Source organism: Lepidochelys kempii, chromosome 11 (genome assembly GCF_965140265.1).
Source record: "Lepidochelys kempii isolate rLepKem1 chromosome 11, rLepKem1.hap2, whole genome shotgun sequence".
In the NCBI taxonomy this organism is placed as follows: domain Eukaryota; kingdom Metazoa; phylum Chordata; order Testudines; family Cheloniidae; genus Lepidochelys; species Lepidochelys kempii.
Window position 1 is genome coordinate 27060183 of NC_133266.1, and position 72089 is coordinate 27132271.

A 72089-nucleotide genomic window follows, 5' to 3' on the forward strand; every position below is an offset into this window, starting at 1 on the left:
TGGAAAATACAGTGGGGAGATTTATATACATAGAGAACATGAAACAATAGGTGTTACCATACAGACTGAAACGAGAGTGATAACTTAATGTGAGCTATTACCAGCAGGAGAGTGTATGTGGGGGGGAAACCTTTTGTAGTGGTAATCAAGGTGGGCCATTTCCAGCAGTTGACAAGAATGTCTGAGGAACAGTGCAGGGTGGGGGTGGGGGGGATAAACATGGGGAAATTAGTTTTACTTTGTGTAATGACCCATCCTCTCCCAGTCTTTATTCAAGCCTAAGTTAATTGTATCCAGTTTGCAAATTAATTCCAATTCAGCAGTCTGTCCTTGGAGTCTGTTTTTGAAGATTTTTTGTTGAAGTATTGCCACTTTTAGGTCTGTAATCGAGTGACCAGAGAGATTGAAGTGTTCTCCAACTGGTTTTTGAATGTTAGCATTCTTGACGTCTGATTTGTGTCCATTTATTCTTTTACGTAGAGACTGTCCAGTTTGACCAATGTACATGGCAGAGGGGCATTGCTGGCACATGATGGCATATGTCACATTGGTAGATGTGCAGGTGAACGAGCCTCTGATAGTGTGGCTGATGTGATTAGGCCCTATGATGGTGTCCCCTGAATAGATATGTGGACACAGTTGGCAACGGGCTTTGTTGCAAGGATAGGTTCCTGGGTTAGTGGTTCTGTTGTGTGGTGTGTGGTTGCTGGTGAGTATTTGCTTCAGGTTGGGGGGCTGTCTGTAAGCAAGGACTGGCCTGTCTCCCAAGATCTGTGAGAGTGATGGGTCGTCCTTCAGAATAGGTTGTAGATCCTTGATGATGCTGTGAATGTTCTCATTATTCTAATTGGACATGCCAAACCCGTGGAAAAAAAATGCAGAAATTGGGCTTGTTTTTGACTTAATTGGCTTGTGAGTTGTTTGTAGCTTGTTTGGCTTGTAGCTTGTTGTAGTTTGCTTCTTTTTTTTTGATCGGCTCCTGGCAAGCAAAGGCAAGGGGCAAGCAGGGGCATGGGGAGGACAGAGTTGGGGTGCACAGCAGGCCCACCACAATCCCAGACTGCACGCTGGGGGGATCTAGTCACATAGAGTGTTGGGATTCTTAGGGATTGGCTTGTTTTGGACTTGGTGTGAAATGGGATTAGCTTGATTTTTGGCTTAATGTGAAAGTTGTGGGGCTTGTTTACCGCGTGAAAGTTGGCAACTGTGATTCTAATCCTTTTTTAAATCTTGAATCTGGTTTCAATAACACCTTGTAGAAATGAGTTCCACAGGCTAATTTATACATTGGGTATAGAAACTATTTGCTTTTATCCGTTTTAAATGGCTTACCTGCCAATTCCATTGAATTGTCCTCTTGTTTTTGTGTTTGAGAGACTAGATAGGTGCTTGAGCCTAGTTTTACCATCCCTTATTTGTATACCTATATATCCTCTCATTAGTTTCTTTTTTAATCAGTCTCCATCATTTCAGTATCTCTTTTTATACCTGAGTTTTTCTATGCCTCTAATTATTATCACTAGACTGACACCCTTCTATATTGCTATATCATTTTTTTGAGATGAGGTGATCAAAACTGAACATCGTGTGTGTTCGATGTTGGATTGTGTAAGCTCTTTGAGGCAGTTTGTTCTGTGTTTGTAGCACCTACCCCCACAATCGGGTCCTGTTCCATGACTAGGGCTCCTAGACAATACCACAGTACAAATACTAAATAACAATAACCAATGACATAATATTTTCAGTATTATTTTTCATACCTCTCCTTGTACACCCTAACTGTTTGACTTTTGGACAGTTAGTGCATATTGAATGGAGGCTTTAATTGTGCTGATACCCAAGTCTTTTATCTAAATGATTACAGATAGTTTAGAACCCAGCAATGTGTCCTAGTATGAACGGTTCCAATTGTTCCCTGCAGCATTTGTCAAGGTTCACTTTCATCTGGCATTGAGCTGCCCATATGCTTAGCTCTGGTAAGTCCTTCTGAAGTCTCTCACAGTCTGCTCTTTGATTCTGTTCTTAGATAGTTTATCTCATTAGACACACTGGAATCTTTTAGGTGTTGTGCCATTTCCCCACCCCATGACCTAATCTCTCCTTCCTGTACATGGCCATGTTTAGTATTCCATTTGATTTTTGACGTCCCACCAGTTTTCAGTAATGTCTGCTTTAAAAAATCTTGGTCTTGAAATAATTAAGCTTGGCCTCATTCTGATCTCAGCAGTAAGGAATACCATAGTTTGAGTTCAGTACCAATAATAGTTTGGCCCTCATTCCTGAATATTTCACCTTTGGCTCCATCAAGCACATTATTTTGATTTGAGCATCCTCACTGCCGAAGGCTGTGTGTGGGCTACTGCTGGTTGCCCTCTTTCTCCTGCATACTTGCATATGCAAAGCCCTAAATAAAACCAGACCTTTGTCCTATCAAATCTCATTGTCTTCTGGGTTGCAAATTTGGAAAATATGGTATTGTCTCTTCTCACCCCCACCATTCATTAGCTAAAAATTTAAGATTTCAGTTGCATTTCACTCAGTAACAGGAAGAAGGGTTATTAATCTGATCTGCTGGGCTCTTCGCTCATTTCATGCCATCTACTAAAATAAGTACAATTGCCTGCTCCTTGTCACATGCATTTAGGAGAAAATCTTGTACTGTTCCTTAGGTAGGCCACTGGGGAAGGGAGAGATATGGATGTTTCTTGAACATCCCTCACTTTTACTTCATAGGATCCAGCCAAATTTTGGCCTTAAGAAGATAGCATTCTCTTGAACGATTTGCTCCTTTTGTCACAATGAGTGCCCATATCCCAGAAATAGCAATTACTGTAATCATCAGAGTAAATCTCCCAGGATGAAAATGATCTCATCAAAAAGTCCCTAAAACTGGAACATTTCCATATGGCTGTAATTAAAGATAGGCATGTTTTGTAAATTGGTTATTTCTGCATCAAAGGTTTCTGACATGATGGAAAGCACTGGCAAAATATAACACAAAAGTCAACATGTCCTATAATCTCATAAGGATGGGGATAGTATCATATTTCCATGTGTTTCAGAAATTTGGTGGAATGAATTCCCTCCATTTGGAATTAATTCTTTATTGTAAATATGATATACAACACCAATCTTTGTAAACATTAAGTTTGTTTGGTCCCTATTCTATATGAAAAATCTATGCAGTAGGAATGCTTATAAAATATATATTAGCTGAGAAAATGCATTGTTAGGTTGGAACTGAGGTTTTATTCCTCAGACTTTTGCTTACTTTGTATCTATTGCAACAATAGCTTCCTTTCTCATTACTAACAATTCCTCTCATAGGTAGATGTGACTCTCATTTGTATATCCAGTTGATGCACAGAGCAAATGAGTCCAGAATAAGTTTTATATAAAGGAAGTAGATTTTAAAGCATTTCATTTAAGATATAATGGAATACAGGAAAATGATAGAAATCTCTCAGGACATACAATGGTTGGTTCTTCTCACGTGCAAGTTTTTTTGAAGTTTAATATTAGCAATGGTTTGTTTTTTTTAAAAAAGTCGGAAATGTATAGAGTTGCTACAAACTATGCAAAAACACTGTATCAAGTATATGGTAGATCTATAAAATAAAGCAGCCATGTCAAATCACTTAAAACTTCAAAAGAGACTTTAAATTGGATTTTACCACCTTATTGATATGGAATATTGATCATAGAAAGTGTCTAAGGATACAGGTTAAATATAATTGGAAGGTATTGAAGAACTTCAGATATTTGATATAGAAACTGACTATGAAATTTCCAGATGCATTCAGTAAATGACTTCAGTGGGAACAGAGTTAGGGCAATGTTCATTGCTTTTGAAAATCACATGCTCAGAGTTTGGTTTCAAATAGTCTATCCATCCTATTCCTTCTAATAGGAATGTATAGATCTATGAGAATTATTCTTTTGATGGGTCAAATTCTAAAGTCCTGAGTCAGTATTTACTCAAGCGAAACTTCCTTTTATCTAAGTAAAAACTGGGTAGTTTCTCCCATTTTTTTTTTAACATAAAAAGAATATTTGGAGGCTGTGGGAATCATTTGTATGGAGGTCTTATAAGACAAGACAAACATTGACAGGGACCAGCCCCAAAGTAGTTCTGTGAGGTCTTACAGAACTACTTTGGGGCTGGTCCCTGTCAATGTTTGTTTACTCAGCTAATTTCAGTAGTGACTAACATTTTGGCAGATGGGTGCTTAATGAAAAAGAATTAAAACACAAATCAAAAATAGTTAATTAAATGCTAAATAAATTATAATCTCCCTTGTCCTGAAAGTCTCTAGATCTGGGCCCTGACAGATTCCCAGGAGGAGCACTTTCTAAAGAAGAGATCTCTAAACTGGGTGAGCTCTCCTGCTGGATATGGAGGGGCTACTTCTGCTCCCAGCTCCAGCCCTAAAAGAACACTTCAAGTAGAGTGGGAAATGCCCCAGCACATGACCTGTATGCGGCTGACATACATGCCCTGCACAATTCAACCTTGCAACCCCCCCACAAAGAGCAGTCAGCAGGAATGTGTCACATGGCACTATAGAAATTCTGGCAGCTTTACAGCCCATAGACAGCCCTGGGAGGCTGCTGTAAGTTCGAGCAGCTTCCAGGTTGCTCTACCATACTGGTCCCTGCAGCAGTACACAATCTGGGCTGTTAGAAGTTGTACCTTTGTACCCTTTCCCCCAGGGCTCTGCTTTTTGTCCGGTGCCTCAGTCCTGGAAACTTCAGATGTGTCCCAGCTGATCTCACCTGCCTTTTGGGATAAAAAGTGAAAGGCTGTCTCTCTGATTATTGGGTCCAAGATTATTCAAGTCTTTAAAGACCACCATCAATATCAACAAGGTACACATGATGTTGCATGTAGCATCCGACTCCTTTGTTAGAAGACCCCTGGTAATTAGATTCACCTCTCTGGAGGCAGCAGTATCTCCTCAAGGATTTGCAAAGACCGCAGATGACCCATTTCCCCTAGAGATCCCTCCCACTTGAGACACAATCTCCAATAGAGACCCACTCCCTGTACCTGCATCCTTGTCCTTACAATAAGCATCCTCCACTTGAGATATCATGGGACAGCCACCACCTTGCCATATGTAGTCCCGCATGTGCTCCCATTTCTGACAGATATACCAGCCTTCCCTTGATTCCTTCTATGGCCCATTTTTTTCTCCAGTAGGAGAATGAGACTCTTAGAATTCAATTAATGTAAATTTAGTTAAAACAATAATTTAGGTGAATAACTACAAGCATTAAAGTCTGTGTAGCACATTAGGATATGATATATTTCAAGATAATACAACAATACAGATTGGCAGACTTGCCATATATATTTACCAGCCCAGACATAAAACCTACTTGCCTGACCTTTATGATTGATAGCCATATTTCATTCATCCCTCAAAACCATAACTTGCTGCAGCTGATGGGACAAGTGGAGCTTTGCAAGCCTACAATATTGTCTTAATTTCTCATTTGGTGGACTTTTTCCTTTGAACTGGTAGAAGAGCACAGAAAGGTGTATCCTCTGTCAGTATATGTAAAGAGGTAGCTTTAGAGCATAACAATCTTTGTGCTACATATCTATACATATTTTATTTTTAAAATAGATATAAGATATTGAAACTAAAATAAGCAATATTCTTCCACCACTTTCTTTTGCAATAAATGCTGATGAAAAGAACTCATTGCTAATACAAGACATTTGTCAGGTTTGGATTTCTACAACACTTTCATCATCTGAAAATTGTTCTGGGTATTAACTTGTGAATTAGATTATGACACATCTCAATATCCTTTCAGGATTTACAAATATTATGTGGTACTTGTAAAATAGAGATATAACCAATTCATGCTCACACTTGGACATCTCTCCATACTCTCGTGCACCAGTTGGCTATTATTTCTCCATTTAAATCCCTGTTTAAAACCTATTTCAATGAGAGCAGAGGGTGCTCAGCAATCTTCAGGAACAGCTGATTTTGTGTAATATCCTCGGGATAGTGCATCCAGATACCTTATCATATCTTTAGAATAGCCAAAGAAGAAGCTTCCTCCAGGTAATCCATTTAAGCCCAACCCATGATGGTTCAGTATTCAGGGGGCTGGATTATGGCTGCAGATGGCCAGCAGAGAATTCCCTGGGAGGAGGGAAACTCTTTACTAGTGTAAACCAGCAGAATGCCAGCTCCTGAGCCAGTCTCAGCTCCATCTGGTATAGTAAGCATGACAAAGCTCTGCTGATCCTCCCATGGGTTAAGGTCCCTATCAGTTCCTATGGCAACTTTGATTTATGACAGGGCAAAGACATGACGGACAGCCCTTTAGAATCAGAAGCCATGTCCACCTCCTGTTGCTCTGTGCTGAGTGGACCTTAGATACAAGGAAGAATCAAGTTCAGTGCTGTTGTGAATCCCCATAGTTTATATGGCTTCACTACTGAATCTCATAGGCTTGACCAAAATATTTCTCCAGTAATATGGAACAAAATAAGTCCCAGTTCAGCAAACCATTTAACAGTAATGAATAACATTAACCACAAAATGACAGGTTTCAGAGTAGCAGCCGTGTTAGTTTGTATCCGCAAAAAGAAAAGGAGTACTTGTGACACCTTAGAGACTAACAAATTTATTTGAGCATAAGCTTTCGTAAGCTACCGCTCACTGTAGCTCACGAAAGCTTATGCTCTAATAAATTTGTTAGTCTCTAAGGTGCCACAAGTACTCCTTTTCTATTAACCACAAAAGTAATCCCATCCCCATTCAGCAAAATACTTAAGCATGTGTTTAAAATTAAGTACATGTTTTAGGTTGTGTTTCAGAAAAGCACTTAAGCACATTCTTAAGTCTCTTTGAAGTCATTGGGACTATGCATGTGCTTAAAGTTAAGCATATGAATTCCTGAATTGGTGCCTTAATGAACAGGAGATTCTAAGTTACTCATCATATACAATTGTTGTTTGTATCTTCCCCTATTAATTCAAACTGTTACCTTAAACAGGTATTTTAAAAAATTTCTCTGCTGATAATGAGGAAAGATTGAGTATAGTAAGAAAATGTACAGTGAATTAATATTCAGCCACTCAATTCTTTGCTGGTAACAATTGTTCTTTAGTTCTCCCAAGTAAAATTATTAAAGCAAAGCAAATGTACTCTCCCAATTGCCTACCTGCTTAAAATATATGATTTTTTTTAGCACAGATGGAATTAATTCAATTTCTCTGCACACAATTTTAATTTTTATAGTAAGTTTTCATAAGGTCAAGGTTGGAGGTCACAAACTGGCTGAGCTAAAAGGACCCCTGTGAATTTTGTAATCAGTGAGAGAAGCAGAATGCTGCACATTTAAATTAAAAAAAAAAAAATCAAGAAACCCCAACTGTTAGTCCAATCAATTTTTATATAGTGCAATCCTGGAGGAATTAGGCTGGTAAATTTTATGCAAACCTCAAACTCCTGATAATTTTGTAGCTAACTGGCTCTTTTTGTTATCTCTGTCCCCTTGTTGTCTCATAGTTGGTAAAGTACATCTAGAAAAATGCCAGCACTGAAAAGCCACACGTCTGGCTATCCCATTATAACAATTGGATAATATTCAAAACATTTCTGTGATTTGTGATCAACAAAACAAACAGCAATGTAGAGACCATAGGACCTTGCACAAATTCAAGCAACTGAGAGTACAGTGTTCTCTTTGAGATGATTGCACACTACATAACTTAATTATCCTTAAATCCTAGTTTCAAGAAACCAAAACAAAATGACATTTTAAGTGGAAACAAAATGACAATTGTTGTTTTGACATTTCATGTGAGAAAATTTAAATGTTAGGTTGAAATTGATATTTGGCCATGAAAATTTTTGGTTTTGATGAAATTGTATGTTTTAGAGAACTTTCCACATGCAAAATCTCAACCTTTATACAGAGAGAACACCTTTAAGAGGGAGTCCGCTGCTGGTGGGGTCACTTTTTAGATAAGGTAAAATCAAAGTCTATTATGCGCCTAAATCTGTACTGAATCCTGCTTTGTATATCATAGATGACAGTTTATAAATGGACAAAAGAATTTTGTTTAATGGTCAGAGAATCCTGTTTCTTTTATTTATAGATAATCCAAACTGTTAATAAATGGGGAGATAAGTAATGTTAAGTAAGTCCTATGAAACTGAACAAAGTGTTTATTGCAGTTAGTTAAGAGATGTAATTTGAGAAATTATTCATTTAAAACATCAATGTTTCTCATAAACAAACCAACTCAGTTTATGGCATAGTCTTGAGACTGGCAATTTCATGAAAGTTAAAAATCTCACATTCAAGTTAAATTCCCTATTTTTCACTATCTTACAAGGTTATTTTATGTCTCCTCTCCGGGATTTAGTGCTTAATCTAATTAATCTGATGTTCTGCTTTTAGCATCTGAAGTTACAACTCCATTTCCATATCCTATTAAAATTATTTGAAGAATAATTTCAATCAAAGACTTTTGTAATGCTTGGTAAACATCATCTCACCAACAGTGTTGAAGCCATAGTGGAGTCATGCTGCAGAAGCAATGTTAGGTTGGGAGCTTGGTTTCTTTAGAAGCAGCATTGTGGCTTCTTTTGGACTCTGCTCATGCTGATGCTATCTTGTTGCTTCTGCTCCTTGCTAATAGAGGTATTGACTTGAAGGTAGGCTAGAAATAGAGGTAGGCTAGAAAAACTGAAGCTAAGAGAAGTAGCCACTGAGAGCTGTGGGTTCACCAGCTTCCTCGGCTTTTATTTCTTCTCTTTCCATAGTCTCACTGAAGGTGAAAAACACCTCTTTCAGGGTCTTGACTGGATTTATGTATCAGCTATGGTCACCTTTCTTTGGCTCAGCACCCTTGTGGGGATTGTTTTGGTAGCCTCTTCATCTCATGAATGGGCAATTTGTTAGTGCATACGTAGCAGACATGTTGTTCCATAGGACTTGAAATTCTGTTTTGAATGGGTCCAAATGCTTCTGTCAAGGTTCCTCCCCCACTCTGAACTCTAGGGTACAGATGTGGGGACCTGCATGAAAAAACCTCCGAAGCTTATCTTTACCAGCTTAGGTCAAAACTTCCCCAAGGTACAAAATATTCCCCCCATTGTCCTTGGACTGGCCGCTACCACCACCAAACTAATACTGGTTACTGGGGAAGAGCTGTTTGGACGCGTCCTTCCCCCCAAAATACTTCCCAAAACCTTGCACCCCACTTCCTGGACAAGGTTTGGTAAAAAGCCTCACCAATTTGCCTAGGTGACTACAGACCCAGACCCTTGGATCTTAAGAACAATGAACAATCCTCCCAACACTTGCACCCCCCCTTTCCTGGGAAATGTTGGATAAAAAGCCTCACCAATTTGCATAGGTGACCACAGACCCAAACCCTTGGATCTGAGAACAATGAAAAAGCATTCAGTTTTTTACAAGAAGACTTTTAATAAAAAATAGAAGTAAATAGAAATAAAGAAATCCCCCCTGTAAAATCAGGATGGTAGATATCTTACAGGGTAATTAGATTCAAAAACATAGAGAACCCCTCTAGGCAAAACCTTAAGTTACAAAAAAGATACACAGACAGAAATAGTTATTCTATTCAGCACAATTCTTTTCTCAGCCATTTAAAGAAATCATAATCTAACACATACCTAGCTAGATTACTTACTAAAAGTTCTAAGACTCCATTCCTGTTCTGTCCCTGGCAAGAGCAGCATATAGACAGACACAGACCCTTTGTTTCTCTCCCTCCTCCCAGCTTTTGAAAGTATCTTGTCTCCTCATTGGTCATTTTGGTCAGGTGCCAGCGAGGTTACCTTTAGCTTCTTAACCCTTTACAGGTGAGAGGAGCTTTCCCCTGGCCAGGAGGGATTTCAAAGGGGTTTACCCTTCCCTTTATATTTATGACAGCTTCTATTTTATATATAAATGTCTTTCAACTTTTAAAATAGTTTCTTAAACAGAAATTATTATCAGAGAAGTTATTGGTTTATTTTTAATCCTCTGAGAGATCCTTCTGATCTCTAGGAATTTTCACAAGCATGCCAGATAATTAACTTATTCCCCCATTAATATAACTATATTTATATTCAAATGCCTTTTTATATTAGTAACCAATTATTGCAAGGTCATTTAATTCCATATTTGTAAATAAAACATTTCACTATTCACATTATAATGATATCAGGAATTATCACAGAGTATGCTTTAAGTGGAATATGAGTTATGAAATAACCAAGCACTTCTATAAAATGTTTCTGAGCCATAAGTATTCTCCTTAAAGTCTTCAGTCTTGTATTTATAAAATGTCAGTTTCCATAAGACTATTTCTAGAATTCTTTGTTTGGGTTTAAATCTGAAGTCTGTCTCTCTTTGAAAAGAGGTGGTGTATGAGAGGAAGAGGTTTATAGGAAACAATAAAAGCCTTTTGGTTTAGGTTTTTATGTCCTGGATAACATCAGCTTCTAAACACTCCTCCTGGCATTTTCTTAAATAAAGAGTATTTTTACATTCTTTAGACAAACAGACCTCTTTGTAAGAACATGGATATCTCAGTCATTGAACTGTAGATCCAGGCTATACCGGACTAGTGTCTTGAATAAGAGAAAAGGAAAGGTATCCTGCTCTTTAAGAAGACACTCTTTGGTTTGTCTTTTGACCAAATAGTTTTACAATTTACAATTAAACTCCTCTCAAATACTCATGCAAGGCATAAATCATAATATATATAAAAATGTGCCTTTCAAACTATACAAGAAAATAATATAGATTGCTAAGGCAAAATAGAAGTTATAAAATTGCATTCCAGGGTCTTTGTAAACAGATTTGGAGGTAATAAATACGGTTTTATAGCTAAAGAGGTGTTATCCTCTGTAACACTTTGATTTCTGTCACTTGTTGGCAGAAAGCAGCATTTCCTAGTGATTCCTTACATTAGCTTATATATTTTTATTTCACAATGTGAGCATCCAAGAAGATAAGCATAGTTGTCCTCAACATAACTGTCACTATTTCCTAAAATTCAAGAAAGGTGAAGGCAAGTTTGTATTACTTAATTATAAAATAAATTTATAATAATTATTAATATACTTTTTCATCAAAACTGAGGTCTTTCTCCCAAACATATTTCTGGGTTTAGCATCTAAAATTGTCTGTTATCTATTTAAAGGGAATTTGAAAGGAGAAAATGTAATTTATCTATGTAACAGTCCAGATTTCTTTTAAACTATTTTTCAATCCCCAAACCACCTACTAGTAGAGTTTCATGTCTTTATTTGCCCCCTTGTCTCTTCTTATTGGGTTTTAACTTTCAATACAGCTTGATTCCATGTCAGAACTATTTAGCAAGTACAACACTTGAGCAAAACAGAGTTACTGTGCACTATAATATCAAATCATGGCTGACAGCAGATAACATGCAGCTGAGAGAGCAACATCAGAACGTTCTGAACTCATTACACTGCAACTGCAAAATGGTTAGTAATTCTGGAAAGGCAAGAGCTGTCAGAGAATCTGCTTCCAGATCTCAGACAGACTGTGGATTTGGTATGAGGGACCCTACTCACTTTGAATACTTGTATTGAATTTCAATGAGAGTCCCAGCTGGTGATGGTGAATCTAGAGGTTAAGCTTGAAAAATTTGCTGCCAAAAAAGATGGTAATTTAGACAAACATGCAAAGCAGTGATTCATTCCTTTTGACTCATCTTATGCCAGTAACTAGCATACTAAAAATAATTTGCAAGGGACTGTCATGAGGTACAATGCATATTCGATTTGTGATATGTATTCACTCTAGCTGTGTCCCCTATCATCCTAATGCTTTTTGCATTTCATTTGTGTCTAGTGAATGTATTTGTCCCCAAACATGCAGTCTTTGCATGCTAGGGTCAAATATATACATACCCAGACACAAATTTGATGACCTGATTTCTATTTCTGTGGGTCTGTATTTTATGCCTTCCTGAGAATGTGTTAGTTTAATTTAGGGATATTTATTTTGTACATTTTGACATGTCAACAACTTGTGTTAATGGTTATAAACTTTAACTTTTTGAATCTCAATATCTAATATCATTAAACAATTTTAAAAAAGCTTAAAACCCATAATTTTGTGCAACTATGAAATTTTAAATGAATAAAAATAACAAAACCTCAAACATGAACATCAATATTATCAAAATTATTTTGAAACATACAATTCTGCTAAACCTAAATAAACGGGAGTTTTACTAGTGGTGGCGATGAGAGCAGAGTTAGGCCGACACTGAGCACTTTAAAATCCCACACTTGCAGTCTCACTAGATATAATACTTACTACAATGAGTAGTCTTACTGACTTCAGTAGGAATATTCAAGGGAGTAAGCACTATGTCTGGTAGTAAGCACTGTACTGTGTTGCATCACATTTGTTCTTCCCCCTTTAAACACACACACACACACACACACATTTAAATTGAAATAAAATTTTCTGAATATACATCAAAAGATCACTTGCTAAAATTATTATTTCCCTTTTTCCATAGATTTTCTTGCTCTTCATTTTGTCATTTTTTCCCATGATTCTTATGAGCATAGTCTCTTGATAGCTATGTCAGAGTTAAGAAATATAACGCTGGTTTAACAACAATAACCAAACACATCCTTATACAGGATGTGAGGAACTAATACCTTAGCCTGTGCACTGGTTAAAGGTGATTATATAGATTTATGAAGAAAACCATACATTCAGCTTTTTGAGCATATAAGGAAGTCCTGCTGGTGTTCTGGGCAATGTAAAAAGACTTTCCACGTAAACATTTAAATTTTAAAATTTCTTAACATTCACAATACCTAAGGGAGGAAACAAAATTATATTATTGGAAGAATCTGCTTCTCTTTCTGTTGCCTCTAAAAGACAGGTCATCTGGTAAATTGTTAGTTTTGTACCTTCTGTATGCTCTCAAGAGGAAGTCCAATTGAAAGGCCTCAAGGGCTGAAGTACTCTTATAAAATATTGCCAGTCCCAACATGTGTTATATTATCTTAGAATTCCTGTGGGGAATCATACTAAAGAACATAGTATAATTCTGTCCCTTGCCCTCTCAGCTTAATGGGTCACTGCAAGTAGTACTTGGGGGAAATTATATTTGGGGGATATGGAAAGGTATGGAATTCCTACAGGTTGGCAAGTGAAGGGGCCAGTGGAGTATTGAGTGCCTTTGTTAGTGAAATTTTTATACAGGCCAGGCAATAAGGTGAAATTTAGTAAGCCTAAATGTTGTTAAGAACACTTTGCAGAGGATAATTTATAGACATATATATGACTTTTCACTTCCACAGAACTCTAACTTATTCCACCACCTCTTGTTCAGCATGAAAAGAATTCATGAGTGGCAAGTGCCACATGGCTTATTCAAATGAAGTTATGAGAGTTACAGTGCCAAAGATACAGTCAGACTCTAATTTAATCTCATAAAATGCAAACAAAATGGGACATTCTGCATCCTGATCTGCAATATCCTTTTAAAAAATATTTGTCAGCAAAGTACATATAATTTGATCAGAGTATGTGAGTTAAGGTTTAAGTTTCAAGTACCATTATAATATCATTTTTAGTTGCTAATTAACTTTCTGAAATAAATTTCTTTTGGCTAGAATTGTCTATGCTTGGTCATAGCCCAGAGGTGAGTTAGCTTGGAAAGCATCTGTTTAGTCATCAAGTTCTGTATATTTAAAAACAACACGTTTCTCCACATTTTCAGTTTTGCTCAAACTTGGTTTGTTTTAAACATCGCATTAATGTCTAAGCACTAAGCCAGTTTTGAGGAAATATAGTTGTGGTGTAATAAATTTGATGGCTAATTCCTTTAACACTTTAGGTGAATATCATATATGCCTTCTGATTTGTATATATTCAAATTTTCTCAGTACTATCTTGCTTTGTATTAATATACATTTTGACAGTGTCATTTGTCCTTATTTAATATTCAGACTTCTTTTCTCTATTTATTTTTGTTTTAAAGATATATAAAAGCAGTATCTCAGCCATTTCTGAGTCATGACTGAGTCATAAATAAAAAGAGTATGACCCTCAGTTCCACACATGCCAAAATACTGACTTTTGGCTGAATTATCCCGCTTTTCATTAAGTGATATCACAGAACAAGTTATGTCAGCTGTCTTCCAGTATGTAAATACAGAACTTTATGTCCCTTTTATTCTATCTCTCCCTTTGCAACAAGCTGAATGGCTCATAAGACTCATAATGAGATAAAAATAATACTGAAAAAATTAAAATGCATTACACATTTATCTTGACTAATGTGTTCAGTTCAGATCAGCCTATCCCAAAAAAGGACATGAAAGAAACAGGGGGGGGGGGGGTTCAGAGACAGGTGAAGAAATTGATTAGAAGCAAAAAAAGACTTTGAGAAACTAGACAAATTCAGACTGGAAATAAGGTGCACATTTTTCATGGTAAAGGTAATTAACCATTGAAACAATTTTACCAAGGATTGTGGTGGGTTCTCCATCACGATCAATTATGAAATCGAGATTTGATTTTTTTTCTAAAAGATCTGCTGAGTCTAAATGAAACAAATTAATTCAGGGAAGTCCTAGGGACTGTGGTAGGCAGGAGGTCCCACTAAATGATCACAGAAGTCCCTTCAGGCTTTGTAATAGATAAAGATTTCCATATGTGGAAAGACTGACAATACTGGGGCTTTTTAGTTTGGAGAGGTTACAAATCAGAAGGGATTTGTTAAAAAGAATACAAACCAATCAGCTGGAGAAGGGAAACTGGATGCCCTTATTGCCCTTTATCATTATGCAAAGGCATGTTCAGTGACGTCAACGGGATTACTCACATCACATAATATTTAATACTTGTGTAAATCTTTGCAAAGTCAGACCTACTTTATCAATCCATGGAACTCACTGTCACAACACATCAACAGCTAAGAAGGGTTCAGAAAAGAACTAGGCATTTTTATGGACAATCAGAACACATCCAGTTATACTAGATAAGAGAAAAATATCAGGGACTGAATCTTCTTGTTTCAGGGCCTAAGTCAAGCACTAACTGAAGGGCTTTATGAAGAATCTTCTCTAGGGAGATTGGGTCATAATTGTGTTTTGTGGGGTTTCTTCATCTTTCTCTGGAGTTATTGGTACTAACCACTGAGAAACAGGATCCAGAACTAGATGGAGCACTGATTTTAAAAATCACAGGTTTTAAAAATGAAGACTTTTTTCCTATTTTTTAATAAATGATTGTTTTCTCTAATCTCCTCCTTGAATAAAAGTCACTGTCTTTGTAAATGATTTAGTTTCATAAAAACTGAAGTGCTTGATTCTCAGCTCATGTTGGATTTACACCAGTGTAACTTCATTGATTTCAATGGATTGGCATCTGTGTGAGAGGAGAATCAACCCTGAGGTGTGAGAATTTTAACTCAGGCCTCTAGCTACAAGATTTAGCCATATTAGTGATTCTGATGGTACAATAATACCTCCCCAGATGTGAGGTGTGCTTCAACTTTCTTATTACAACTGTCAGCAAGCGTGTAACAAACACTGGCTGAGTTAAGGAAATGTTCTTCTTTATTCAGAACAGCTGCCTGCCTAAACAGAAATTAAACTTCTTTGCTTTGAACACTCAGGGTCCTCCAACAGGGTTTAATGATGGCTGTATGCTTCTGCCAGAATATCTTATCCACTTTGCATGTATTTATCTTTTCACCAAATGCACCCCAAGATGACTTCATTTACCTTATCATCCGCTCTTTTGGATTTCGTATCCTCCTTTTACACTGATATCTAGATTGAGAAGATATTTTCATTTGTCAAGTATGAAAAGCTTCCTGCCTCAATGTCATTGTTGCGTACACATCTGCTCGCCGTTTTCTTCCAAAGACAGCTGTGGCTCCTTTGAGATCTGCAGACCTGCATACTCCCTTATTTCCATGCACATCATCTGCAAGATCTACAAATCAAAATGAAATCTGACTTTTTTTTTTTTTTTTTTTAAAGAGAGACCATTACCATGATGGAAGAACTCTTCAAGCAAATATTATACTGACATCATAGTCCATTACAAAGGTATCCTCTATCCCAAGTGAAACTCCAAACAATTGTACCTATCAAGGGCTCGGTTGCAGCATTTGAAGTGGACCTGTGAGAGTGGGCTTGTCTGTGCAAAGGGGCTGGTCTGAGACTGTGGGCTGAACTTTCAAACTTCATCACTGGGGCTGTTTGAAAATTTTCCATTAAAATATTTTCCATTTATGATAGAAAATTGGGTTTTTGACTAAATGAAAATTTTCATTGAAAGTGTCTGCTTCCAGGGAAATGTTTGAATTTCCACCAAAACCTCATTTTCTGTTCAGCTCTACTTACTACTTTCTGCTCCAAGTGCAAAGTACGTTTCTTCAGCCCTGCCTTCTCCAACACAAACAGTTATCTGTAAGTGTGTGTACATATATAATTATTTATTTGTATTGCCATAATACCTAGGAGCCCTAGTCACAGACTAAGACTCCATTGTGCTAGGCACTGTGGAAACACTGAACAAAGAGATGGTGTCTTCCCCAAAGAGCTTAGAATCTAAGTGTGTGTGATAGGTTACCCCCCTTTAAGGTGCTACCTGATGTATTGAGATACCACTGAGCCTGCCTGTTCTGCCAGCCTGGGCCCCCGTTAACCTGTCTTGCTGAGCCAGGCTCTTAAGCCTCCACTAGCTCACACACAGGCAGGGTCACACCCAGCTGCAGAAAGACAGACACAGACACTGAGATCAGCTCTGGGAAGACTCAGTTTAAGTGACTAGCCCCAGCACTCAGGTGCCCACCTCCCTTGGAGTGCAGACCCAAAGGTATATTGTGAAATCCTCCCCCTCCCACAATGGAGGGTATGCACAGCCTCTTACCCCTTTCCCCCCCACTCCCATTATGAATTGCACAAACTGGGTTTCAGAATAAATAAAAACAAGTTTATTAACTAGAAAGGACAGATTTTAAGTGGTCATAAGGGACAGCAAACAGAACAAAGCAAATTACTGAACAAATAAAACAAAACACACAGACTGAACTTAATACAATAAAGAAAATGGCTATAAATAGTAATTTCTCACCCTAAATGTTGTTTCAGGTAGATTGCAAAGATTCTTGAATGCCAGCTGCACTGGCCTCCAGCTTGAAACTTCAGGTATTATTACTGACAGGCTAGACAGCTTTCCAGCTGGGGCTCAACTCTTCTCCCCCTAGTTCAGTTCTTGCTTCCAGGTGTTTCCCAGTGTCTCTTTGGGTGGGGAGGCAGAGGAGAACCATGATGATGTCACTCCCCTGCCTTATATAGCTTTTGTGTATGGCGGGAACCCTTTGTCTCCCAGTGGAGAAAACTCTGGAATTCCAAGGTGGGGTCCCATACAACGGGACTCAGTCACATGTCTCTGCAGGGTCATAGCAGCCATTACTCACAAGCTGTTTGGTGCATCCACAGGAAGACTAAGCTCTTGCACAGTCCATTGTCTCTGCTGATGGGCCATCAGCCCTGCTTGGCTTTTTCATTGTTGTACCTGAAGGGCTGGTTTTGGGTGTTACCCAAAGTAGCACATTTGAAATACAGATACATGGTCAATATTCCTAACTTCAGATACAGAGATGATACAGGCATACAAACTGGATAAACACATTCAGTAAATCATAACTTTTCTAATATCTTACATGAGCCATCTTGCATAAAGTATATCTTAGTCAGGCCATATTCATATCATAACCATATTTCTATGAAGAATATGGGGTGTAATGCCACACTGTGCATGTATATAAACCTTGCTAAAACAAAACACTACACCGCACACACAGTTCTCACCTTGTGGGAGGAGAGAGATAATGAACCACACATGATAGATGTGTAATCAAATTGTTTAATGTACTGCTGGAAAGCATTCAGATACTAGGGTGATGAGGCTGTAAAAGAAACCTGAAGAGAGACATAGAGTTTAAGGCCAGAAGAGACCACCAGATCATCTTGTCAGGCCACTAAACACCACACAGAACTAAACCCAATGACCAAACTGAACAGCAGGTAGCTAAGAGACACACACAGTAGCTTATGGAAGCATTGTCTGGCACAATACCTTCAGGACTCTTCATGGAGAAGATTAGCTGCTGTGCTATCTATGAACGTGGGTGCATTTAGCTTCTCCCCTAGAGCTCATGTGAAAGAGGAGATGTGCCATGGTCCCATTCACTTTGCCCTCTAAAGAGGCTAGTATATAACTATGGACACTAGCTTTGAGCATTGAATTCAGTAGTGCAGGATCAGGCCCTGTAAAGCACAAACACTGCGACTCTGCTTGCCTCCTTCAGCCTCCACTTCCTCCCTGCAATCCTGTGTGTAATGACCAGGCACAGGCTAGCCCTGAGTTCGGAACATGTTTCTATCACTAAGAGTAGCAGCCGTGTTAGTCTGTATTCGCAAAAAGAAAAGGAGTACTAGTGGTTAGTCTCTAAGGTGCCACTAGTACTCCTTTTCTTTTTTCTATCACTAAGTCACTCTATTCAGGCTAGGAATATTTTTACAGTGCATTTTAATTTAGTATGATATATTAATACATCTTAGTGTGAGGTGCTAATTGTCTGTCTTAAGAAATATGTTCAGAGTTATGTAACACTTTACAATTTAATACACATTCAAATGTGCTAAAGGGTTCCCTCGTAATTTGGATATCAGCCACTTTTTGCTGGTTTTCTAGCTCATTAATAACGAAGGGCCTGGTTCTGATCATATGCTAGTTGTACACGAGTGTAATTCCACAAACTTCAGTGGAGTTACACCTGACTTACACCAGCATAAGAGATATGAGAATCAGACCCATAATATGTGCCACTTTTATTTATTTTGGCATGACACCACAGTATCTGAATTGAGATCAGTATTTTGAGCCAAAAAGAAGTATGTTTCAAGTTTCTTTTTTTTTTATTATACCATTTTATGTCCACTAATTTCATCCTAAGACTCCAACTTTAACAAAACAGATGGAAATAATGAAATGTAAATGGAATATGCTTAAGCTCGGAATGCTTTCTGAAGTGACATTCCAAACCTTCAATAGAGAACAGGAATTCATGAAATGCTTATATTCCTGCTGCTTGCAAATCCCTTGCATATGGAAACTCCTCATTCTACGCTATCTCCAGGAGGAGATCCTTACAGCACATATCAACGGCCACATTGTGCCATTGACTTTTACGAAGAAATCTTATTTATTTATTTAAGTGGGAAGAGTTCTCCTTCGAAATCAATGGCTCATCCAAATCCCATGTCAAAACTTCAGTAAGGGTTTAAGAATTTAATATGTAGTCAATCAAGCTAAGAATAGATTCATGCTTCAGGGCCAAAACTGAACACCTGTGGGGCTCTGGAATAATCTCTCTACCCTCAGTACAATGATGCTCAATTGAGCATGTGCATTATGCTGTGAGTGGGAAAGGGAGTGCAGCTTTAGTGAGGGAAGTCCCTCCTCCTGGGTGGGATTTTTCTGAGGGCCTGCTGCTGACTTTGCTCTGGTAGGAACATTTATTTAAAATAATGGCAAAGCTATCCAGAGTAGCAGATGGACACTTTATATGTCATTGAAATAATTTAATTATTGGAGAAGTTGATTTGCCTTTGTCTGAAGCATATATCTTAAGTATTAAATCTAAGTATTAACATACATAAATTAGCCACAGTCAGAGGTCAGGGTAGTGGACTACCGGAGATGAACCATCTCATCTAGCATGGCAATCCTTACGTTAATTATATAAGACACATTTTGCTATAAAAGATGATCATATTCAGTGGATACATTCCATATGTAGTAGTGTACAAAGAACAAAGTGCTACTGCGAAGCCACATGAGAACACCTTACTGTGAAGATTCCATGCCAGTACACATTTCAGTAAACAGAAAGTTGTTAGGTTGGGCCAATCAAAGCAGCTGGATGTGAAATGACAGATCTTGTGCAGGATTTTTAGTTTATTTCATGTCATTCTTTTGTTTAACATTTTGAATTAGCAATTACTATCCTCTGTCGAGAAGGCTCAAGAACCTTCATACCATACAAACTCAAACAACCCTCATAGTTCACTGAAAAGGTTTAATGTTAGAAATTATTTCTGCTTAGGCAGTAGGCATTGTCTTAAAGCAGCCTTAATAGTCAACCAAAATAGCATGTATGACAACAATCTGTGTGTCCTTGGGTTCAGCTGCTGTAGAAAGGCAACAGCTAGGGGAAAAATAAAGAAACTATAACTCATTCAGAAGCAGAGATGTTGCTGATTCCCATACAAATGATTGAAGGTCCATACTGAATTAGAGATGTATTAAATTTGGAAGTACTTGAAAAATGGGCCCATTTGAGAGAATGATGTTGTGGGCACACATAATTGTGGTTGCAGTTATGTCTGGCTGCAACTGAGATCTTTTGGAGACTTCATAGTATCTGATCTGTGGACAGAATAAGGTAGTTAGACATCTAAATGAGCTAACCTGCACCCATGCAAAATTGTTCCTGCAATTATTTATAGTCACAAATTCTGAGGTCAAAAACAGAGGCTAGTGTCTGAAAATTTGGCCTTTAACGTGTAGGCTGCTGCATTGTCTCTCCTAGTTTTGCTTAGGAACATATTGGTGTTGCCATCCTGGAACAGGCCAGTAATCAATTTGGTGTTCTGTCTCCAACGGTATCAAATGCTAGATGCTCCAGAAGAGGAAGGAAATCACTACAGGGCATGTAGTTGTGCAATAAAAGTGTTGCTCCTTGATATCTAATGAGTACTGGGTTTGTCTTTACCTATTAAATCCCTTAGGCAATGTGATTATCCAACCTCTAATTCATTCTCCTGTTTTTATAGCCTGCTCAGTTTATAATCTGAATAAGTCAGCAAAAAGTCAGCTGATCAATCAAAGGACAAAACCCTCATCCTGCCTCTGCAAGAAAGACTTTCACTCCAAATGTACAAAAGTGGCCAATGGTTTTGACAGCAGTGCTCAAAGTTAAGGGGCACTTATGAAAATTAGGGCCTCACCTTCTTATGTTGTAGGAAAGTAAGAATAATATAGGAAAATCCAGCATAATGTATTGTATTACGGTCTGCAATGAGATAGGAACAGACTATCCACTCTCTTCATAAAGAACAATTTCAAGTAATTGACTACAGGCTGGCTGGTGTATAGTATAGGATTTAACGGCCTGCTCCTGCACAATTAATGTCAAAAGAAGTTCTGCCCTCAACGTAAGTGGGAGAAGGACCAAGCATGTAGCCTTTTTTGTTTTTTTAAATCTATTGTTTTAAATACCAGAATGTGTTCAATGGTGGTTTCTCTGGCTAATTGAAGAGTATGGTGTGATAGACTCTAGGACTCTAAAGCATAAACACTTGAGAAGTGTGTTTATGTTTTGACACCATATAATATTTTTATTTGTTTGGATGAGCATATCTAATAACCAACAGCTGCAGCTTAGAAATGAATTTTAGACAGTGAGAAACTAATGCAGACAATAGACGTTATTGATATGCACAGCTCCTATAAAGAACTGCACCACAACTAACAAGAAGTATATCTTCAAGATCCAGTTGCCTAAAAATTCACTTAAACAGGACTTGTAAGAGCACCATGTGGTGACTTCCTAGTGGGAGAGGGTAGTTAGGTATTCAAATAGATAAAATTATAGGAATCCTTAAGGTACAGTACTAAATATCCTTCTTTCTCTCCTTCAGCTAGAATAACACCACAGAGATTAAATATTTTCAGCTTGATTTTTATCTCAGAGCAAAGTAAATCAGCTCCATAGATGTTAATGGGGGTAAAATGGTGTAAAACCAATGTAATATAGCTCAGAAGCAGGCTCTTCATTTTTGAGGTTGTCCCAAAAGCTCCTATGTTATTGTAAATTAAGGCATAGTTTTTGCCCTAGCCATGTGGGGGGACCAAATGTGTGTGTGGTCTGTCTCCACAGCCCCAAGAGGAATTCTGCCAGAGACAGACAGACAGTTTATTTTATGAACATTTACTACAGCACACAATGCAGGCTCTGGTTTAAGGCTGCAATCTGGCCATGAATGCCCAGAGTGCTAGCACACAATCGATGGTTGATCTGTCAGTGTTCAACCATACCATTTACTAACAATGTATTCTGCTGTTAGAACATTACAGGAAGATTTTCCCAGATACAATTGCCATCTGTGCATCACAGATGATTAGTGAGAAGGATAAGAAAGCCTCCTTCATTGACATCAGCGGCCAACCTTTTTATTGTGGTGCCAGATGATTTACATGTTCAATTCCCTTTATGAATAAGGACCAAGGAGCATAGAACTCCCCACTTTCAATCTGAGTTCAGCATCCAGAAGAGAGATTAAGCAATTGTTCACTTTTTTTGTTCTTTGGCAGCACAATATTATTACTGAATGTTACTGTGGTGATGGGGAAAAAGGCTTTTACAAACCCCAATATAATTACATTTTACAAGGAAAAATGAGCTTCTGTTTCAGACATTTGGCCATGCACTTGTAAGTGGGTGCAAATCCACTAGAGTCACTGGAGGATAGCCCGCTCATACCAGAATCTGGCCCTTTAAACATAAAAATCAACTGGAAACAAGGAGTACTCTTTGAGCAAACATTGAATCTATTTCCCTAAAGCTAAATATCCTCACACCTTCCCGTCAACTGTCTTAACGGGCCATCTTGATTATCACTACAAAAGTTTTTTTCTCCTGCTGATAATAGCTCATCTTAACTAATTAGCCTCTCACAGTTTGTATGGCAACTTCCAACTTATCTGTATGTATATATATATATATATTTCTTCTTACTATATGTTTCATTCTATGCATCCGATGAAGTGGGCTGTAGCCCACGGAAGCTTATGGTCTAATAAATTTGTTAGTCTCTAAGGTGCCACAAGTACTCCTGTTCTTTTTGTGAATTCTGTCAGTTGCCTCTCACTGAGAAGCCATTTAAAAGGCAAGATAAATTCTGCAGATGGATAATCCACCTCGCTTATTTCAGAGGGATGTAGAATTTTAGGACAAAATTCTACTCTGTCACACCCATGAAAACTTGGAATTAGGCAAAATTCTATGAAATATAAAAGCAGAAACTTCTGGAAAAACAGAAATCTTCAGGGTTTGTTCTAGTCTGTGTGTGGAATCAGTATGTCTACAATCGGAACAGTTCCTTGCTCCTTTATAATAATTCACTCCTCTACAGCATATTTTTCTAAGGATCTCAGAACACTTTCTAAACATTTTAATGAATTAATTCTTCCCACAGCACCATTGTATGAGAGGGTAATGATAACATTTTCAAAAGTAGCCATTAATTCTGGATGCCTTCATTTTGGACTACCCATCTTGAGATGCCTATTAGCTGATTTTCCTAGGTGCTGAGCACCCACCCACAGATTAAATACCCAGGAAGACGGTGAGTTGGAAATAAATCGCAAATTCCTGACTCCTGTTCCCAGCTCCTACCACTGGACTCTGTTTTCCTAATGAGATTTATATTTCTCTTCTGCCCACTTTTGTAATGGAAACAACTGTGTGATAATCTGATCCAAAAGGTGGATGCCCAGTTCCTGCCAATTGATCAGATGCAATAACTTCAGTATGTACTTATTAGGTTTTTTTTCTTACCTCTTTTACTACAGTTTTCCTCTGGATGATAAATACATTCCTAATGTCAGTGAAAGAAGTTTTCCTGTCTTTCTAACTGATCATCTCCGATGGTGACTATATCAGGGAAAATCTTTCTGATTTTTTTTTGTGGGAGTGGGAGGAGCAAAGTGTATTGTTCCTTTTGGGGGAAGAGAGTTTTAAAGGAATGATGAGTGGAGAAAAGTAGTAATTAGGCAGAGTTTTAAAGAAAAGAGGAGAAAATGGTCTTCATGGAAACATTGAAAATGAAAGGGGAAAAAAAACCCTATTAGGTCATCTGGACCATTTCACTGAAACAGTGCAGGATTTTTCCTTACAATCCTCCAGCATTTTGACTACTCTAGTTTTAAAACTCTCAAGTGATGAGGATTTGCTTGAGCTTTGACATAGCTCATTCACCTCTCTGGTTAATGTTGAAACATCCATGACAAAGATGGCTTAATGTCTCTCTGGAAAGGATTTCTGCATTTAGTCAAAAGAAGCAGAATGAAGAATAAAGACAAGGAATCTCTGAGGGGAGGAAAGTGACAAAATAAGTCTTCAATATTTTGTCTTAAACATACAAAGTTTTCCAGTGATTTAAAGGGAGAGCTACATATGTATGGCTGCACGATCTTCAGCATGTTGTAATTTCTATACCAGAATACCACTTTTCCATAATGTAACTAAGCCTTTGAATATTTTAAAATATTTTGACTTACTGTATCTTGCACATATTTATTTCTTGTGGTCCACAAGCAGCTGTTACAACAGGTGAAACAAGAGATTCTCCATCCTCTTACCAAGCCTGAATAAGCTTTGCTAAGCTAGTCTCCCAGTGACCATTTCTCTTGCTTAAAGCTTGCTTGGCTGGGTGTTTGCAATTAGTGAGATAGGCAAGAGGAAATCAACAAGAAAGGTCACAATTTGGATACAAAATGTGTAAATTGACCATATTTGTTAGAGTGATTCTAGTATCTAGATATACCCAGAGGTTTTACTTGAAAGCAACTAAGCAAATCTCACAGCTAGCAAACATAAACTGAAAATATTAACTTTTACAAGTGCCTGTATTTCATTTTTTTAAATAGAATGCTTGATGAAGAACAATTCTCAGATTGACTGAACTTTTAATATCACAACAAGAGAGAAAATCTGATAAATAGGAAAATTATCTACCTGATTTTACCCATAAATAGTTGTTTTGAACCACCAAAATACTGTCATTAAAACTAAAATTGAATCATGATATTGATGAAACAAATCCTTAAGAACCACCAACTCTATAAATATTAATGCAGTTAGGAGTAGTCATAATGTTTTAGCTCATTCCTAAAACATTCAGATTGTGAACAATTTATTTTCACACCAGCTTGTCTGAATAAATGTAACAGAAGCTTGTGTGGGATCGGTTATATGCAATGGAGGTCATTTGACTGAAAGCAAATCATTTGTCTTTGATCCTGCCCTTGCTAGAAGATTTCTAACTCATTAACACAATATTAATGAGGCTGGATTTTAAAGCAGGTGTTAAGTGCAATCAGAGAAGCTTTATTATGCTGCAAATTGTCTTGAGTTGACAAAGGAAGTCAGATTGGTTCATGCTCAGTTAACCTTTGTCTATATGCATGACTTGGTTGATTAAACAGCGATTGATAATGACCTTCAGTCTGGTGAAGCGTCTAAAGGGGCTGCAATGTAGAATTCATTGTAGTGGGTGTAAAGCTCTGTAGCACAGTCACCTTTTAAATTGAGGAATCTATAACGTAATATTAAAATTAACCAATATCATGCTACAGTGAGCCAACTAATTTATTAGTGTTAAATGGATATTTTAAATTTCATGTAATCTGAGGCAGATACATTAAAGTAGCTGCACATTTGCCAGCACTGATCGTTCATTATCAGTACCACATAGTACTTGATTACAGGAAAATTAAAGTTAGTAATTTTCTTTTAGACTTCTGTAAGTACTGACCCAAAATCCATGAGAGCATTGTCATTGGCTTCAGTGAAATTAGTAGCAGCGCTATAGGGCTTATGAAATGTTATATAACCCCAACCCCAGGATGTGGCCCAAGCCTCCTCCCTGGTGCTTGCTACTTGGAGTGGCTTCTCTCCTCTTCTCCCATAAATTGAGGTCTGGGTTCTCTTTCTAATGCCTTGTGCCTCCACCCAACATGACTCCTCCCTGTGTCCGAGACCTAAAGGGTGCTGTCTCTGGGAAAATGAATGCTACCAACAGGCAAGGAGTATAAAATCCAGTACACAAGAAACAATAAATGTACATTAACACACACTCAGCAAAAATGCACCCCAAAACAACAGTATAATAAAGGGTGACTTTACTGGGAACAAGAAAATAAGAGTTAGGGAAGGAAAGGGTTGAGATTAACTAATACATACTGAACATTATCCAATTAACCAATTTCCCACCTCCAAACACTTATAGCTCTTCCCAACCATCGGCTCCTTCCTTGGCAGTTTCCCAGGCATACGGTACACTGATTGAGTTCTGAGTCCTGCTACAGTGCTGTGAACATTTGCTGACTCACAGACTCCTTACTATGTCTTTACTCCTGGGTGGGGCAGGATTCTCTCCTGCCTCTTAGCAGACTTGTTGACTCCCTAGTCTGAGGCCCTGTGGGGGTCTTGCCTGGCTCTCTGTAGCAGGTGCCAGGTCAGATCGCTGCCACTCTGGACATTGATTTCCTCGGGGAAGGAGGTCCCTCACCCATGCACTAGATCCCACAGGCACTCAAAGCCTCCATTTGAAGGCAGTAGGAGTTAATCAGAGACTCCCTAAGCTGTTCTGCTTCTCTCTCAGCCCCCAACCCAAGCTCAAAACAGAAACTAAACCCAGTCTCCTTGTCTCTGCATCAGGCTGTCCCCTCCCACTGAGGGTCTGAGCACCACTGGCATCATTGGCCCAGCAAACTGCTTTTCCATATCAACCTGTTCAGAAATCTCCCTATTCTAGTCCATTCTGTACCCATCCCTGACTCCAAGCAAAAGAAATGGTGTCAGATGGCTTTGGTAGCCATTATTGTTGAAGTCCCTTGGGTAGGACCCCCGAGAGGCTCAGTCCAGAGTTCCAGGAAATGACAAACTGTAAGTGGGGGTTACTGTTACGTTTTATTAACCCTGAAGACTAGAACCCTCCATATAGCCCCAGAACACAGATAGCAGGGATTAGGTGAAGATAAAATTCTCCACACCACCTGCCAATGTAACTGAACTTGGATATGGAGAGAGAATGCGTAGAAGTGATTGGGTCGTTCAGACTTCTGACCTTGCCATGTGGCCCCTTTGCTAAGAGTACCATAACAGAGGCTAATTCTGATGACTACTTTGATGACTACTAAGGCTAAGACCAGCCATTTCACTTTATTCAACAAACAGCCAAGAGATGGGCTCTATTACATCAGGAGGCAGCCATGGTTGGTCCTTTATTTTGCATCACTTAAACTGTAACAAGTAATGTATCATTGTCACTACTAAAGGCAGTTCTGGTACTAATATGCTGTAGAATAATGTGTTATGTTACCATGCTTATTACTGGGGACTGGTTTTGATCTAGTAACTGAATGATAAAAAGATGTAGATCTTATTACCATTCACCAAAGCTATCTAGTTTTCATTTAGAGATTAGTCATTTTCCCCCCAGAGGACTTGGAAACTCAATAGGGAGTTATTTTAGTTTTTTGACATGCCACATCCCTATAGAAAAATGTTAACATTGTGACTATGAAGGCTGAAAATAATCTGAAATAGTAGGAGGGGTGAAAAACACCGCATTAATATATTCCAGTAATCAAGATGTCAGTGCATTTATTTGAATTTACCAGACTGTAATTTTCCCCTCACCCCTACTTACAATAGACATTGGTGACTCACTATTTTAGAGGTGAGTCATCTAATAACAACATCAATGCATAGAGACACCGGAGGAAAAGCTGCAAATATATTGTGTAGGTGAGTCTGGGGTTGAAATCTAAGCAGAACAGGACTTTCTGGAATCCATCCAATATACACATGGAGGAAAACCCCCACATTAAATCTGGTATAGTTAAAAGAAAAATGTGAGCATAAAGATATGTTTCTCTAGAAACCATTCAAAGCTGAGAATGACTCTCCCTTGTTTATAGTCCTTGGCATATCCATTAAAAATACCTGTCGGTAAAGAGAAATATAGAAGTGGTGCAGTTATCACATATGGATGTTAGTTAATGAAATGTAATTCAAAGCAGAATGAAGGACTTCATAAGTGTTTAGTTCTCAGGTAGGATAAGTTTGTCCTGAAAGTTGTAATGCACCATAGATATATAGCAGAGGAAATTGATCCAGCTTGCACAATAAATACATACCAAATTAAAGGGTCAGAAACCATAAGCAGTGATTGACAACAAAGGGAATACAAAATAAAACTAACAATTCATATGGGCAATTCAGAAACAGAGCCAAATAATTCGCCAATGGTTCTGCAGAAGGAAAGGACAGATTAGCCCCTTAGTCCTCTGTAACCCAGTTCACCATCCAGTCTGACTGGCGTTGCAGATAATTTTTTACACTGCTCTAGATATGACTATTTTACCATCCCATGAAAATTTTCAATCACCACAAGAATCTGGAAAAGTTTCAGCTCCAGTTAATCCAAACATTTCATTTTGATTTTGACCATTTATTTTTTAAGCTTAAATTTCTAAACTAAACGTCATTGTGATGGTTCCCCAGGGTGCAACCAGGAACTGGGGTACTGCTGAGCCCTCTGTTTTACCAACCTGGGCTCGCTCTCTCTCACACTGTGATGCTGTGACAAGCTGCAGATCCCTCCAGGTCCTGCACTCACACAGACATCCACAGGCAGCTGAGTTACATGAATTCTTTGTCCAGTCACTCATAAACCAACAATAGAGTGGCTACAGCAAATTCCCCCCAGCTCTCCAGTCTAGGACTCCAGAGCTGTACCATCTTGCCTGGTCAAAAGCCTGACCAGGGTAAGTTTATTACCCAGTCCACCCCTCCTCAATGTGGAGTGGACATGCACCAGACCCTGTCCCTTAGCAGATTTCCCTTCACACTACAAACAACACACTGTTTTAGATAAAAAAATATAAAACAGATTTACTAACTACCAAAAGAAAGATTTTAAGTGATTATAAGTAATGAGCATACAGAGCAAAGTTGATTACCTAAGAAATAAAAGTAAAAACACAATCTGAGTTCTATAGACAAGACAGGACTTGAATCAAGCAGTGTCTCACCCTGACAGACAATACAAGCAGGTCACAGATTTTCCATACACAGGCTGAAAATCCCCTTCATCCAAGGACCAACTCCCCAGTTCAGTCTTTATTCTCTAGACGTGTGTCCGGATATTGAGTTGTGGGGGGAGTGAGGCGAAAGTGATGATGTCACTTCCCCCTTTTATAGCTTCCTCCAGTTTGCTACAAAGATCTTTTCCTGTGACATGAATCAAACAGTGTCCATTGTTTATGTGCCCCTCTGAGAAGTCTTCATTGTACACAGATCTTATGATAGTCCTTGGTAGAGTGGATTCCCCTTAATGAGCCATCAACATTGTCTGGCTTCTTCATTGTTGCACCTGAGAGGCTGCTTGTGGGTGTTCCCAACCTCACAACATATTTCAGTAACACATGTATATTAAACTTCATAACTTCACATACAATGATGGCACATATAATCCAACAGGATATTAATGCTCAACTGATCAAGACTTAATATGATACCTCAAAAGACATACTTTGTACAAAATACATCACCATGTAGACGTGGGAGTGCCAGGGTGTTGCTGTGAGGTACAAAGTGTCACAGTCATTTCAAACAGGAAAATTTGATTTTTTTTTTGTTCAGATGTTGAAATGAAATGTTTCAACAATTTCATTTTTTTCAAGTTGAAAAATTAGTCTAAACTGACCCTTTCAACATAAAGGTTCAGTTTTGATTAATTGACATTTCCCAATGAAAAAACATTTTGTTGAAAAATTCCCAACCAGCTCAAGTCAGATCCAGAGAGAATCAGAGTGTACTGTCATTTGTGGGATACAAGCTCACCTCCCCTATCATAGATCCCAGTCTATCTGTCTTCATGTGCTACTCCTGTGGAGGTTGAGAGCCCCAGGGTAGCAGTTCAGAGACCTCTGGACCAGTCAAAGAAGGAAAGGTGGGAAGGGGAAACAATGACTCTTTTCTTCCATTGCCCAATCTATCAAATTCCTTCCTCCCCTTCAGTACTCTGTTATTTGTGAGCCTCCTCAGACACAGGAGGGGAAATGCATGGGATCAGAACTATGTCGTGGATGAGCAGCGGCAGAGTGCAAATCAAGCATCCAGGGCTCTGCTAGTAAAATACAGCTCTCTCTCTGTGTGTGTGTGTGATTACTTTCCTCAAGACAGCACATAGAGTGCAGGACTCTTGAGTGAACAGGATACTAAGGGGGAAGGGCTGGAGATAGTGGAAAAAATTACTAAGGAGGATGTGGATGCTCAAAGGTAAAAATATTTTAAAAAATAAATTACATTGACAAGTGTAATTTAGTAGAGATGGTAATTTTGTGAATTGGAAAAACAGTTCTGACAATAAAAACTTTTTTTTTTTACCCCAGAACTGAAATCTCTGCATCCATGAGAGGTTAACTTTTATAGCTTTATTACAAAAGTATATGTTTTGCTGGTGGTGTAAAATTTTTTACAAGTCATCACAACTGACAAGTCTGATTTATAGTCTCAATGAAGAGAACCCCAGACCTCTCGCTTCAGTCTTTACCAAAAATCTTGAAAGGGGAAACTTGATCTGATGCCTCTGCATTTGTCTCAGAGCAATATTCTAATATCCTAAAAGAAAATTAGAAACTTATTACTCTTGCTTCTCATCAGATAGGATAAATAAAAGAAATAAGGAAAGTCGTATCAAATCAAACACACGTAATTTATTTTATATGTAAAACATGGATTTCTTTGTAACATTTCATCATATAAATCAAACCTGAACATATTTCTTAAGTGTATGGGGAGGGAGTGCAAAGTGAGGAGAGCATGGTGGCTACATAGAAATACATACCTCTGTTACCTGTTCACACCTTTCTATGACTGAAATATGTAAACATAAAATTACCATCTAATGGCTTTTGATGGTCTAAATCAGAAGTTCCTACAGGTATGGCCAACAGAGTCCCATAGAGCCGAATTCCCCTATTCCTACCTGTTAAATTGCATTAAAAAGACAGTTAAAAATATATTAAATCCTTGCCAAATATTACTTTTCCAGCTAAGCAATTGCTACAGTTATCACCACAATGTCATAAAGCACTAGTGTAGACAGACTCCGAGCGCTAGGAGCCGTGCTCCCAGCACTCGGAGCTAATCCCCTCATTGAGGTGGATTACCAGGAGCGCTGGGAGAACTCTCTCCTAGCGCTTGTGTGACCACCCTCGCACTTCAAAGCGCTGCTGCAGGAGTGTTCCCGTGGCAGCACTTTGAAGTTTCCAGTGTAGACATACCCTGTGAATCAGAGGGGAGATAGTCCATGTAATTGTGAATGTGAAAGGGGTAAGGCATAAGACAATTCATGTTTTCAATGTGCTCTCCACTGTGAAAAAGTTTGGAAATCTCATGACCACATTAAAGGAGCTAGTGGTCTCAGTCCAGTTCCTCGTGGGCAGGTGTCCACATCACAAGACCCACACCACACTTGACACCCTGTTTGGCAGTCTCTACAGAGAGGCTTAACGATTCAGTTGAATGGAAAACAAACAATCTTCTCATTTCAATAGCAGCCTGCTTCCAGCCCATGGGAAGAGCAGTGTGGAAACTTTTATGCTGCCTGTGCTCTTCTTGTTTATATAAGAATATAGGAATGATCCTACTGGGTCAGACCAAAGGTCCAACCAACCACAGTATCCTGTCTTCCGACAGTGGACAGTGCCAGGTGCCCCAGAGGAAATGAACAGAACAGGTAAACATCAAGTGATCCATCTCCTGTCGCTCATTCCAAGCTTCTGGCAAACAGATATTTGTGAGTAAGCACCAGATATCAGTATCCAGAGCTGTCAGACTGGCATGAAATTCTCTGGAAAAAAAATTAATGAAATGCAAACCAGAGTTTTAAGGAAAGCACTGCTGAGGCCCGCCTTAGTCACAATGACTGGCCAGAGGGGGCTTGCATGGCACCATTGTGAACACAGCTGTCTTTTGGACTCCATGAAGGAGAATCTCAATTTTCATTGAAAATAAAAAGTAAGACTCTCGTCCTTTTCCTTGCAAACAGAGCCTTGAAAACATAACACTAAGTAGACTGAATGCTAGATAAGCAGCTCGGTTCCACTTCTGCAATGAGATGCTAGAAAGAACCTACAGGTAGGCACACAATTTCAGGATTCATTTAAATTGGGGTATATCCAAAAAGTTAGGTGGCTCCTTCCCTCCTCAAAACAGCCTCTTGTTGACCCTGTGTGCAGTAGTGAGATAATGTTAGACAATGGACAGGAATATCAGTTCCATTTGGGGTGGCAAAAAAGTGCTTCACGGACTTGATGAATAAAGCTAAGGCCTGCTCTGCTTGAGAAAGTTCTCAGCCCTCCCTCAGGCTGGGACTGAGCTGGCCGCTGTTTGTTTGCCTATACAGCTGCTTCATCACTATTGCTGATATCATCATGGCAGCTTCTGTGTAAGAAGAACTCCGCTCCTGCATCTCTGAACAACAGTTCTAGAAGCACAGGATGGATGGACCACATACTCCTTGGGAATTGTCAATGCATGATAATCTGAAGTACAACCTAAACTCAATATGACATAAGTGAGGCTCATTAAACAGACAAAAAGGAGGAAGGGAGTGGAAGGATGAGAATCATCATAATAATAATAAATCACATGGTTACTCAGCAAGGCATATACACAGAGAATGGTACACCTGGTCTTGCCTACCTGAGTAAGTGTTATTCAATGTGAGTACAGACTGCTGAATGGGGCCTTAACAGTCAGAAACAGGTAATTAGTATAGGCAGAGTGGATGGATCCAGGATGAAACACGGCAACCTGAAAACAAAACATCTGAGAAAGCCAGTTACAGACTGCACTTGTGCTTTAGAGGAAGCAAGGCTAGTATCACTTAGTTCATGACTAGATTTTGGTTTGCAATATGTACTTTGGTAAACCCTGTCACCAGAGGTCATTATGCACTTACGTAAATAAACAGGAATACAGTACATAGCAATTGTCACTGGAATTAAAGCTGCTGGTGGAATCACAAACTGGGAGGGGAGGGAATTAAATTTGGCTATTAGTTATACTTGTGTAGCTCCATTAACTGACAATAGAACTTGGCCCAAGGCCCCTATACATCTCAGACAAATGCTCAATCACACAAAGATAAGAGAATAGCTTTGCTAGTTCCAGGCAGCAGCAGATTTTCTAAATATTACCCACAATTCCTTACAAGTTCAGTGATGTGTTGTTCTCACAGATGGTCTGTTAATTACAGATTTGAGACGTTTTTACGCTTGTTTTGTCTAGAAGACAATCTGTTGGGACAGCACTGTAATTGGAAAACTCTTATAAAGCAGTGAATATAACCTACAGCAAAATAGCACTCTTTGTGCAAAGGCTGCGACTATATGTAAATATTCAAATATCCCTTGCTTCTACCTGAAGGCAGCCGGAGAACAGGTGACAAGAGAACAGGAATTGGTGCATCAATGAAATGACACTTCAAGTCGAAAACTTCACTACCAAGGAACATTGAAAGCTTTTATTTATTTTTCACTACAGTAAAAAGACGAGATTAGCTCCTATTTGTGAATTGTTAATTAAAATCTCCTTTCCGGTTCATTGGCTCTGAAATCTTCCTCAGGTGTTTTAATTCTGTAAACATATTTAATCCTTCTTAGGGTAAATAGAGCTTTACTGACAACAAGCTGGGCTGGCTAGACATATTTCCATGGAGAAAACAGAATGGAAATATTAGATATCATAGTTAGAGGATTTCTTAAAGGGACACTGTCAACTACTTGTTTTCCCTACCTCGTGTAGTTGACTTTTGTAGGTAAAAAATGAACGGGGAAGGAGGCTTTACCTAACTCAGTGTGAATGAAAATGCTCCCATATAACTTCTGGGAAAACAATTTTATAATGGAGTTTTTTTAAAAGTTCAATTATATTAATTTAAGTATTTGTACATCCCCATGCACTGTAATGAACCCAGACATGGTACATGACAGCTGAAAAATCAAGATGATTTTAGAACCCTAGAAATAGAACCCTGTTTACAATGGGTCAGATTATTCAAATAGGTTTCACTATGACCTTTCTGCTCTGTCAGTGATGACAGCGTGTGTATCCTTTTACCATGTTCGCCCTATGCGTGGGATGCCCATGCTTCCCCAGGCTGCCAAGCCACTATCCTCTTTTCATTTCAAGTTCTTCTTTAAAAAAACACCCCAAACAACCTCTTATTCTGTGAGGCACCTTATAATTAACAAATAAATACAGACTCACCCTCACTCCTACGTTCTCCCCACCTGCCTCTGGATTTCCCAGTGCAACCTGTATTCTATGTGTCTTTCTTCTAGACTGTAGAAGAACAGGGCAGATGTACTGTCTTTATTACTATTTATATAATAGCAGTAAGAAAAGGAAGAAGCAGCAGTTCCTGTACATGTAGTCCCACCTGCAAGAATGACTCCAGGAGCAGACTGCTCTCAAGGTTTTCTGATTAGAGCTGTGGTTTTTGGTTTCCAATTGTTATAGCAATGAGAACTCACTTCTTCAAAAAGTATCCAGTAGACATGGGGAAAGTCCGCGGTGACCTTTCAATCTAAGTAGGGTGACCAGACAGCAAATGTGAAAAATCAGGACAGGGGTGGGGGGTGATAGGAGCCTATATAAGAAAAAGACCCCAAAATCGGGACTGTCCCTATAAAATTGGGACAGCTGGTCACCGTAGATCTAAGGGGCAGGATTCAGGACTAAAAGTCTGAGGAAAAAGCAAGCCTGAAGTCAATGGGGAGCTCCAACAGAAAGGGAGGGCTCAGTTCTCCATCACTGGCAATTTTTAAATCAAGACTGGATGTTTTCCAAAGAGATGTGCTCTAGGAATTATTTTGGTGAAGTTCTACGACCTGTGCTATGTAGGAGGTCAGACGAGATTACTACAGTGGTTGCTTCTGGCCTAGGAATCTGAAAAAAACAAACAAACAAAATGTTTACCTTATTCTCTTCAAAATCCCCTCCCTGCTGCTGACAAAAAGGAGCTAAGACCCTGTATACAGCCTGTAACTGTCACCACCTTCCACACACTACCACCTCATAGTGCATAGGTCATTCTGCAGCACCCTGCCTCAGTTTCTCTTCACCAGCGGTTTTTCTCTCTTCTGGGGATTCACATGGCTCAGCCCTCCAGCTGGGTCACTCTCAGTGTTCATTCACCTTTTCTGGGTAACAAAAGTTCTTCCACCCCACTTGGGCTAGTCTTCAACCCACTCCCAGGCCTTTCTGTCTGGAGTTTTTCCTGCTTTGGCAGGACACTCCTAGTCCTACCTGCCTGGAGTCTTTCATCTCCTGATGTCTGAGGGTCTCCTGCAGGTGCCTCCTGCTCCCTGCTACTCTGTGCAGCCTGTAACTCTTTGCAGCTGCCCTCTTGCTTTCTGTCAAGCAGCAATTCCCAGGACCTCCTACCTGAGATCTCAAGCTTGGGAAGGACCTCTTCTCCGCTTCCCTGTGGCTCAGGGATGGTCTTCCCCAGCCAACCCTCACCTTTTTCTTCTTCTTTCTTTATGGTGAAGCACACTAACCTACTGAGTCAGTAGTAGCTGCCACCTACTATATTCCTCGTACATTCATTCCACTACACTCTCTTAGCCTGCTCTTTGTCCTTAAAAAAAACGTAATAGATCTGTTTTAAATGTTAAACCCACTTTCCCAATAGCCTGATAGTACATTCTGTCACTTTAAAGCATCTAAATTTTTAATCAAGAACTTTTCTTTCCTGGGAACACTCCCTGCATTCCCATATCAGGTGATCAACTGTTTCTTTAACCTCACATGTGTTACATAATCCATCTTCGTGTCTATTCAATAACTATACATTATTATTCAAACCAACAGTCGTAATATGAGTACTCCCTGATCCTTTCATAACTTTGGAGCAGAGCATTATCTTCTACTTTGGAGCATACTCCATAGGATCTTCGTCCTCTTTTCTCGGTCCACAATTTTTGCCATTCCTTTTAAAATTCTTTATTAACTAAACTTTTAAATTCTCATTTATGCAAAGGAAGCTTTATATCAACTTCTCCGTGTTTTGAAGCATTTTTCACTTCTCTATCAGCCATTTCATTGCCATTGATACATGATGGAATCCATGCTGCTACTGTGTTCACGCTCAAACATACTAACTGTATTGTCAAAAGCAATATTTCATTTCTTAATTCAACTCCTGCTTTCTGAGGTACCCCTTTCAATTGCCAGAATATCTAATAATGAATCTGAAAAGATAACAGCCATACATACCTTATCCAGTTTAATGTTAATATTATTTCCACCAATTCATCTATCATAATGCCTACAAAATTAGATATGCTTTTAGTTTTCTGAACTCCGGTCTCAGGGATGCAAAAGGCAGCTCCCACACTACCTGTTTTTTTAGCTTTAGATTCGACAGTATATAGTCAGCAATGTTGACTCCATTTACCATATATAAATTCATAAATGTTATCTGTCATATAGGACATCTCTTACTTTCCCTTTGTTTTATTATATAATTCTAAATCCACACTCAGAGATACAATTTTGCAGGTATAATTTACTGCCACACAACTATAGATTTTAATCTCTTCTAGTCCTTCCTTTTCACTTAACTCTTTTACCAACCTTTTAACCATAAGACCATGAGTGAGTTTACTGTGTTGGGCTACATTTCATCCCCTTAATTCCCAACCTTCCTTGTATATAGGTTCAGTATTCTTATCTGTGCTACCTCCCTTGACTTTAGCCCAAAATGTCAGATCTAACATATTCATTCTTAAATTGATAGTCATTTCTTCAGTAGCATTACACACTGTGGTGTTAGGAGAAATGCACCCCATGCAGTTTGTAGCATTTCAGCTTGAACTGACTTCCTTCTTTTTAAGCTCCGATCCAGATGCAGAACTAAAAGCTTGACACCCATAATCTATGACTGATCTTATTAATGCTCTGTATAGCACCATAAACACTTTATCTGCTTCCCAGTTAATCCCAGCAGTACTTTTAAATAGATTAATCCCACCTTTACATTTGTTTGTAATACTTTCTATATGGTCCTCCCAAGTAAGTTTATTATCAAGCATTATACCCAGAAATGTAAAACTGTTAACTACATACATCTGTTCTGCACAAAGAGATAAAAACTCATCTTTAATTCTTTTTCTAGTGACGATCATTCACTTTGTTTTAGCGACTGAAAATTTAAATCTCCAAGCTTCTCCCCAGCCTGAAACCTCCCTGAGTGCTTCATTTATTCTCTCTCCGGCCACTTTAATTCCACTGTGTTTACCCCATATAGCACAACCATCCACAAATAAGGTAATACCCATTCTTGCCCTTACACCTTTTGGGAGATAATTTTGTCATAATGTTAAACAAGGTAGGTCTGATAACACTCCCCTGCGGAGAGTCATTGGCAATGCTACAGACACTTGATAAGACTTTCCCAACCCTAACCTGTATAGTCCTCTTACTTAAAAAAAAATCTCTTATCCACCAGAACATTCTTTCTTTTATCCCTGTCAAGGTCAGTTTATATCATAGAACCATAGAAGATTAGGGTTAGAAGAGACCTCAGGAGGTCATCTAGTCCAACCCCCTGCTCAAAGCAGGACCAATCCCAACTAAATCATCCCAGCCAGGGCTTTGTCAAGCCGAGCCTTAAAAACCTCTAAGGATGGAGATTCCACCACCTCCCTAGGTAACCCATTCCAGTGCTTCACCGCCCTCCTAGTGAAATAGTTTTCCCCAATATCCAACCTAGACCTCTCCCACTGCAACTTGAGACCATTGCTCCTTGTTCTGTCATCTGCCATCATTGAGAACAGCCTAGCTCCATCCTCTTTGGAACCCCCCTTCAGGTAGCTGAAGGTTGCTATCAAATCCCCCTCACTCATCTCTTCTGCAGACTAAATAAGCCCAGTTCCCTCAGCCTCTCCTTGTAAGCCATGTGCCCCAACCCCCTAATCATTTTTGTTGCCCTCCACTGGACTCCCTCCAATTTGTCCACATCCTTTCTGTAGTGGGGGGGCCCAAAACTGGCTGCAATATTCCAGATATGGCCTCACCAGTGCCGAATAGAGAGGAATAATCATTCCCTCCATCTGCTGGCAATGCTCCTACTAATGCAGCCCAAAATGCCGTTAGCCTTCTTGGCAACAAGGGCACACTGTTGACTCATATCCAGCTTCTTGTCCACTGTAATCCCCAGGTCCCTTTCTGCAGAACTGCTGCTTAGCCAGTCATTCCCCAGCCAGTAGCAGTGCATGGGATTCTTCCGTCCTAAGTGCAGGACTCTGCACTTGTCCTTGTTGAATCTCATCAGATTTCTTATGGCCCAATCCTCCAATTTGTCTAGGTCACTCTGGAGCTATCCCTACCCTCTAGCATATCTACCTCTCCCACCAGCTTAGTGTCATCCGTGAACTTGCTGAGGGTGCAATCCATTCCATCATCCAGATCATTAATGAAGATGTTGAACAAAACCAGCCCCAGGACCAACCCCTGGGGCACTCTGCTTGATACCGGCTGCCAACTAGACATCGAGCTGTTGTTCACTACCTGATGATGTAGCCAGATTCCTATCCACCTTATAGTCCATTCATCCAATCCATACTTTAACTTGCTGGCAAGAATACTGTGGGAGACTGTATCAAAAGCTTTGCTAAAGTCAAGATATATCATGTCCACCACTTTTCCCATATCCACAGAGCCAGTTATCTCATCACAGAAGACAATCAGGTTGGTCAGGCATGACTTGCCCTTGGTGAATCCATGTTGACTGTTCCTGATCACCCTCCTCTCCTCCAACTGCTTCAAAATGGATTCCTTGAGGATCTGCTCCATGATTTTTCCAGGAACTGAGGTGAAGCTGACTGGTCTGTAGTTCCCCAGATTCTCCTTTTTCCCTTTTTTGAAGATGAGCACTATATTTGCCTTTTTCTAATCATCCTGAAACTTCCCCGATCGCCATGAGTTTTCAAAGATAATGGCCAATGGCTCGGCAATCACATCCGCCAACTCCCTCAGCACCCTCGGATGCATTAGACCAGACCCATAGACTTGTGCATGTCCAGCTTTTCTAAATAGTCCTTAACCTGTTCTTTCACCACTGAGGGCTGCTCACCTCCTCCCCATATTGTGCTGCCCAGTGCAGCAGTCTGGGAGCTGACCTTGTCTGTGAAGACTGAGGCAAAAAAAGTAGCTTTTTCCACATCATCTGTCACTAGGTTACCTCCCACATTCTGTAAGGGTCCCACACTTTCCCTGACCACCTTCTTGTTGCTAACATCCCTGTAGAAACCCTTCTGTTTACCCTTCACATCCCTTGATAGCTGCACCTCCAGTTGTGCTTTGGCCATCCTGATTACACCCCTACATGCTCAAGCAATATGTTTATACTCCTCCCTAGTTATCTGTCCAAGTTTCCACTTCTTGTAAGCTTCCTTTTTAAGTGTTTAAGCTCACTGAAGATTTCTCTGTTAAGCCAAGCTGGTGGCCTGCCATATTTGCTATTCTTTCTGCACATCGGAATGGTTTGTTCCTGCGCCCTCAATAATACTTCTTTAAAATACAGCCAACTCTCCTGGACTCCTTTCCCCCTCATATTAGCCTCCCAGGGGATCCTGCCCATCAGTTTCCTGAGGGAGTCAAAGTCTGCTTTTCTGAAGTCCAGGGTCCATATCTGCTGCTCTTCTTTCTTCCTTTTGTCAGGATCCTGAACTCGACCATCTGATGGTCACTGCTGCCCAGGTTGCCACCCATTTCTACTTCCCCTACCAATTCTTCCCTTTTTGTGAGTAAACCTTCCCTCCATAATATATCATATGCTTTTTCAATGTCCAAAAACACAGTTATCATATACTCTTTGTTCTTCATACTTTTTTGTATTTCTGTTTCTAATCTTACAATATGATCAATTGTGCATCATCCTCTCCTAAAATCCCTTTACACATTATTGAGGATTTCATTTATTTCCCCAGGTGAGCAGCTAGCCTCAGCCTTCAACTGTTGGGCTGTCCTCTTTTTAAGTCCCACTGCCAGTGCAGGTCTAGCTGAACAGAGCTAGCTGAACAGGGTTGGCTGACCCACGAGATGAGACTTGCGGGACAGAGAAGCTACCTGATTCTGCCCTCTGAGAGGCACTTATCTGCTGCCAAGGCCTGGAGGAAGAAAACAATGAATGAATCTGAATAATGTCCAAGGACAGGTTTACCCTTACCAACAGAGGTACACTGAGGTTTTAGAGAACTCCACCCTGTTATGGTTTAGTGTACTCTTTCTCCTATCCCAACACTACAGTCCTTTACCTGTGGAAATATGTCCCACTGTCTACCCTCTGGTCTGCTTGTCTGCCTTTATGGTTGAGTTTCTTCACAGTTAAATGAGATAGCTCTTGCTAACATATACTACATCTTTGAATAAGGGGGATCCATTTGGTGAAAGTGCTTGGGGACAAGTTTGGATTGTGGTATTTAATACCAGTTTATCTGCAATAGAGTTATTGATTCAAACTTTTCACTTTCTTACTCCTAGTAAGAGTAAATAGAGCCATTTGGGCTAGATTGCCCAGTTTCTATGTTTTTCCTGTCCTCTTGTGTGATTTCAGTTCCTTAGTGTACATGTATTCCTCCTGTATTGTGAGGTTTTTCTAAAACCTGAACCCAAGGTATGCAGACTGTTTTATCATATGGGTTTATCTTTCTAGATAGGATCCCCAAAAGTGTTGCAGTAGACACAGGTCTCCTGCTTACAACCTAAGGACTTCTGCTCAGGAGATCAAAGCCTTGCCTAGAGAGGGTGGAGTCCTTGTGAGGAAGACATCACATTCAGAAGGAGTTTTATGATGACACTGTTTCCCAATAAACATGGAATATTTTTGTGTAGATGGTCTGCAGTTTCTAGTTGTGCATGCATCTGTGGATAGATCTTTATTTTGGTTACCCGTTTCTTTAAAGGTATATCAAAAGCAATGAGATTTTTTCTTTCACTTCAGTGCCTCTTCAATTGCTACACACCACAATCTACCAGCAGCTAGTTTTGTTATGCGCTTTTTAAAAGGCAGATGAACGCTAGCTCTGAAACCACCATAATTGGCAAAGCACCAGTGAAAAAGATATTCCAGCCATCACAGCCTGATGTAAAACAACAATCAGAAAAAACCTCAATGAAGTCTTACAAAATATGCTTAAAAACAATAACAAATGCTATTTTGCTCACTGTAAACTCTTATGATTCAAGTCTTTTATATTCAGTCATCCAGAGAGCTCCATGTCTCAGGAGATGCAAACCATGTGTTTATACCTTATTGTTTATTTTACCTTTTTGATTTTTCTTTTATCTGTTTTTCCCCCCTGTAAATATGCACATGAAATGTGCCAGACTGACAGCTTTATCCACAAAACAAATAAAACAGGGGAAGCATCAGTGGAAGCTTCCCTTCATGCACTACTGATATGCCTCATTCCTAATGTCTAGTGAGCTAGCAAACAGCTAGTCTTTGCTTGGGATCCTCTTGTAGCTCTCCATTCCTCTCTACCCCCAGTGTCTCATGTCATACTCCATTGGCGAATCCTTTTCCCTGGAGCTCCTGTACTTAACTTGTCCCTGCCATCCCATGAATTTCTGGTCCCCTCCCTTATTTTGCCCCACCTCCCACAGTTCCCATCCCTTCTTTCTCCTGGTATCCCATTATTTGTTCTGGATCCCGCTTCCTCAATGATACTTCTACCCCACTCTCCTTGGCATCCTCCTCCTGTGTCCCCTTCCCCAAAGGTTCATCTTTTTACTTGCTATTACTCTTCATTCCCCACCCCTCTTTCCCAAAGGCTCTGACTGGGATGGGGCTGGGATGGCTGTTGCTGGGCTAGTGGCTTCCCCAAACTCCTTCCCTGTCCATCCCTTCTCCTATGTCCGCTTCAGTTCTGCAATAAGGGAAGTGGTGGGGGGATGATTTAAAAGGGAGCCTGATTAGTGGCAAGAGGGCAGACTCAAGTGCTAATCTATGGCTAGCCCAGCAAGGTCATGAGACCAACCCCGTTGACAGGAAGAAGCCATTGTGAATGTAAAACAAAGAACATCCAAGTGTCAGTGGCAGAGAGATTGTGTTGTCTATGCCCCTCACTAGTTGAAATTGACAGGTCCCCACAATAATTAGGCAGATGATGACTGGGATGAATTTGAACTAACCACCTAGATGTGAAAAGCTGTATATGAGTTTTATTCCCCTGAGTGATCCCATGGGGTACATTTTTAAAAAATGTGTCTTTACAGATTTTAAAGCAACCGTAAAAACTAGATACAAGAATAACAACCTTTGGACAACCTGGAGAGAGACACTTCTCAAAAGCAAAGCTCTGGATTTCTGCACCACATCTAGTCCCTGGCCATCTCCTGTGCTTCTCACTTGCACATCTGTGCTGTCATTTACATAAGAGAGGAATTCTTCCCATATCATGTGACATGTTTCCATTTTGTCATCTTATAAATACAATGTTCATATGAAATAATCTCTGCCATGTCCACAGAGAAATCTTTTAACGGTTGGACATAGAGCTTTTCTACCTCCTAAGGATCAGTTCTTTTCCAAAACCTCAGCCAGCTGCTGTCCATTTATAAAAGACTTTGTACTTAACTTAGTAAGAGACTAGTCTCCTGAGGGCTATAATACTTTGGTCTAATTTTGGTTGATGGCTTGTTGTGGAGGTGGCTAGATGGTGTCTAGTGGCCTGTGTTATAAAAAAGGTGATATAAAAATTTGATATAAAAATGTGATATAAAAAAGGTAAGATTAGATGATCTGGTGGTCCTTTCTGGCCTTAAACTCTACGATATCTACTGATGAAAAGTTGTGTAGTAAATGCATCAGCTACAACTCCTAATAATGATTTATTATTTCTATAAAATGTACAACATCTGACCTTAAGTTTCCCAAATAACGCATCACGTTCCCACTCTGACTCTCACTCTGCATTCGTACCATCCTACCTTTTTTAAACATAGAGTTTGTTAGAAACCAAGCAGGGCCGATGAACACCATGCCAATAGGCGGAGGATGTAAATTCTGGAGGAGGATACTGGCAATCCTGTTAAGATTAAAAGTTTGTTGAAAGGAGAGCTCTTGCCCTGGGTCCAAGAATGAGATTTAGCCATGGAAACTCCAAGTCAGTGTGAAAATTCTAGCCATGCTGACAGTGACATTTTACACCAACTTGTGTATTTCCATTTTCATTCAAATCCAGTGTCTTGACTTGTGTTTAGGGTTGTAGAGCCAAGCTGAATCTCTGACTTTGCATCTGCATTTGTAGCTACTGGCTTACTAAAATCAACCTCAAAGCTGTTTGCATAGACTGACTATCTATCTATCTACCTATCTAATCCTTGCATCCACATCTAGTTTTGAAAACACTGTGGCATTTGTTCTAACTATTGTTTGGAATTCTCCATAGGTTACCGTTACTTAGAGTTTGTTTTTGAGACCTAGTGGCTCTGTTATTCTGGTGTAAATCCAGAATAACCCATCAGCTGGTGTAACTGAGAGTGGAATTTGACCCCAAGAGAATCAGCTGAAAACTGATTATTCTTCAGATAATGTAATTAACATTAGTAATGTTATCATTACTTCTGCAGGGAAAGAAATGATTAAGAAGCCATTTCTATATTAATATGCCAGAAGGATGTGTTCAAAGGTCATGTAAATCTCGTCCATCGGTCTCCGTCAAATGATGTATGATTTACGATAAGCTGTTGAGACCACAGAGTTTCATATAGCCATTGATTATTCATTGGATAATGCTATTCATAGTTTGTAAGAAAGGCAATGCTACTGGTGGTAGAAATAACTGCCCTTTCAAATAACATTTCACTTCCAGGACTAAAATAGGAGCTACAAGTAAATTTTTGAGCTAACGTATACATCACTGTGAAATGCAATGGAATATTAAATATACTCCAGCTACATGCTACGCTTTGCGTATATTTATTGCAACATATTCTATAAGCAATTTCCATTATGATGTGGTCTTCATGCATTGGGTTCTTTGGAATGGATGGAAAGTAAACAGAATAAAATCAAGATGAAAGATATATTCCACAAATGGAAATCCTGCATGAATAATGAAATATAATCCATTTTATTGGTTCATTGGTGCAAAGTCCTTCAAGGATTCTTTACAAACTGAATGATGTACTAGAGTGTAACTGCTATCGCTGACTCAGTTTTAAGATCAGTTTTAAGTTGTGCTGATCAACTTGGACATCTACGGCTTTCTCCAATAAGGACTTTTAGAGAAGTGTTTTCATTATTATATTATTTTTCATTATGTGACTACTATAGCTCTAATGTATGTAAAAAAAATGGTCATATTTCATTTTGTTGCATGTGAAGCCAGGCATTTAGAATTCTTGTACTCTACCTCTCGTCCAAGAGGCAAAGTCCTGGCTTTTCACTACTGGTTTTGTACTGTGCTTTCCCATGACAGATTCATTGGATCTCAATTACACATTAAAATACCACGGGCTTAATTGCAGTGTGCCTACTCACACACTTAAAGTCAAGCATATGCTTAAGTATTAGCTGCTAATTTGAGGATTCACTCAGGTATAGCTGCCAATGACGTTAAATGCCTAAAGACAGAATAAAAAATGTGTCAGGACTTAGTTTGGCCCTCAGGAATGCTAAATATATGCACATTTCAGTTTGCTGTGCCCAGTTCTAACGTTTCATGGGGATAAAGAATTTTCAGAAAACAGCTGCTGGGCTTGGAACTCCATTCCCCTCCCATTTCTCGGTTTTGTATTATGACAGCCTCAACAGGCATGTCAGCCAAACTGTTCTAATTTCCTTCCATCTGCTAGCAGCCTATTTTCTATTTAAATCCAACTAAGCAAAGCATACTTTTTTAGAAGGCAGATCCCTGCAACTTGATTGCATCAAAAATTGTTCACTCAACACTATGGCAATATTACTTTCACCAGTCTTTGCAAGTCATATAGAACATGACTCAGTAAGGGTCTTCATCCTTCAAACTTACATGGGTCCTTGGGTGAGCAGTTACACTGACCTTACTGGGACCACATGCACTAGTGAAGGCTACTCACATGAGCCAGGGCTGCTGCAGAATCAGGCTCTAATGGAAAAAAAAATACCACAGGTTGATTTTAAAATGAACTGAAGAAAATAGGACAGATCTTTAGCTCTTGTAAATTCAATGGAGCTACCAGCTGAGGATCTGACCCAATATTTCCATATCTTTTTATCCCTACAGAAAATACCCACTTTCATTATTCACTGCACCTGTTTTCCTCTGAGTGTAACTGGGAATTTCTCAGCCTCAGGATGTGTATATAAAGAGGCCCGGTTCTGACAAATTCTCTTTAGTGATGTACGGAAGGAAATGAAACAGAAGACTGATAATTTTAGACACACATGTCTGCTTAGGGGCTTATGGTGCTGATCCAAAGCCCACCTAAGTCAGTGGAAATGCTCCCATTGTCTTCTCAATGGGTTTTGGAGCAGGACCTATATGACTTGTTTCATAAACTTTCCATCAGAGTCTAACACTTGCGCAGCTCTAATCTGTACAGAATATTTTTTAAAAATATTTAAAGTACAGCTCATTGCAACTACAGTGCAAAAGGGTCTCTATAAAATCTGTTTCAACTCAGAACAAGAATGCAACATATTACACCATGCAATTATAATAACAAACTTTATCCAATCACTCTTTTCCCCTTTTGTTACAGTTCTTCTTTTAAACTGAAACTTATGATGTAATGTCTTGTATTAGGAACATTAAACAATGACTTATCTTTGCATCTGTTTGTGTTTGAACTGTACCTTCTAGCAGCTAATATTTAATCTTTCAGAAGATGACTCATAGGGAAATGTCAAAGTCATTGGCAGAGGATTTTAAACAAAGAGTTTTTAAAATGGCATGACATAAAGAAGTAATTATCAATGGAAAAGTGTACTATTTAATTACTTTTCATCTAATTTTTAAATACTTTGCTACAGAGGGGGGTAGACCATGAGCATAATCCATAAAAAACACAGATACAATTCACTCAAATAAATTGTGACATCAAAGTAATCAAAGGTCTGATTGGCTTACTGCTGACATGGGTTGTTATTGCTTTATTAATATTCCCTTAATAAGAAACCCTAAAGAATTTAATAGGGATAAAAGCAATACAGCCTTTCTCTTGGTCTCTTCATGTAGCAGTACTGTATTCTATCATGGAGGAGATGTTTCATACTCTTTCCAAAATTTTTTTTAATAATGATAATAATACTTAGCACTTAATGACTGAGATTCAGCTCAAACTGCATAAGGGTTTTGGGCATCCAGATCCCTTTGGTTGTTTTAAAAATCTCAACCTTCATCATAAAAGTGTTGTATAATCTTTAGCTAACTCATCCTCACAATACCACTTTGAGGTAGGTTTCTATATGTAACTGGACAAACTGACATACAAAAAGGTTTAAGTGAGCTGCTGAAGTCCACGCAGTCTGGGGGCTGAGGATAGAACTCAAGTTCCTTCCTGATTTCAGCCCAATCTGCAGTCCAGTAGAGCACACTGTAACACTGATGGATGAAAAGAGTAGTGGCAGGCATCTCCTATAGGGCAATAACTTTGGCAGTGGAGGGATAATAAAGATTAGTGGACAACCTCAGTACCCCATCTGGACTGACATTTTGGGCCATGGTCAGTCATGTTGATAATCAGGGATCATGAGCAGAGATGAGATGACTGATATTTTTTAAAGTTGAGTACTCTACTGTGAGACTGTAGCCTACGTGGAATATAAGCATTAGCCATAAAAACATGTTCACAGTCCAGTTCTTAACTAACCACTATAGCCACCCAAAGAACCAAACAAAACACCCACCCCAAATGAGTAAATTTAAAAAAGATAAAATAAACTGAACTATGGGGAATTCAGCATCCAATCTTGCAAGATACTGAATTCTCTCAATTGCTCCTGGAGTTAATAAAAGTAAGATGGGGCTGCCCAATACCTCTCAAGGGCTTCTCAGTACATTGGAAGAACAGGCTTTAAAGATTAAGCTTTTACTATATAGCAAACTTCCAACAAAAAAGGCTATATTATCTATATCCTTGTATATTAATTCCACACCCATCAATGTAATCCATAAATAAATGTTTTCCATAAATTTTCAAATAAACCTCTCCTATCCTGAATTTTATCAATTGCTTTTTCAAGAGAGGCCATCTGAGTAAGATTAGCCATCCATTCACCATCCATTTACTCTGGTGGAAGAGATCTCTCTCTCTCTCTAATGCCTTCCATTGTTTTCCTTGGCATCGTTAATCTCCTCTGTGTCCAGACAGCCCTTCACAATGAATTGATTTTCAGATCAGGAAAATCATCTAATATGCATCTAGTTGGGTTAGTGATGGATGCAGCTAGACCGTGTTGGGTTTGGACATGGTTCAATTTAGAAATGATTTTTTTAATCTGAATATAGCACTGATTACATCCTGTGGCACTCCCTGATATACCACCTACAAGTGAAAAGAAGAAGAAAAAAATGAAAACCCTGGTGGGTATTTTAATAATTGTATCTCAAAGAAACATATGCAAATGTTGGCAGGAAAAAAACACTTAGGTTAATTTGGTTAAACTAATCTGTGGAGGAAACAATATAAATAATAAAAATGGAAAAAACAAACAAACAAAACCCAGCTGTGATTATGGAGCATTGTGGATCTTATTAAAGAAGAGATAATACTGATGTAGCAGAAACACTATTGGCTTAATTATGACCTTTTAGGCAATTGTCCAAAATTGACTCCAGCTTGAGCTGTCAGAGGTGGTGCCTCCAGCAGGAAACTAGCATGTTTGAGGAGTGCTTCCTACCCTCTCCATTAGAGGGGAGAGGTAGGTGTAGAGTAGAAATTAATCCTAAAAAGAATAGTACTAACTCCACACAGCTATCTACCGGAATACCTATGTGCTTCTAAAATAAGATTGCTCCCATCTCTGGCCTAATTCAGGTATGTGGCGTGGGGGCACTGGTAGAAGAGGAATGGTGGTCTGGGACTCAGGAGTTCTGTGTTCAGTTCCTGGCTCCACCTCAGACTTTTTGGAGAACCTTGAGCAAGTCACGTGCTCTTTCTGTGCCTCAGTTTCCCACCTATCAATGTAGGTAGAATCACCTACCTCACATGGCTGTTGTGAGTATAAATCAATTAAAAACTCCAAGCCTGGATGGGGCTGGGGAATTCTATAGCCTGCCCAGTGCAAATGCCTCTGGGGTACTGCTGGGTTCCTGGAATTCTTAACTTGTGCAATATTTTCAGACGCTTCCTCTACACATTTCTTCACTGAGATACCTGCTGTACACTGTGCGTTGCATATTGTTATGAGAAGAACATATAGTGCTAATGAGGCCAATACAATCATGGTGGCCCATTTCCAGCAGTTGACAAGACGGTGTGAGTATCAGCAGAGGGAAAATTACTTAAAAAGACACTCACACCTTCCTGTCAACTGCTGGAAATGGGCCACCTTGATTGCATTGGCCTCCTTAGCACTACAAAACTAATTTTCCTCTCCCTTGGTATTCACCCCTTCTTGTCAACTGTTGAGAATAGGCCACTTCCACCTTAATTGAATTGGCTCATTAGCATGGAACCCCCACTTGGTAAGGCAACTCCCATCTTTTCGTGTGCTATAATACATATTCTTCTTACTGTATTTTTCACTCCATGCATCTGATGAAGTGGGTTATGCTCACAAAAGCTTATGCCCAAATAAATTTGTTAGTCTCTAAGGTGCCACAAGGACTCATCGTTATTTTTTCTCTGTGAATAATTTATCCTGTCTGACCATATCTACACTGAGCTTTTATTTAAAGTATCGCACTGTGTTGTATGTAGGAATAGTGCTTGCGCTAGACTGGCAAACTACACTTTCACTGGTGTATTGTCTAGACCTGCTCTGAACAGCATTTGCCAGAAGATGATAAAACTATTGGTGGGCAACCTATATTCTCACTTCCACTACTGCTTAGGACTAACAGAAGCTGCAGTTGTGCTAGTGCGACGGCGGGGAAGGATTTTTTAGCTCAGTGTAGACTGGAGGCGGTTACATACCAACGCTTAAATAGTCACATTGCACCGTCTCCCATCAAAGAGGCCTCTTTCAAGACCATTCTGTGGTAGGCTGCAGGAATATAGGGGAAGGGCACATGACCACAGTCAAAGTGCATCACCTCTGTTAAAGGCTTGTTTGCCACTAGCTTAGAGTACAAGGGAATAGAGGTTACTCCCACCAGGTCTTCCTCAGCTTAAGTTGTTGTCATTAAGCCATTAGGTCAGGTTATGAAGGAAGCTCATTCACAGCACCCAGTTTTTAAGGATAATATCAAGGGAGAAAAATCTGTTCTTTCTTTTCATTTCCTTACCAGCACTATTATAAAACCCAATAGTCACCAACAGAAACGTTTATTGAATGAGTCATTATTTAATGAGTTCACATCTTATTACTTGAATGATTTAATGTGTGGTGTAAAAGGATTCCCCCATGGCTGAACTGTATAAATAATTTGGATAAACTTTGGATAGTGTAAATACAAAAATAAGATTTTTTTTTTTACACATGGAAACTCTTATTCACTTGCGCATACTGAAAAAGTTTAAAAGCACCCTTTACTACTATGATCTACTTCACATTCTTATCTGAACATTAAATGTTTTCAAAAGCAGGGTGACAGGTTGAACTAAGCTCTAGCTGGCCACATAAGGAAACAATTAAAGTCAAATCCCATTCACTGTACTGCATATAATTTTGTGAAAGTAACGAATTTGTTTAAACAACCCCTCTACAAATTAGTGGGAACTTCCTTTCCATCTGGTATTCTGACACAATCATTTCTGGCTTCGACTTTGTACAGAAAATCAAAATACTCTCCACTCAGCTCTGCCATTGGAGGAGCTCACAGCTCTTTGGAAGCATTAAAGTATTGATGTGAGATGGTTTCTGCTGGTAACTGAGGTACAGAGTGTGTAACCTCTCCATTCATTAGTTTCACCATGATTACATGCCTGGGCCCCTGCACAGCTGCATAGGCCCGTTGAGGATAGGAGAACAAGCACTGGGTGTGCTATAACATTCATGTTCAACAACCCGCACAGTGGAAGGGGAGGGCTATTTATTTGTTTGTTTATTTATTTATTTAATGTTTTAGAATATCCAGTCCCCTCTTTGAGAATTTTGCAGTCCTCACAAGAAAAAAATGGACTGACCTTTAAATTCAGAAGTCTATTCATCTAAATGAAGCAAAATTCCTTGCAGAAATTTCCAAGCCAAACTCATGCTGTGTTTGGACAGTATATTCCCAGAGGAAATAGCTCTGTGCTGAAAAGGCATGTCATCCCGGAAAAACCGTATACTTTCCCTGCCTCTGAGCAGAGGACCTCTGTATTGAAACTTGCATATCAAATGTCTACCCAGTCCAAGTTGAAATGAGGGGAGAGTTAAACCCTGCCTATGTCATACCAGCCTTAGCCATCCCCCTCAGTGTGCCAGAGGCTGGTGCTGGTTTGTGGCACCAATCTCAGACCTCACAGACTACAGACATTGAGATTGGTGCTCAACTAGTGCATGGGACTGCCTACCTCTTATATCCCCCTCAGCATGGGCTCCAGGAGGTGAAGGATGCCTTGCCCCTGTTCCCCATCTGCCTCTCTCCTCAGCCCTTCAGAGATCAAAATCAGGTCCTTGCACTGCAAGCCCCTCCTTCCCAACCACCCCAATATACCACCAGAGAAGGCTGATTGATATCCAGCCAGTCTGTCACCAAACCATCTCTGTGTTCATGCACCCTATGGTGCCTTTCCTTGCCCTTTTGTTCTACCTTGACACCATATGGCAGTGTGTTCGACAACTTTGCAATGGTGAGGAATCACAGTGGGCCACCCTTTATTCCACCCAGAACCCTATGCCCACTGGGAACATGGCTGATGTGGTTAATGGAAACTCCTGATGTCTTCCCTTTCCTCAGCAAGAGGTTGATCCTGGTGAATGCCTACCTCCAGTGTGCCTCTCCCTGAGCTGCCAGCAGACAGAGCCCCAGGAATCTAGGTAATCTCCTTGAGGGTTACACTTATAAAGAGCTGCATGGTAACTCATAACATCTAGCAATTATGTTGTTCATAGCCTTCGAATAACAAGCAAAGCATAAAGCAGTCTGGTTTGTTGGGAGCATCACAGTATAGGCCAGGAACTGTGCAGCCTGGAAAAACCCCGGTCAGAAGGGAGAGAGACACTGGTCTCCACCTAAATGAGGTGGTGGCTGAAGGTGTGGGAGCCTTTGGTGGACAATGGAGGGGAAATCCAGGAGCAATGACCCTGAACTGTGACATGGACAATGTCTTCAAATTTTCTGCAATGACAAACAGGGAGATCTGCTATAATTCTACATGTTGAAACGAGAGCCAAGTGGTCAATTATGGAATGGAAAACAAAACCCATAAAATTACATATGGGATACATGCAGATATGAAAAATAAATAATGGACTAAACATAAGTGCATTTCTTTTGCTGAGACTTGGGTTTTTTCACATAATATCCATTTCGTAGTGTTAAATGTTTCAAAGAAGCAGCAAAATAAAAATATAATTATGGCTTTGCTCTTTGACAGTTTAAGACATACTCATGGAAAGGGGGGAAAAATCCACCTTTGGTTTTATTACAGTGCCCTGCTCCCTCCTATAGAAATTGCTTAGCACTATCATTTGATTGACTGGATAAGTGTCAGTTTCTAGACAGGTTTCACAGCCCTTGTCTATTACTTATTTTATTCTCCTATATCTTAAGTCTCAGTGAAAAAGGTACTGTCTGAGAACAGATATTTTAGGATAATATTAAGTTTGGTCTTACTATATATAGCACAGTGCACACAGAAAGTATCACAAAGTGCTTTACGGTAATGCATTAGATTGGAGGGGCCAGATCCTCCGTCGATATAAACTGATGTTGATGCCAGGATTCCAGTGACTGGTTTGAAAGACATATCAGTGATTATACACTTGGCAGTAGCTCAAACACATCATTGACACTAAATTTGTTTTATTACTGGTTGCTACGATAAAGATTTGCATGTTTGTAGCAACTTTATCTTGTAAACCCCAAACTGTTTAAGGCTTTCAGCATATTGTGAGTTAGGCAAATATTATTATCGCGTGAAGTGCTCAATCCTGCAAGATGTTAAGCACCCCCATAAGGTGCTGAGCACCCTCAATTCCCACTGTGTCAGTAAGACATGCTCAACTCCCTGCAGGAGGCAGCCCTAAGGAACTTGCCCAAGATCAAACAGAGAATTGCTATAAGATTTATCCACTCTGACCCTGAGCCAGTGAAGCACTTGCTTAAAGTTAAGCACTGGAATACTCCCACTGACTTAAGTGCCTGCCTGAATCAGGGCCAGAGTGCTCAGCACCTTGCAGGAATGAGCCCTGAGAGCCCAGTGCTAAAAAAAGAGTTATGCATGTGTTTAACAGATGAGTAGTTCCATTAAATTCAGTAACACTACTTATGTGCTTAAAGATAAGTGTGTGCTCACGTCTTTGCAGAGCCTAAGACATTATTGTGATTGGCATGCTTGAAATGCGTAAACAGACACATAGAGAAACAGATCTTCACAAACAGATACAGATATGGCATAATACTATTTTGCATTTAGTATATTGCATCCTAACCTCATAGTTTTTTTTCAAACATTAATTAATTTGAGAATATAACGTGGTTGTGAAAGGCTGCTATCACCATACACATATTTCTGGAAAGACATAAACTGATGCATTAAGGTCCTGGGCTAGCTACCAGTTTCTTGCTTTAATACTAGATCACATTCTCTCCTCTTTGACCATTAGAGTCTTTTATGATTTGCCTTTTATTACAAAACATTTTTTTCCATAAATGTCTTTTCTTAGCTCTGGAGGGCAAATGAAATGCATGGTGGGGTGCACAGGGGGTCATGTGCCCCCCTGAGTTTTTGGCTGCACCGGACAGGCTGGATGACACACTGAGGTTAGTCAGGATGTGGAAGTGGTGCTCCCTCCCCAAGCCCCACAGCATCGCTGGCCCGAGCCACCTGGTGTCGCTGCTCACCCTCTCAAATGTTCCTCTGCACCCTCCTGGTGCAGGCAGGATACGCCCCACAGTGTGAAAATCTCTGAAGTGTGGTTATGTTCCTGCCCTGCACCTTTCAATTGTGCCCCCTAAAAATAGTAGTTACGTGTCACCTCTGCTGGAGGGGAGTGTGGTCTAGTAGTTAAAGACAGAACAGCCAAGCTTATGAACTGGGCACGTTTGTTCTGAAAAGTAGCGTGGCTAAATGTATGAGACTTGCCAGAGTAGAGACCTGGTTTCAAGTCACTTTGCGCAACCCCTCAGTTAATTTATTTGTAAAATGGGTGAAGCTGATTTTAAAACAAAGATACAAAGTGATCTGAAAACAATGACACCAAGCTGTGCATCAGAATACCCTACATTAGGTACAAGCAATAAATGGATACTTTCTGGAAACAGATCTAGCTACATCATGTCACCACAAAACATCCCCAGCAAATTTTCAAAGTAGAAAGAAAAATTTCCCCTCATTTAAACTATTACAAAGAATAGATGAGGCTGACAACTGCCTTAACACATTGTAGAATAATATGAAATATGGGGTTAATAATGGAACAGCAGCTCAGCCTCAAGTACATCCTCACAAGCATGACACTCTGATCCCCCCTACAAATGGAAAGGTAAGTAGTTAATAGCTTTCAGACAACATTTTTATGTTTGGTTTTGCTGCTTAGAAAAAGCCTATCAATTATAATATTTTAGTTCTTCACAATCCACAAATCTCACCTCCAACGTTACAATGATTAATGACAGTGTCTGCCTGGTGTATCTGTGAGAAATAACTTCACTTATCTAGGGTGTCTATTCTGACAAAAGATTAGTGGCAGTGCCTAGCCCATCCTACCAGAGGTAAAAAAGGTGTTTGAGACCATCCAGAGATGCTTTAATAGCTAAAATCCAAGTCTAATGGAATTCATGATGGTATTTTGGTCTGCAGAGAGTTGTCAGGGATTTTAAAAGCAACCTTCAAATTCACATATGTAGCTGCATTCCTTTTGCTCACTCCAGAGTTGAAGAGCTGAGCACCTCTATAGAATCTGATCCTGTAACATCAACTTCAGTGTGGACAGGTCTGGGACTTCCGTGACCCCAACTCTCTTGGTCTACAGTGTAGAATGGGGGAGCTCAACATCTTAACAGAATCTGGACCCTTCTTGAGCAAAGCAAACTGGTTTGAAAGCTAACACCATAACCCTTGGTGCATTAATGGTCACTAACGGGACACTGTTTATTTGAAATGGACAGATTTATCTGAAAACATTGTAACTACTTGTTTGAGAATAAAAGTACTTAGCAGGAAAAAAAGGATTTTTTGTTAGTGTACTTTTGGTATTTGGCATCACATTGTATACACAATGAAACAATGTAACTGTGGCCACTTAGCCTCTGCATCATGAAGAAGCTCTTGAACACAACTTTTGTTGTTATTGTTGGTAGTCAACTAACAAAGAAAGAACTAATTTAAAAGCATCTTAAAAACATCAATGAGGAGAAAGAAAACCCTTATAAAAATTTTAAGGAATTAAAGAAAAATAAAATCAGGACATACTGTTTAAAGGGCCTTGTATCAGAAAATGGATTTTTCTTGAAATCAGTCAATTTAGAAAGAAATAAAGTTGACAGACACTTTTAGTGCTATTTCCTCTACCAAACAGAATTACAGAAACAGTAAATGAAGTACTTAGATTTGAGGCCTTATTCTGCATTTCCTGACCATTCACACTCAGACTGGCTGCCAAATGATAGCTGCCATGATGTGATAAGCTCATTTATCACTGACTTTTTGAACCAAAAATGCGATTTATTTAGTTATTTACTTATTTATCTGTAGGTGGGGAGGAGGATAAAAGGAACACAGGGTTGAGCTTTGTCTTGAACTGGACTGATACCTCTGTCTCATTTTTTCAGTGTATTTAGTTTTTATTCCTAAAAATACGATTTCATGTGTGTACAGTGCCTAACACAACATGTCTCAGGCCTCTAGGTACTACCATGATACATTCAATATATAAAAAAAATATTTTATTTTTTGTGTGCAGAGTAATTCTCACTAATAGTAATGAGAATTGCATATGCATGTTGAGTGAAGATTGTACTTTAGGAAAATTGGACTTTAGGAAAATGGCATTATGACATAATTAGTTAAGAAAAATGAACACTGAGAGAACATTTTCTCTACAAGTTTAGCCATGATAAGGCAATAAACTCTGCAAGAAAATGTGTAAAATGTTTGTGTGGAATAAATCTAGTACTGCTGTCCCAGTGCAATACTGGCTTACTACTCCATTATGCTATTTAATACTTTGAAATAAATATGGTAAATGCATCAGTGTGCTTTTAAAAACCACAAAACTATATTAAGAAAAATATAGATGATGAAATGAAAAGTTCTTTTTTACAAGCTGTATCTAAATGTTCAGGCCACCTGCTAGATAGATCAACACATTTAAATAATTCCTAAGTGATTTTTAACTTATTGTTCTCATCATAGTGCCTAGGAGTCTCAGCCATGGATCAGGACTCCATATTATATTAAAAGGATGGATGCTCACAGTGGCTTGTAATTAATAGAGGATGGGAAAGTGTTTACAGCAAGTGTAAATACTCTCAGTTGTTAGTTATACAGGTGGCCATTTTCGAAAACACTTTTTTAACGGATAAAAGTGATGAGGTCTGGTTTAAGTGATGAAGGTGTATTGAGCTAGAGCTCTGATTTAGTACATCAGTATTTCACATCCTTTTCCAATATCTCATCTGGCTTTCCTATCTTTCACATCCTTTCCAATATCTCTGCTTGCTCCCCTCCCTGTCCCTAGTCTGTCTTTTAGCTTAAGTACTTTATATGGACTAGGACCAGAGTATACAACATCTTGCAAGATTAAGGCCTTAGGCCCTACTGTAGCTACCTTCCATCCCGCCTTGTTTAGTTGGAACTGCTTCACGCTTCTCATGCCCCAAACACCAGCTCTTTGATCCACTCATTCTCTTCTGAAAATAAAATTCTTTTTCAAAGTCTCTCTCCGTTGACCTCTCCAAAGACCATTTCACATCTGAACTTGCATTCCATTGTACTAGATACAGCTGTTGCAGACAGTAAGATTCTTGGGATTGGAGCTGTGTCTTCAAGTGCACCAAGCACACTGATCACTTATGAATCGCTCTAAATAACAACCTCATTTTACTAAAATGAATTATTTGATTTCTTATTGATTTTGTGTGCAATGTTCAATGGGACTATGAATAATATGTTTTCGGAGAGGGAGTGGCAGGGGCTGACTCTACTTGCTTTTTGGTTGGAAATGAGATTTCAAAAAGTCTCCTACAATTGGTATCAAAATATGTTTGCCCTAAACCTGTTCAAGAGCTCCTCATTTTAGAGTGTGTCTTGTCAATATCACAATATGGTTGAGTGTTGTCTTTTCTTGATATAATGTGCCAAGCAAGTCAGAAGAGGCGTTGTATGAATAGCAGCCTAAGCATGCCAAGTGATGATATCTGCTCGTCCATCATTCCATTTAGACAAATGAGAGATTACAGAGTTATAAGAAAAGGCAGAAGCTGCAGCACAATGCCTTTTCCACAAAATAAATTACCAGTTTCCTCTGATCTTTCCGACAAGTAAATTACCAGAGAAAATAGCACTGACGGAAACAATGCCAAAAATGCAGCAACTCAGCCCCCCCCCCCCCCAAAGAAGTGTAAGCCCTTGAATAGAACTATTTCCTTTAAAATATGTTGTTTTATTTTAGCTGGTGTATATAGTTTTCAATTTACCTTTTGCAACCTTCTAACAATTTATTTTTTTGGCTTGAAATGTAAAATATCAAGGGATAGCAAAAAAGAAAAAAATTAGAAAGTTGCAAGTATGAGAAAACAATACTACTTTGTATTCAATCCGGCAAACATTTACACTCCTGCTTTACATCAGGTTCATGAATAGTCTCACTGAAGTCACTTACATGCTCAGAATTAATCACTAGTAAGTTAATTTCACAATGCCTCAAAAATTCAAAACAGATTTTTTTTTTTTTTTTTTTTAAGTTTTAGCAAACAGAGTTCCAGTCAAATCTGATGCCATTGCCAACTTCTTTACTTTAGGAGTGGAGGTTTTGGAGCTGTATGAAACAACAAATATATGTCCAAGCAAATCCTTGTGACAAAAAACTATTTACATCATTTTTTTAGCTGGAAAAACTGAAGTGTTTTGTCCAAAAGAGTGACTACAGTGAGTGAGCGAAAGATACTGACAGTAACATCTTGTGGATACTCCACCACTGGAGCTTAAATTAAGTTCTGTGCTTAACTATTGGCTAACTTTTCTGTGCACTGTCTTAAAACTAAAAGGACAGTATGGGTTGCAAGCAAAGCTGAGTGAAAACAGCAAGCAATTTTTTCCCATGTACATTTGAATGCATTATTTTCTGCTGTTTTTGCACCCCATTCATGTTTACATTTGCAACTTGATTCTAAGAGTTCTGCTCATCCAATCACAGAACAAAATCATGCCATATGACTTACGTGTCCAATTAAAACTGCTCCAATTAAAAATACTGAATATCCTCAATGAGTGCCTCATGAGCAAATACAAACTAAGAATTATTTATAGTAATTATTTGGTGAGTATTTCAAATAGCAAATACATTTGAGAAAATCACAATCTGTTCTCTGATAACTCATGAAAGTGAAAGGACGCAATATTTGTTAAATAAGTTATGAATAAATTCACCCAGCTTCAGTTAAAAGGAATATTTTAGAGTGCCATCTGGAACTTCTCAGAAATGAGAGGCACACTCACAAGGGTAATTTGAGTCCTGGCTGGGAAAGAATCCTTCGACTTGGTTGCATTTTAAAATGCTTTTGGCTAAAGTTTTGGGACTGATTAAAGAAAACCCACTATTTTACACATGATAGAATATGTATGTACCTGGATTTGAGTTCTGTGATGTGGAAAGAGAGAAAAAGTTTCAAGGGAAAAAAAACCACACACACACTTTACTTTTTATGGGTGAGGGAACAGAAGTAAACCTGCCAAACACAATATTGTTTTCAACACAATAATTCTCTTTCGGGAGAATCAGAGAAGAAAGTTCAGGGCAAGAAAACAAGACTAGGTCAAATCTGGACATCTGAAAACTTTGAGTCAGCGATGTATCTACTGTTGTCTCTTATCTTAGACTGTAAGCTTTTTAGGGCAGAGACTATTTTTTGTATGTGTTTGCACAGAGCCTAGCAAATAGGACTGGGGCCTCTAGGGGTTACTGTAATGCACATAAATAATAATGCTTAAATAACGTACACCCCGAGCTCTCTTTGCTTTAATTGGGCTTTTGGTATACACAAGGGTCTGCCTCTCTGCACAGAGTTCATTGCACAATCAAGGCCCTAATAGGTTCCATAGTACAGAACACATTAGAAATGACACAAATGGTTTGTGGTACAGTGGATAACATAAAATATAACACATACACAAACACACACACAATTAGAGGTATGTGTATCTTCTACTTCTCTCCTTGGTGTATTTCCTTTATAAACCACTAAATTACAACTTTTCCTTCCTTGTGGGAGTTTCTATTGGCAAATTCACCTTCCCCCATATATTTGCAGAATACAAACTGCAACTGGATCCACATAAGCAGACGTTTGATATATATATATATTTAATCACTTGGTGGAAACAATGTCTACTCAAAGTTGTGTGGCTATATAATGATGCTAATTACAAGGGAACAAATCCCAATCAGGTTTTTAAATCAGAGCAGCACAAGAGAATTAGGAGAACAGAGAAATATGGCAAAGAAACAAAAATTAAGCTGCTCAAATGCTCAGTTTTCCATGTTTAATCTGTATGTGGGAGTTATAGCATTAATGCTACTAACTAGTAAGAGTGTAGTTTTTCCTCTAGCAAAATGTAAACATACATGATAGAAAGAAAGAAAACACTTGTCAATTTCAAGAGTGGTATCACCAGATTTTTCTTGCCAAATATATTAAGCACTGTAGCACTCACAAGTGATGTTGAGCACGATGGTATTTTTTTCAGTATAAATGTATCCTCTTTTTGGGGCATTAAGTGTTTGTTTTACCAAAAAAACAAACAAACCAAAAAAACCCAAAAAAACAAAAACACAACCCCTGGGTAATGTGTCAGATCTCTGTATTTACACACTTTTTTTTTTTAATCTGGACTCTGCTCCCATGTCATCTCTGGGAAATAGGAAGTGATTTTTCCCCAGCTAAAAAGAAATGATCCCTGTGTGACTATAGCAATAAAGGTCTCACCACATAGACCATCACCAAGTTCTGAATAATCAGGTGTTCACACCACCAACTAGCACCTTTATGGTAGTCTCATAAAACTACTCATAAAAAATCATAAAACATGGAATGAATTGGGATAGAGACTGCAAACCCACTGGAACAGAATTAAGGCTGAAGGGCAGAAGCTCACATTACCACTGTGAGGGCAGTGGCTAAATAAAGGAATTCATACCTCCGGCCTGACAATCCAGCATTTTGTATAAGCGCTAAACTAACTTTTTTAAGGGAATATTAAAAAAGCCTTCCTAATAATCAGATCTATATCTTTTATTTTTCTAATCTCTGGTTTGTTTGTTTGTGCCTCTGCATTTGATACATTTCCCATTTAGGAACTCATCTTTTTTTTTTTCCCCTGTTTTGTTTAAGTGTCCCTTTATTGCTGTTGAGATGTGTAATCTTTTGTACTGAACACCGCTACATTTTCTAAAGCATTTTTCTCTGTTTTGAACCCATGCACTTTATAATGTAAATGCTTATGCACACAGGAAGGACAGTTAGAAAAGATCCTTATTTACATATTGTTAGATTGTTCTTTTTTATCTTTGCTTACCTGTCAGTGAGAGAAAAACGTTTCGAATCAGAGATCATTTTGAACCAACAGCACAGACCTGAAGAGGGTTTTTTTTAAGCTGAGAGCAGCTAGAAGGTTTTCTGTCTATATGCCTGGAGACAGAGGTGTTAGTTTTTTTACAAAGGGCTTTTTCTTTTTTGAGCTGGAGTTTTCTCTACCTAAAGGCAGGGTAGTTAACCTCCTGCAGGGAAATTCACAAGTTTTTTTTTCCCCCCTAACTCTCTGGTATAGCTAGAGTTAAGCACAAGAAAGCAGGAAAATGACTACCAGTGAAGCAGCTAATAAACTAGAGCTGGCCAGATTCGAAGCTGAAAAGAAACAAAAAGAGCATGATAGACAGATGGCCTTAAGGCGCTTGGATATGGAGGCAGAAAAAGCCAGGGTGGAGGTAGAGGAAGCCGCCCACAAGAGAGCTATGTAGGAGAAAGAAAAAGAGAGGAAGCATGCACTGGAGATGGAGAAGGCAAGGGCTCAGCAGAATATACCAACCAACCCTAGCAATCCTTCTCCAGGTACCGCTTCCCATCCCAGAAAGCTCCCCACCTACAAGGCAGGTGATGATACTGAGGCCTTCCTAGAAAACTTCGAAAGGGCCTGCGTTGGGTACAACATCTCTACAGACCAGTACATGGTAGAACTGAGGCCGCAGCTCAGTGGGACCCTTAGCAGAGGTGGCAGCTGAAATGCCTAAGGAACACATGAACAGTTATGAACTTTTTAAAACCCAGGCGAGAGTCAGAATGGGACTAACACCTGAGCATTCCCATCAGCAGTTCAGAGTCCTAAGGTGGAGACCAGACCTGTCATTTACCCGACATGCCTACCACATTGTGAAACATTGGGATGCCTGGATATCAGGAGCAAGTGTTAAATCTCCAGAAGAGTTGCCCTTCCTAATGCAAATGGAGCAGTTCTTAGAGGGTGTTCCTGAGGAAATAGAAAGGTACATCCTAGATGGGAAGCCCAAAACTGTAATCAAGGCGGGGGAGATTGGATCCAGATGGGTGGAGGTGGCAGAAAAGCAAAAAACTAGTAGCAGTTGGAGTGAATATCAGAAGGGACAACCCGAAACAAAACCCTATCACCGGGGGCAACCCAAGGCCCCACCTACATCCCAAGGAAAATCCCAGACACCTTATCATCTCACCACACCATTCTCCAGCAACCCACCTCGCCCCAGTGACCAGTCAACTGGGCGATGTTTCAAATGTAATGAGCTGGGGCATGTGAAGACCAGCTGCCCCAAGAACCCCAACAGATTACAGTTCATTGCACTGGAGTCACACCAAAGGTCCTCAGGCCCAGATGCCTCCCAGATACCCTTAGAGCTAAGGGAAACTGTGAGTGTGGGCGGGAAGAAGGTTACAGCGTGGAGGGACACTGGAACGCAGTTGTCAGCTATCCATCAATCCTTAGTGGACCCCAATTTAATCAACCCAGAGGCCCAAGTAATCATTCTTCAAGTCCAACTCTTTCAATTTGTCTACAGCCAAGTTGCCTGTCCAGTACAAGGGCTGGTCAGGAATGTGGACTTTTGCAGTCTATGATGGTTATCCCATTCCCATGCTGCTGGGGGAAGACTTGGCCAACCAGGTAAAGCCGGCCAAGAGGGTGGGAATGATCACCTGCAGCCAGACTAAGCAAGCTATCCCTGTTCCTATCCCTGTTCCTGAGCCTATCCCTATTCCTGAGCCTTCCACCAGGGCCCCGTCTGTGTTACCAGAGACCCAGATGGAGGTGGTGGAACCAGATCCCCTGCCAATGACTGCAATGGCCGTAGTGGATCCAGTCCCAGAGACCCAGCCAAAGCCATTCCCCAACCGAAACTGGCAAAGCAACCAGCACCAGACCCATTGCCAGCACTGAGTCCAGCACTTGCAACCCCGTCTACAGCTCCAACACCAGAGGGCACCACCGAGCCTGTACTGGCAGCAGCAGCAGATGACCTTACACTAGAGGCTCAGCCAGAGCCTGAAATACCCCATAGTGCACCAGCAGAGAGTGGTTTACCATCAATGGAAACAGTCCCATCACCTGCATTGTACCATATTAATTCTCTAAAGCCCTTTTATTCCCAAGAATTAAAGGTTTGTCAGTTTACAGCCCAGGGATGAGATGACGCTGAGTGGCCTGAAGGTGTCTACTATGAAGGGAAAAGTGCTGGTGGCGTGGAAGAGATGAACCTCTCCATGACCGTTGGGCATATGCTGCAACAGCAGATCAAGGAGCTGTGCACGAGCTACGCACCGACGTTCTCAGCCACCCCAAGACGGACTGAAAGGGCATACCACTCTGTTGACACAGGTAATGCTCACCCAATTAGAGCCCAACCTGACCGGGTGTCTCCTCAAGCTAAACAACTGCTACAGAACGGGAGATCCAGAATATGCTACAGATGGGTGTAATCCGCCCCTCTTGCAGTGCATGGGCATCTCCAGTGGTTCTAGTTCCCAAATCAGATGGGGAGATACGTTTTTGCATGGACTACCGTAAGCTAAATGCTGTAACTTGCCCAGACAACTATCAATGCCATGAACTATTGGAGAAACTGGGACGGGCCCAGTTCATCTCTACCTTGGACTTAACCAAGGGGTACGGGCAGGTCCCACTAGATGAATCCGCCAAGGAAAGGTCAGCCTTCATCACACGTCGGGCTGTATGAATTTAATATGCTCCCTTTCGGGCTGTGGAATGCACCCACCACCTTCCACAAACTTGTAGATGGTCTCCTAGCGGGATTGGGAGAATATGCAGTCTCCTACTTTGATGATGTGGCCATATTTTCGGATTCCTGGGCAGAACACCTGGAACATCTACAAAAAGTCTTTGAGCACATAAGGGAGGCAGAACTAACTGTTAAGGCTAAGAAGTGTCAAACAGGCCTAAACAGAGTGACTTACCTTGGACACCAGCTGGGTCAAGGAACTATCAACCCCCTACAGGCCAAAGTGGATGCTATCCAAAAGTGGCCTGTCCCAAAGTCAAAGAAACAGGTCCAATCCTCCTTAGGCTTGGCCAGATATTACAGGCGATTTGTACCGCAATACAGCCAAATGGCCGCCCCACTGACAGACCTAACCAAAAAGAAACAGCCAAATGCAGTTCAGTGGACTGAAGAGTGTCAGAAGGCCTTTAACCAGCTTAAAGCGACACTCGTGTCTGACCCTGTACAGGCTAAGGGCCCCAGACTTTGACAAACCGTTCCTAGTAACCACAGATGCGTCCGAGCGTGAAGTGGGAGCAGCCTTAATGCAGGAAGGACCAAATCAAGAATTCCATCCTGTAGTGTTTCTCAGCAAGAAGCTGTCTGAGAGGGAAAGCCACTGGTCAATCAGTGAAAAGGAATGTTACGCCATTGTCTACGCTCTGGAAAAGCTACGCCCATACGTTTGGGGATGGCGTTTCCACCTGCAAACCGACCATGCTGCGCTACAGTGGCTTCATACCACCAAGGGAAATAACAAAAAACTTATTTGGTGGAGTTTAGCTCTCCAAGATTTTGATTTCGACATACAACACATTTCTGGAGCTTCTAACAAAGTGGCTGATGCACTCTCCCGTGAAAGTTTCCCAGAATCAACTGGTCCAAATCGTCCTTAAGATGTGGGAAATATTGTTAGTCGTTATACAGTTAGTAGTATATTTAGAGATGCATGTGTCTTATTAACGCTGTTTTCTCCTAGAGCTCCAGGAAGAAATCACAGCCAGTGTTTCACCATATCTGTGATTTGGGGGGCGTCATAAATATAAAGGGAAGGGTAACCACCTTTCTGTATACAGTGCTATAAAATCCCTCCTGGCCAGAGGCAACATCCTGTTACCTATAAAGGGGTAAGAAGCTCAGCTAACCTGGATGGCACCTGACCCAAAGGACCAATAAGGGGACAAGATACTTTCAAATCTTGGGGCGGGGGGAAGGTTTTTGTTTGTGCTCTTTGTTTACGGGGTTGTTCTCTCTTGGGACGGAGAGAGGCCAGACAGAAATCCATCTTCTCCAACCCATCCTAATCCAAGTCTCCAATATTGCAACCAGTATAGGTAAGCCAGGCAAGGCGGATTAGTTTATCTTTTGTTTTCTGTGAATTTTCCCTGTGTTAAGAGGGAGGTTTATTCCTGTTTTCTGTAACTTTAAGGTTTTGCCCAGAGGGGAATCCTCTGTGTTTTGAATCTAAATACCCTGTAAAGTATTTTCCATCCTGATTTTACAGAGATGATTTTTACCTTTCTTTTTTTTAAATAAAATCCTTCTTTTAAGAACCTGACTGATTTTTCCATTGTTCCAAGATCCAGGGGTTTGATGATTTTGTAACAAATTGATTAGGGTATTATTCTTAAGCCACGCAGGGACTGACTCTCTCTTTACTGGTTTTACACTTGTTTAACTCCATTGATGTCAGTGGAGTTACTCTTGATTAAGTCTGGTGAGAGTTACTTCATGCAAAATTGAATAAAGAGAAAATTAAAAAATAAGAAACCTTTAAATCACCATTTAAACATCTTCCTTCCAGCTCCAAGAGAGCACCTATGCTAAGCTTTTTCTAACCACTTATTAAACCTGGAAGGACTAACTTCACTATTGCTGCTCTTGAAAGTGTTTGCTAAGGTGGTCATTGTACATACCAAGTCAGTCTGTTATGATAATCAAGCATAGTTATAGCCATGTGGGTCTCAGGATATCAGAGTGACAAGGTGGGTGAGGTAATATCTTTTATTGGACTAATTTCTGTTGGTGAGAGAGACAACCTTTTGAGTCACACAGAGCTCTTCTTCACGTCAAGGTCAAGAAGAGTTCTGTGTAGCTTGAAAGCTTGTCTCTCTCACCAACAGCAGTTGGTCCAATAAAAGATTTTACCTCACCTATCTTGTCTCTCATGATAATCAAGTGACAAATAGGAGCTCTTCTTCATTTTAAAGGTGGTCTATGGATTTCCAGTCTCATTAATTGGGAAAAAAATCAAGTGACCCTGGGGAATATTTCAGGCATTTTAACAGATCTGAGTTATATCCTGGTTAAGTCTTCATGACCTTTGCTATACTGGACATCTTACTTTATGGGAGATTTAATCAGGAAAATAAGTAATTAGAATTCCACCTTCTTTGATTTATGTTCTGTTCTTTTTGCAGTGCACCACAGTATTGTGCTGTCCATTCTTTACAACAGTCTTACACTCATTTTGATGGATTTAAGAAGTTTCCTACAATAACTCCCAAATCTATTGCCTTATCAGTATGCTACGATACCTTCCCAGGCCTTTCACACTCTGACTTTTAGAGCTTTTTGCACTGACTTATTATCCCATCTATTTATCTGCATCAGTCCACATTTGTCACATTCCAACTGTTCAAGCCTAAGTCAGATGTTTATAAATTCTATGTTTAAATAATCTTAACTTCCTAGGAGCAGGCTGCATTGTCTCACAATTTAAGATGCTTTCTGAATTGATGCATATTAGAACCATCTGCAAAAGGCTGAATATGGAACACATATCCCAACCTATTGTGAAAAGTCAGTTGTTGGATGAGCATTCATAAGAAGATTTAGGTGCTCTGTATGTTGTTCAAGAAAGTTGTACTATATTTCTTTCATTCACTGGCCTGCTATTTTATATTTTCCCACAATGTGGGAAGGATGAGAGAGAGGTTTTTACTATTATTTCTTTAACACTTGGACAGCACTCAGGTTGCATGGTGATGAGGGATATAAATGGATTTGTATCCCTAAAGGTTTTTGAAAGCAGAGTTGCTGCTTAAACCATGTGGAACAATAGTCACAAATAGAAATGGCAGAAGCATAAAAGTCATGGCAGGAAAAAACTAACCATGGGTGAACCTCAAAGGTTCAGTGGTTCAGGTGAGCTAAGTACCCAGAAGTTCAGATGCTTATCTAAACCTAACCCAAACTATTCCATGCTCTTTTTTTTGTTCAAATGAGCTGGAAATCTCATGAGAACAGACTTTTCTTGTGAAATATCTAGGACTTCCATCTAGCTAGGCCAGAAATACTGCAAGATGGACTTAATTTGTTTCTTTATTTATTTGTGATATTTTTGTCAATTCTTCTTTCAATCACAGTTGGAATGAAGAAATTCTGAGGTGCCCCCAAATGACACAAACACTATCTGGATATTTCAAACTTCCATAAATGGTTTGTTCTGACTTTGGGAAATATGTTGGATCAGTTTGTATTTTATCCAAATTGCTGCAGGCAGGCTTAAATATGAAGGTAAAGCCTGGAGCCTTCTTTGGGCCTGGGAATAGTGGATCTGAAAATAATAACAAAGCTCAGGAACATGATTTTAGTAAGGTTAGATTGTAACTTGTGTTAAAGAATTGTAGAGGAGTATGGGGAGACTAGTTGGAATTTGGTCTGAGTGGACAGGACATGGGTGGGGAACAATGAGGACCGAGCTAAGCCTTTGCTCCTGCTCCCCTTTCTTCTGCCCAAATACTGGCCAAAATTGCTGAGCACCAGCCAGCAGGGTAGTAATCGGCTCAAAGTATAGACCAGCAACAAATTGCTATGGAGTAAAGGAGAAGCAGAGAGGGAATGCCTCCATAACATGTCCTTTTCCATCTGCAGTAGCTACATTTAGCTCAATGTTTGGAGTATTTATTTTACTATGCCTGAAGAATACCACAAATACTGTGTTAAAGGCAAATATTGCGGGGTGCAGTAAAATTCCATTTCTGAATGGCACCCGCTGTACTTCATGTAGAAATTCTAGACCGCCGCCACTTATACACCATGCATATCAGGAAAGTGTGACTTGCTCCTGGAAGTCCCCCTATTCCCTCCTGCACCGAAGGGAACACAGTGCAGGAGATAATATGAGCCCATATATTTTTTCCAAAAGGGATTTTTCTTTGATTATCACTGGCCAGCTGACTTTCAGAGTGGCACAGATATTAAGCAGAGAATAAAAAGCTTAGAAGGGGAAAAGATAAAGGAGGAAGGAGCAGAAACAGTGAAGTAAGCCATTGCCTTAGATCCACTTTCTGACATACCTCAGATGCCACAAACATATTTACCGAATGGTTCAAAACAAGATAGAAGTGATCATAACACAAGTTATTTTGGACAATGGATTTCTTGGAAAAAGGGAACCTTTCAGTAAAGAGACACCATCCCTTCCATATCTTCTAGATCAGTGATTTTTAAACTGTTTAGGCTGCAACCCTTTCCAAATAATGTAGTCTACCATGTACCCGCATCTGAGACAGGCAGAGGTGATGCCTGGGGGGGCATGCACAGTCACATGCCCCGCCCCAGATTTCTGCCTTCCATTTAGCAATAGCTTCTAGAGATTTTCAAACTGTGGGGTGCGGGTGGCCCGTTGAGGTGAGTCAGGGGGTGGAGGTGGCACTCCCTCCTTGAGCCCCTCCATGCTGGGCTGGCCCAAGCCTGGTGTCGCTGCTCACCCCTTTGAATGTTCCTCTGCAGCCCTACTATGGCGGTGCGCCCCACAATTAGAAAACCTTGGTTTTCTGGTTTAGACAATAAAATGCGTTGTTTGCCATTACAGGGTTTTTCTCATGTGCTCCCTAATGAGAGCTTGTGTACCTGTGGGGGTATGTGTACCCCCAGTTTGAAAACAACTACTCTAGAAGCTCCCCCAGCCCCAAAACATGTTCTTCATAGGCCAGCTCACTCTCATCCACACCCTGATCTCAGCCAGGCACTTGGAAAGTAAAGTCACTCTATCATCTGAGTATACCAAATAAGAGACTTAGAGCTGTGTGACATTATTAATGGCATCAGGATCCAATTCCCTCACTGTCTCTTCCAGCAGCCTCACATACACATTGACCTGGAAAGGATCCCTGTGGAACATCCTGTACCAGAGGGCACAGGAGGCAGTCATGGAATTCACCAATACCACCCACTGAGATCTAACTAGAAGAAATGTGTGGAATCACTTAAAACAACCCTATTGACCCCAGCTAGAGTCTGCAGGTGCATCCACAAAATCTCATGTTCAAAGGTATCAAAGGCTGCTGATAGTTTTAAAACTATCAGCAAGGACACTCCTGTACCGAGGCAAAAAAAAACAACAACAACAAAAACTAGACTTTAGCCATTGCAACTACAGAAATATGATGGGAAAATGGAAAATAGCTTTCCATATACTGTACGAACTATCTTTGAATGCCAGGAAATCAATAGATTGTGCAGAGCATTGTGGTGAAATCCAATACTCCAGCTCTTATCAAGCAAATGTGTGTGGTTATTTGTCTGTCTCTCTAATAAGGCATCCTTTGATCTTCATGTTTCCCTTCTTGATAGAATTGTCAAGTGTAATACGAGAGATGTCTTGCATACCAGATTTAATTGTAAAGAAGAGTAAGTCACTAAAAAATATTTTGTTAAAATATCTTAAATTTAATAATTGAAATGATTAACAATCAAACAGAAAACTGACCTCTTGACAGCCTGATGTTGCAGGACTAAAAGAATTGGCTTTCCCCATTTGAAATCTTTGGAAATCAGGTTGTTTCCAAATTACTGCAATTAAGTTCTATAGTTTTGTTTGTTTTTTGTTTTGTTTAAAAATCTGTTTGGTCTATTGAACAGCTGGTGTAACAAATGGTAAATGAACCAAACTAATGTTTAAAATACATATATTGAATTTACAGCAATTATTACATTTTCCCCTGGGAAAACCTATCCTTTTAGAGTTAGTTTGAAAAATCAATTTGGCTATATGTCTGTCTCTCTCTAATACATCCATAACCTTAGTATGTAGGAACCAAACTAGCCCTGCTGGTGCTTGGCAATAGCTCTCTTCAGTTAATGGAGATCTATATTTTAAAAGTGTCAGGTATTTCTAAAATCCTTCTAAATTCCTTCTAAAACATATATTATACATAAAAAACACTGTTAAAAGAACATTCAGGTTGTAAATTCAAGCACTGAAAAGTTAGGAAATGGCAGAATTAAGGTTACCTGATGCAACGTTAATTCACCCCCCAACAGCCCGGGGATGCGGAGGAACATGGGGGGTGGGGGGGGCACAGTAGGGCCTGGGCCAGCCTGCACGGGGGGGGCAGGGATGGAGCACCACCCAGCTCCGCTGCTCCCACAGCTCTGCTCTGCCCCCTCACCCCTGCTCCAGCCACATCCCCCCAGTTCCTGGCCCTACGCCTGGCCTAGCTGTGGCTATGCACCCAGCCATGGGCCTGGCTGCCAGCCCCCACTGCGGCCTGGCTGCAGCTTTGCTCCCACTCCTGCCCCAGCCTTGGCCCCTGGCTGCAGCTCTGTTCCCGACCTGGGACCAAGGCTGGGGTGAGGCTAGGAGCAGAGCCGCACCTGGTTATGGGCCCGGGTGTGACTCCATCCCCAGCCTCACTCCTGGTCCCAGCCTTGGCTCCCTTACCCCGTCCATGTCCTCCTCCCCATCACGAGAGCTGCGGCCCTGCTCCCTGCTTCGTGCGGACAGGGGGGAGAGGGGAGGGCGGACAGGGATAAGGGTGGAGGGTGACCCTGAAAAGTTTGGGGACCACAGGGGTATGCATTAGGATACAATCTTTCCTTATGTGATCACATATTTTTTTCACAGGACCCCTGCATAATTCAGTGCACAGGATGGACTGTGCTCACTTCATGAGCAGTATTCAGTATTTTGTTTTCTTCTCATTGTTCAATGTGTGGTCCTGTGCCTTATTTACCGCATACTATTCAAACCCTGCTCCAAGTCCCAGTCTCATTGCCTTGACAGTTCCAGTCTTTCATCCATCCAAGTTACAGTCCCAGTTTCCCTCTCCCTCCCTCCATCTGAGTCAGAGGGTTTCCTCCTCTACACTGTGTGGGCACCATCGGGGCGGGTGTTATTGAGTGTGGAGAAGAAAGAAGCTCCCTCCTATCAGTTCCGGTGCCCAGCCAGACCCTGGCCTGGAGCAGCTATTATAGGGTAAATCCAGCTTCACTCATTTCCTCTGCAGGGATTGTGCACATGAAGCCTGGTCAGTAGTAGAAGTTGTGAGAGGCTCAAGCATGCTCCTACATGTCACCAGTCTAGGCATGCACCATCTAGAATCTTCAGAGCTTTTAGCAGCTAAAATCTAAGACGTTTATTCTGAGCATGTGCAGACTGCGAATTTTCAGGCTTACAACTTGGCCAAATTTGAGTGGATTTTTACAGAAACAGCAAAAGGTACATGCCCGATTCAAAGGCCATCCCCTGCCAAATTTCAAGTACCTACTCCAAAGGATGAGGATGCTAGAGCTTCTCAAATAAAAGTTCACCGGAATTTTTTAATATTGCAAAACACACGTATTTTTGTTGTCAGAAATGTTGTTTCATTTTGGCTGAAAATGTCCAGAAAAATCAGCTGGAGGCAAATAGGGGGAATTGCATCCCAAATGGTTAAAGTTCGGCAAAGTTATAAGTAACTGAAAACGGTCCAATGAGACATGTTGGGCAACCCTAATAATGAGTGGTGCTAATAACCCCAGATATATACCATAATTGGAAACATTTATTTTACTATCTAAAGCCCTAATTCTGCCAAGATTTATGCATGTTTCACTTCATGCACTATGAGTAATTCCACTGACTGCAATAGGCTACTTCATAATGTTTTGGTCTTTGCGGGATCAGGAAGTTTAGTATTAAAATTTCCTACTAGAATTTTCCTTGAAAGGATTTAGAGGAAGGGTGGATACTATTTGAGTACTCTTTTGTCCTTTGCAACCTGGGCTCTGGTTCACTAAGAAAGAATTGACCCAGAATTGGGATGTGTGGTGGCAGATTCACAGCATTGCATTATCCCAGTGAATTTCCCAGCAGGATTGGAAAGCGGCTCACACATCATGTATTCATTTGGTCTGAATGAAAAACCAATAGTAACACTGCAACTATTTTTCTTTCTTGGAGAGTACACTTTAAAGTGTGTCCAGATATCCACTTGGGAAACTTGGCATGCTAGAGAAACATGTGGAAAAGATTTGAGCAAATTTGACTTGATCAAGATCCCACCAGAGGGAAAGTGTACATGTACAAAATCGGCTGGCGTAGCCAAGCACAGAGAGAGAAAGAGAAGTCAGCAAAGCCTGCACATGTACTCTGTAGTTGTCAGATTAACAATCGTTTGGGAAATTTTGCCGTAAATTGGAAGAAACCCCAAGTTGCAGATTTAGGTTTTGTCCACACTGCAGCTAGGGCGTGTGATTCCCAGCACAGGCCGACAAATTAGCCACCCAAACTTGAACCCGGGGCAGGCTTGGACTCCAGCAACTGGCCTGAAACGCTGCCTGTGCTGCGATGTCCACACTGCTATTGTGACGTCAGCTCAAGCTGAGGCAGCGTGAGTTCGTCTACCTGTGCTCGGCGTCACACCTCCCAGGTGCAGTGTAGAGAGACCCTAGGTCTGCAGGTGTTCTCCTTATTCACTCACCTGCTCTCTCACTCTTTATACTACCCGCTATTAAAACAGATGTCATTATATAAAATAAAAGAAATGCAAATTAAAAATTAGGAAATAACCAAATTTTAGCCTTACTGGATCACACCAATGGCCCATCTAGCCTATCTGTCTCCAGCTAGCCCGTGCCTGTTGCTTCAAACAAAAGGTACAAGAAACCTTACAGTCGGAATTTATGGAATAAGCTCTCCATAGAAAACATTTCTTCCTAAACTCCATTAGTTAAAGGATGACTTGTGCTCTGAAGCATGAGGGCTTATATGTCTTCCACTGTGATTTATCCTACTGTATAAAGCTATATACATCTAGATATCCATGGTCCAAACCCACATGTATTTCACTCAGAATAATCTCTGTGTAGATGCGCATTTGTTGTATAAAGAATTTGATTAATATTAATCAATCAGGTTTATTTAATAATATGAACCATGATCTCCTTCTCTACTACTTGGATTTTCATTCAGCATATAGACAGGTTTCAGAGTAGCAGCCATGTTAGTCCGTATTTGCAAAAAGAAAAGGAGTACTTGTGGCACCTTAGCTTATGCTCAAATAAATTTGTTAGTCTCTAAGGTGCCACAAGTACTCCTTTTCATTCAGCATATATTACTTCTTTTCCTTCTTTATTATTTTTCCTTTTTTGTACCTGGCAATGGACACT